Source organism: Peromyscus californicus, unplaced genomic scaffold (genome assembly GCF_007827085.1).
Source record: "Peromyscus californicus insignis strain IS unplaced genomic scaffold, ASM782708v3 Scaffold_19__1_contigs__length_69161282, whole genome shotgun sequence".
Taxonomy (NCBI): domain Eukaryota; kingdom Metazoa; phylum Chordata; class Mammalia; order Rodentia; family Cricetidae; genus Peromyscus; species Peromyscus californicus.
In genome coordinates this window covers 33644565-33714219 of record NW_026294491.1, presented here as the reverse complement: position 1 = coordinate 33714219, position 69655 = coordinate 33644565, and the positions used below count along the sequence as shown (strand labels likewise).

The window sequence follows — 69655 nt, the reverse complement described above, 5'->3', positions numbered from 1 at the left end:
GTAGCATGCAAAGAAAGTAGATCTTATATGATGAAATGATTCTTATTCCTCCTACAAAACTGACCTCAAAATGGACTATAGATCTCAAAAAAGGAAAAGGAAAGAAACCAACCACAGATACATGAACTTTAGAAGAAACCCCCACCTGTTCTTAGGCAAAGACCCCTTAGGTACGACACCAAAGCATGCTTCATAAGACGAAAGAGGGATGCATCGGAGATTTCTACAAAACTGAACACTTTATTCTGAACTAATTGTGAACAGGCAGACATCTTTGAAAATCATACACATATCAGAGGAACTGAATCCAGAATGTGTAGAGGTCTCTTGAAATTCACTCTTATCAAGAGAACTTCAATATTTTCAAAAAGGGAAGCCAAACCGTGAAGGGACACTTCACTGGAGGCAATTTCCAGATGGAAAGAAACATGTGAAAAGATGTATGACATCACCAGCAGAATGAAAAACCACCACGACAGAAAAACTTCCCACCACGCAAATGGCTAATTTTGCAGGGGTGTGGAGGAAGACCCCCTACAATGCTCTTCTTCTGCCAATATCAAGTGCAAGTGAGGAGTGACAGGAGAGCAACATGGAACAGGCACTCTGCTCTGCAAAAAACGGTTCAGAAAATCCTCTACTTAGCATCTGGCCCCCAAACCCACTCCTTAATATTTGCCCTGAGGAAGTAAAAACCTATGTTCAAAACACAGAGACATTTGTGGCAGCTTCCTTTCTAATCACTCAGACCTGAAATCAAGGCGATGACTGTTGTCTGGTATGTAGCAGTTTATGTCCAACCAGGAGACAGAAACCACACAGCGGCCTGTGCTATAGTTCTTTGTCAACTCGTTGCAAGCTGGAGTCCACTAAGAAGAGGGAACTTCAGCTGAGAAAATGTCCCCATCAGACTGTAGGCAAATCTATGAGGGATTTCCTTGATTGATGATTGATGCAGGAATGTCTAGCCCACTGCGGGTGGTGCCCCTCTGGGCAGGTGGTCCTGGGTGCTATAAAAAAAGCAAACTGAGCAAGCCAGTGAGAGTGTTCCTGCATGGCCTCTGCTTCCATTCCTGCCTCCATGTTCCTGACATTTTACATGGGTTCTACGCACCGGAACACACAGGTCGTCATGCTTATATGCACAGCAAGTTCTTTCTTTACCAGCGAGCCAAGTCTCACTTGCCTTATCTCCTCTTGCTCTTTTCTTTGTCCTTCTTGGTCCACCATCAGCTGTCTTCCAGATGTATAACGCAACAAGAAGGTCCGCACCAGCACCCTGATCTTGAGTTTGCAGATCCTAGACCTGTGAGCTAATTCATTTTGGCTCATTCTAAATTACTCAGCCAGTGATATTCTGATACAGCAACACAAAGTAGACCGAGATAATCACAGTATTTCCTGGCATCTCATTAGCCTATCAGTTGCATTTATCTAAACATCATTTCTTCTGGGTAAACAATAGCCTCTCCCAAATGCCAGCATATGTTGTCTACCACCTTAGTGAGAATCCACACTTCTTGAACTCTAATGCCCATTATCACTCTAGGTGAATGGGGGCACAGAAAGATGAGGATAAATCATCCCAGAATCAGTAGAAGACCCATTTGACACCTCCTAGCACAGGGGTTATGGTGAAGGGTGAGATAAGAGGCAGAAGGGGGGGACAGCCACCCGGGAAGACCTGCAAGGTACAGTTCTGAACTCAGCCTTCTTGCTCAGGGTTCAGCTGTCTTTGTGACTTGATCTCTGAATGAGGGTGACTGGTAACTATGTGAATGGGGAGAGTAAGGTGATAGGCTGCACTTGAAACCTTTTGTACTTGCTGTTTTACTCCATTTCCCCAAAAAATTGTGGTTTCATTGAGGACAACTTATTAGTTATAACAGCTTATTAGTGTGGTGATATTAAGGAATATAAAATGTCTACCTATATGGCATTTTTGACAATGAATATTATGTTTGGGTTATACTTACTGTGGACCAAGGATTTTTCCATATTCTGTTATGCCACTTTTCTTTAGCCTATTTTCAAGATAGATGATACCACCACCACCACCACCACCACCACCACCACCACCACCACCACCTCCACCATCATCACCAAATGCAACCAAGACTAGAGAGATTTAAAACATGCCTAATATCATACAGCTTCAAGTTCCTTTTTAAAAAAAATACCAAGTGCTCTGGGAAGGTTTTCACATTAGACTTGTAAGAACATGGCATTAAAACCCTGGTGTGGAGTTGTGCCTCTTTTTCAGGATCATACTCATGTTCATCCTACCCACCTTGGTAGGTCCTCTTCTCTTCCTGCTGGGGTGTTTCTGGAGTTGGTTATCACCAAGTCCATTTCTCTCTGAGATATGGAAGTTTGACTTTGGATGTCAGGGACAGAGTTCATCTTCTCTGTCCTGAAGGCAAGGTCAAAGTTATTGACTCCTCTCCAGTTTGGGATGAAGACTTTCAATTTAGGGAGATGATACACCAGACATCAATCCACGGCCACACAGTTTAATTGCTAGCTGAGGGCTTGGAAAGCAAATTATCTGGACAGAGCCAACCAGTTCTCTATCACGGCTCCTTCCCCCCTTCCTTCCTAAAAAAGACTAGAAATTTCAGCTTCAACAAAGACACAAGAGCTCAGGGCCAACATCCAGTGCTTAGGCCCAGATACACACGGCTCAAATACATTCTGATGAAGCCACTGACGACTACTCACTGTGGTGAGGTGGGAAAGGGGTGTTGAGGATTTTGTTGAAAACTATTTTAGGAGAAATGTGCCTTTCAAATTCATCACATGGTCATGAAGAAAATTATGGGAGGCTTGCTCATTTTTTTCTTTAGGAATGTCTCTGAAACAAAAGTCACCACTAAGTCTAAAGGTTAAGAAAATAAAAAAAAGGAAGACCCTCCTCCCAAATCACTGCTTGTCATTGTACAGCTGAAGCCCTGAAGGATGTGAGACTTCCCCACATGGTATACCACGTTCAATTAGTACCATGAGGGTAGACAGGATATGGTAACCTAAATTATAAGATATGTAGCAGACAGGCAAGTCAGGCTTTTCCTTCTTCACCACTGTGCCCCATGTATAGACCAGTTTCCAAGAGCATATGGCAAGGAACACAAGGACTCTTAAGACTGGCTCCCAATGGGGTCAGAAAGGGCAGGCTTTTACTCCCAACAGAATTGTCTTCTTATGATTAGATCATAAACTCCAGGCAATTTCAAAGCCTAGTACAGAATTAAAGTTCAGATAGATATTTTATTTATCTGCTATGTACATAATTTTTTCCAGTCTCCTTCAAGTCAATCCTCATTGTCAGTTTAACCGGATTTAGAATCACACACTTCTGGATAGTCTGTGAGGGTATTTCCAGAGTTGTTTAAAGGAGGAATGAGGAGACGATCCACCCTGAATGTGAATGCCTTTATTCCATGGGCTTGGTTCCAGACTGGATGAAGAAGAAAGAGAAGAAAGGGTGAAGCATTAGCATTTACCCATTTCTTCCCTCTCTAAGGGCACAATGAAACAGCTTCCATTTGTCCATCACAAAAGACTGTATTCTCATGCTGTTACAGGACTTAGCATCCAAAAGAAAGAGACAGACGCCGGGTGGTGGTGGCGCACGCCTTTAATCCCAGCACTTGGGAGGCAGAGGCAGGCGGATCTCTGTGAGTTCATGGCCAGCCTGGTCTCCAAAGTGAGTTCCAGGAAAGGCACAAAAAAACTACACAGAGAAACCCTGTCTTGAAAAAAACCAAAAAAAACCAAAAAACAAAAAAAGAGAGAGACAGAAAAGGATAAAAGTTGCCCTTTCCACTGCCAAGATGAAAGACACATTTTGTTCGTTGGACATTCAGAAGTTGACAATGAAGAGGAAAGATTGAATGGTCACATTCATCTACTAGAATTACTTCACTCTGGGGACTTAATCTTCCCACTTAGGTGACATCAGTGCCTTAGGTCTCTATTTAGTGAAGCAGAGACTTTGCTTCTGACTCTTGAGAGACTCTTGGGAGAAATTACTCCACAACTGATGCACTTTAGGCTTTGCATTTCTTTTAGTTTGGAGCCCTGTTTAGTTTCTGTGGACCACTTTGACGGTTTTGATGACTGGCTTTGTCTTGCAGAGTCCTGAGCCATTTGGTTTACTATTATTACAAGAAATTCTAACTTCTTGAGGGAGCACTGTTTCAATCCTCTGATATCCAAAGGGAGGGTCACGGCATCTCTTTTTAATGTCTGCATTCCTGCCCAGGTGACTACAAGCTCATCCATAAGCTATCACTTATATTACTGTAATTAGTGAGAAATCCCATCTAGACTGCCATGTGTTGCCAGGGAGACTGATGTCCTGTCTCAGGATTCTTAGTCTCATTAAGAAAAGAGTTTAAGAACAGACCCAGAAAAAAGTTCAAGAGCAATTTTATTAAAGGGTTTAAAAGAAAAATCACGGGTCAGGCATGCTAGAATCCCATCTGCTGGGGAAGGGGGATGTGGAAAAGGAAGGAGGAAAGCCTTGGTTTTTGTCAGACATGACAGTTCAGCAAGCAGCCACATGGAAAGAAGAGAGGTAGCTTCAGAGACAGAGTAAATAAGAAAGAGTAAATATAGAGAAAGTAGATTTAGGATCGGGCCAGTATCTGAAGAAATAGAAAGAAAACAAGAAAAAGAAAAGGTTTTGTGTTTCTGAGTTAAGACTTGAGAAGTCAAACCAGGCAGTGATGACACATGCCTTTAATCCCAGCACTAGGGAGGGAGAGGCATCCAGTCTCTAGATTCCAGGCCAGCCTGGTCTACAGAGCGAGTCCCAGGACAGCCAGAGCTGCACAGAGAAACCCTGTCTTGAAAAACTCAAAAACAAACAAGCCAGCAAACACACAAACAAAAGACAACAAGATTTGGAAAGGCAGACAGGGCTTCAAGGCAGGTCCGTAATCCCCAGGGTGGGATGCTGGGAAGGGAAAGTACTTCATTTTATTAAGGGGTAATTATTCCTCCCATCTCTTTAGCATACCTTTAGGCAAGTTAGCCTCTCTGGGAAGTGGCCCTTTGTCTAGGTGATTGACAGACCCAGGTGGATTAACTCTTGTGTTTTTAGGAGCTTGGCATATTAGGTCTCCACCCAAGGCTGGAAATAGATTCCATCATCTTAACCAGTAGGGAATAGCTTTGCCTTAACAGGTATCAACAGAGCCCAATCAGGGCTACAATAACATTCCCTTTTTCAGAGGAAGTAACTTTAAAGTCATTTACAAAATTGGCTGAAATTGGAATAGATGTATCCTGTCTCCACAAAGAAAATCTGAAGATCTAATTCTAAAGCTTTTCACCAGGGGGTATTAGTGTCTGGACTGGAGTTTCAGTTATACCTTCACATATAGCCTCCAGGTGAAGTTACTCATTTAGGAAGATCAGAAGTCAAAGCTCTCTTCTGGTATTTCTAACCTCAAGCAATGATATTCCTGAAGCCACTCCTTTTTGGTTCCTGGCCTTAAGCTGCCTAGTCAGATCCTGTCCAACACTATCAACACTATATCATTTATGTGACAGGCTCCATCAAGTTGATGACTCTTCTATAAATTTGGTATTTATCAGGTCCAAAGGAAACTCCATTTCCCCAAATTCCAAAAGACAGAAAAGATAGATGTGGTGTCTATTAGTATAGCAAACACATGCCTTCCTCCATGTTTCCCCAGTGTCGCAAGCACCTGTTACACATTTCTTCAAAGTCCATGCTAGTTAGCATCCTAGCTCTTCTCACTTCCTGTCCTACCTTAAACTCCCTCCAGTGTATTGGCTTTCCTACCCACAGTGACTCATTCTCCTTATAACCCTGCTTTTTCTTAACATACTTGTGGGGTGTTTACCCACCAACCCCACAGCTCCCCAGAATTTTCTTGAGTGTGAGCAGCAGAAAATATCAGATAGAAGGATTTAGATTGTGGAAATAAACAGATAGAAAATAAAAGATAGCCTCTAGAGGGCCTGGAACCTATTCTAACGCGCCCCAACTGTCTCTGCCCCAGGGTATTTATAGAGACGCCAAGGGGTGGAGCAAAAGACACCCCCCCCCCCCAGCACAGCCAAGTGCAGACCATCTCAGACACTTGTACTCAGGCCTGTGGTCCTAATCATCCTCTCTATGCGGACCTGCTGGGTAAAGCCACGAGGAACTTAAAAACGGGCTCCCACACATACTCTCCCCATCTCCCCCCACTCCAACTCTGCTCTTGCTTCTCTTCTGGCAAGATTCACTCTGCTGGTCATATTCAGTTTACTTCTTTCTCTTTCTGCTCTGGATTCCTCCAGATGACTCTGGCTGTTCTCTCCTTCATGTCGACAATAAAAACCTTCCTCCTAACCATACCATAGAGTGGTCATGTTGGTCATGCCATCAGTTTATACAGTGTTCTGCTTCTGTTGAACTATTTGGGTGGCTGCCGTAATAGGAAAGATTGAAATGTTTGTCCTTTTGTGGCTCTGTTGAGCCATTTCAGATAGACAAACAAGGGTGCTAAAGAGACCTTGATTGTCATTTGGGTAACCAAGGAAAAATGTTGCCTGCTATCTTGGTACTTCCCAGGGAGAATTCTGCCTAGTTAGCCTTTTCTAAACTCCTGATGATTTCGAAAACAGCAAAAGGTAAATCTGCTTCTAGGGGTCCTGAAAAAAAAAAAATCCTCAATAGCAAGCGTCTGGCCACTTCATGTTTACATTTGTGTTTTGAACCTGTTGTGTAATAAAAATTAAAATTCTTGACATGCCTAATTTGAAATGTGTGTGGTGGGGGAGCTTTAGGAAGTGCATACTGCTCTAGCAGAAGACCTGAGCTCGATTTTCAGCACCCAAGTTGGGTAGCTCTCCATTACCTGTAACTCCAGCTCCAGGAGATCGATACCTTCTTCTGGTTTCATTTGGACCACTCCTTCATTCATCTGCACATACCCCTACACACACACACACACACACACACACACACACACGCACACACACACACACACACACAATTAGAAATAAGATATACCTTAAAAAGATTATAAAATGGGAGAGGGGGGGCTGGAGAGATTGCTCAGTGAATAAGAGTACTTGCTGTGTAAACAAGGACCTGAGTTCTGGTCCCTAGCACCCACATAAAAGCCAGACATGGCCACATGGACCTATGATCCCAGCATGGGGCAGCAACAGAAACAGGAGGATTCCTGGGACTTACTGGACAGCCAACCTACCTGAAATGCAACAAGCTCCAGGGTCAGTGAGACACACTGTCAGGAGGGTCTAAGGCTGGGATGATGGAGCTGGCATTGGATGTGCCTCTCTGGCTTCCAAGAAGGCCTGTGCCTCCCACATTCCCTTCACATGCATCACATGTTGTATGTTAATGTATGAAAACACTTAGGGATGACCTGGGCTCTATGCTACTACATAGGAGCCGCTGCTTCTATTTTTTTCTCTCTTCCTTTAATAAAGCTGTTTGCTGAAACGCAGACATTTGATCATTGATTATAAAGTCTGGAACTGAAGAAAAACTGAATGCACAGGACTTTGTCTCAGTCAAACTTGCTGAAATGTCACCTTCAAGCTTTCTTCCTGCTGGAATGGTTTAGTTCTGGAAACCTGAAAATAGGGTGAGAAAACAAGAGATACCTGGGCTTCTAAACCCACTATTTTAGAGAGATAATAAACATCTAAAATGCTACTGACAATACAGTTTGTTTTAAACATTCATTGGAGTCATAAGGTTTTCTTTAAGTTATAAAATTTATATGGACTGCATAGATTTTAAAGAATTGTCATGCAAAACCCTTTCTAGAGAGAAATTAAATTATATTTATTTATTGATAGTCAGCATAACCAAAAATAAAGATATAACCATATGTTGGCTAAATGCTCAGAATATTTTTAACATGAACTTTGCTAGGTAAACTTAAAATGTAAATTTAAAGGATCAACAAGATTTCTGAATTTTTGCTCATATAAAATATGTATGAGTTTTATCAGCACTGAGATGGGTTGATTTTGTTGTTAGGACAACTGCTGACAGATAATACATTTTGTTGTAAGTGATGCTGAGGTCAGATATTTTAATACCTGAATTTGTTGTGTATGTGGACTGTAAAATTATCAGGAGTTTGTTTCTGAGATAATCACTTATGTTTTCTACTAATTTTTGTCATGTTTTTGCCTACTTAGGGAACCATGTCTTAACAAAATTGAGGTTCATTTAAGTTTTTGTTTATGTTGGCATCTTTTAAATGACCACTTTTCAAGCAACTATCTTGAAATAATTTTATTTTATTTTATTTCCTATGACTGGAAACATAAAACTCTATGTCTAAACTTTATATATTTTGCAAAAGTTTGACATGTAAATTGTTTGTTTATTTGTTTGTTTTTGGGAGAAGGTTTCACTTTGTAGTGTTGACTGGCCTATAACTTGCTATGTAGACCAGGTTAGTCCAGAGATCTATCTGCCTCTGCCTATTAAGTGCTGAGATTAAAGGTGTGTATCACTATGCCTGGCAATATGTAAGTTTAATACATGCAAAAAATAATTACATACTAGTTACTCAGTATGCATCGTGTTTAGACTGTCAACATATCAAATGAACAATAAATTCTTTTGACATTTCTGCTTTTTAAAAATCAGTACCATTAAGACTCAAAGCCTACCATTTGAGCAATCTTGCTATTTCAGACCTTGGGAATAACTTTAGAACTAGGTGTCTGGATTTTCATGGTGTAAATGGGTTATATGTATCTTCTAGTCTCAACTGATCTACTAAATGATGTTAGGGTTACCTCTTCAGAGGGAAGGGTGATACCATGGTCCTGAAGGACATCAGGGCTTCGTTGAAGCCTAGTAAGACAAAACTATTTGCTCCTGCTCAAAAGAATGGAATCTGCTTCCAGTCCTGAGTTGAGATAGGACATATTGTCATTGTCTCCTCCCTTAAGAGTTAATTTTGGCCGGGCGGTGGTGGCGCACGCCTTTAATCCCAGCACTCGGGAGGCAGAGCCAGGAGGATCTCTGTGAGTTCGAGGCCAGCCTGGTCTACCAAGTGAGTTCCAGGAAAGGCGCAAAGCTACACAGGGAAACCCTGTCTCAAAAAAACCAAAAAAAAAAAAAAAAAAAAAAAAAAGAGTTAATTTTGGGCTAGGCTCAGTAGTTAATGGTACTTGCCTTCAAGTTTGAAGACCTAAGTTTGGTCCTATGTGATAAAAACAGAGAACAGACTCAAATAAATTGTCCTCTGCTCTCCATATGTGTGCAGTGCCATATTCACACGATCACCACTCTACACCATGCAAAATAAAGAAATAAGTAAATGAATCAAAAATGTGATTTTAAAAAGTTAATTTATCTGGGAGTACTAATCACCCACCCAATGGACCCTGTCTCAGGAAGACTAATTCACCTGAAGCCACGCTGAAGAGATGAGAGGAATAATTATCGATTCCATGATACAATGTACTTTTCAGCTCCAGAGATGGATAGCGGCCAACTTCTAGGCTTTCTCACTCTTTCTCAGAAGGAACTCCCAGCCCCCTCCACTTACCTGCTTGTTCATCATGGGGTTGTCTGCTGAACCTCTGTTGCTGAACATGGAAGTCTAACTCAAAAGCGTGGCTTCTCTCTTCCTGTTCTCCAACTCTCTTTTCTGGGCAGCTGCTAAGATTCCCAGCTTAATGCCCCCATTGCTTTTCTTTTAACCTCCTATCAGTTTGATTTCTCCAACTTCCTTTTGAGTCTTTCCTTAAATTTTCTTATTAATGTGACTAAGAACCCAGAGAACAATAATTTCCTTGGTAACATATGGCAACCGAGATAGGATTTCCTAAATTTTCTGGTAATTCTAATTCTGGTAGTTTCTAACTGTTGTTGGCTCTTTTATATGCATTTATGCCTCTTGTATTATATAAATCCTCTGTTAGATTTCTGAGGCAGTGTATAAAGACAGAAGGTAGAAAAGGACCAGAGTGTGACCTCAACAGATGACACTGTTAATTTTAAACAAGGAAGGACAGGCACGCTCCCATGGGATGGAGGTCTTGTGCGGAGAAAAACCTAGCTGAGACCCTTTATGGAGGTACGGGGGTTTTGGAAATGAGGAAGCAAATACAGCTTTGGGGGCTACCTGTGAGTCTGTCTGTGGTCTCTCTTTCCTGGAATTGTCGACTTCAGGCAAGACAATTTATCTTGGGAGGAAGGCCATTGGTGCAAACTGTCCTTGCTTGGCTGAGCAAGGTCAGCTGTCATCTCACAGGGACCCTGGTTTTACAAGGCAGCCTATCACCTTCTGCCACGCAACGCACAGGAGCACACTTCTGATGTTTTTCAAGCTGAAACTGTTGGTGGTATGAAGCTTTTGCAGGCCTGTGTTCACGTGTTCCCATTTGTAGTATGATTAATCACACTAAGCATGTAGAGTTAGACAGGCCCTAACGTTGTGAATGCCAAATAGTCCCTTAGAATAAATAATTAAAAGATATTGAACACTGGCTATCTAAGAAGCACATCTGTAAACAGGTATGAATTCTTAAGAGACAATTGTGCCTGTTTCCTTGGCTATCAGTCATTGGAATTTCCCCAGAAAGCTCAAACTGGGAGAAGAAAAAGGCTAAAGCCTGGTGCCAGGCAGAGGAACTTGTTTCCAGGAAAAGAGATTTCACACCTCATGCCACCTGCAGGGAGACGACTGACAGGTCAGTTATGGGCAAAGACTCCGCTGATGGGGACTGCCTAGTGATGAACCCCTCTTGCCCTCTGTTAAAACCCAACATCATGTCAGGACCCCAGAAGATGGATGTGGTGGGTGGGTGGTAATCACTGGACCACTTTGTCCTTTTCCCCAACATGGCCATGTTGACTAAATCTCCTCTGTTTTTCAGTATTGAATATCTAATTGGTATAATGAGGACAGGTTCTGAGCCTACCTCTTCAAGGCTGCCAGGGCCCAGGAACTGGTTCTGACGACTCTGCTCACAAGCTCCTTAAATAGATCTAACAGATTTTTAGTCAATTATTAATGATTTTCCATTTAAAAAGATTGTATCACATGCACATAGAAGTAATTTTACTTTCTCAAATCAACCTGGGTATTCCTTTCTTTATTGTTTAATTCCGCCGGATAGAACCTGCTTGGGGGTGTTGTAAGACCAGGGCAAAGTCTTTAGTTTTTGACCCAGAGGTAAGCTGCTGCCTGTGAATGCTCTCATTTCAAGGCATATTCCTCTACTCCCGTTTTTAATGTCTGTTTTAAAAATGAAAACGTGTTGGCTTAGTCTCGTACTTTTTGTGTCTGTTGAAATGATCTATATGACTTTGACCTTCATCCTACCACACTAAATGGTGTTGAAATTCATCCAATTTTTCTTCCCAGAGTTAGCCTTACTGTGTAAATCCATGCTTCAAATTGTTATGTATCATCTTGAATGACTAACCTTTGCATTTCTCTAGTATACTGCCCCCTTCTCCCCGCTTCCAGCAATGTTTGTTATGTCAAAGTCTACTTAGGGGTTATTTGTAAAATGAATCCCCCTCTCCATCCGTGCTGTTGGCATGCTATCTCCTCTTCCATTCGGTAGCTTTCTATCTTCCATCTTAAAGAATTTCCATTTGTAAAGGAAATCAAAAAGTTGTTCTGTAAGGCACACTGGACAAGAGAGGATGCTAACACGGTAAGACTCAAAGGGACACACACTGTGGCCCTAGGCACAGCTTGTTTGTCGTTTTTAACATCCTTGCTTCAGCTGTGTTTAGGAAAATACGTAGTAAATCTGTGGGAAATTTTGGCTCTTTTTGAAGGTTTTCTCCTTATTTATCTTATTATTTACTGTCCTATCTGCTTCATGGAATGAATACAAGTAGCCACTTCCAGATAAAGAACCTTTGACAAAACCCGTTCTGAATCCTACAGACTGTCTATGCAGACACTTCTTTTGTACAAACAGACCACAATAACAAAATGGTTAACTGCAGGTTTGGGCATTCTAGACCATTTTCTCAACTGGGTTTTCTGATACACTCACCCAACTTCCTATTTTGTTTCTTGCTTTTGTAGAAACTGTCTGTGAAGTTTGTAAAGACTGGGAGCCTTGTTTCTTCCATACATTATTGGCCAGGAAATTCAGCATTCATTATCTTCCTGGTCCTTGCCTTGCTTCCACCTCCCTTGTCTATGAAGACCGTCTGATAGGTCTTCCAGAACAGTCCTATTTTCTCCTCATGGCTTGGCATACTTATTAACAGCTCTTCATCCTGGAAAGCACCTTGGTTTGGATGCTAGCTAATTCCAAGGTCAGCAACTTGTCTTTACCAACTCGCAAAGGATGCCATGCCACAGGTGCCCACTAGGTGTCAGTAGCGTAGCCTGCCAAGGATCTTCAGAGCAAGCATTTCATCACAAAAATCAAATCAAAGCAAATAATTAAGTGTGGATCAAGAGCTACCTGCAGCTTTGACCGGTTCAAAACAGGTGAGACAGAAGCGGGAGGTGTGGAGGATCAGGTACACTACAGGTGACTCCTTCCTAGGATCCAATAGGGCAGGGAGGATTCCCTTCCTTATTAAAGGACTTCAGTGATTCACGGAATGAGTATCCTTTCCAATTTACACTCACAAGATGAAGCCGGTGTTCAGTGAGTGAGGAAACAGCTTTGAATGAAGAAGGATTTCTCTTCGTAGATTTCTCTTCAATTCACAGTCGGGTGAAGGTCCTGCAGGTAGATCCCGTTGGAAGCATACGTTTATTTCATCGAGAAGATGAGCTGCCTGAACTGACAGATATTAAGAAGATTTGAAAGCATGTACCTGCAGAATCATCAAACTGGACTCGTTTGGGAATGACTTCTGGATTGCACATATATTACCTCTCATCCGGGTAATGCGGCTGGAAACCTGCCCTGCCTCAGTTGTATGGCACACATCAGCCCCCAGGTGTATATAGTAAGAGACCCACAGGCATGGGTCTGGCAGTGCATACGGCTTTTGGTTCTTGGAGCTGGTTGCTATGGCTGATGGTCCTTGCATGTTCGGAAGCATCATCGTATGTGAACGAATCCTCAAATTCCACTGCCCAACAGGCACCTGATGCTCGGTTTGCTGCTTCCAGCTCAGACCCTGATGAAAGGATATCTGTGTTTGAACTGGATTATGACTATGTTCAAATTCCCTATGAGGTCACCCTCTGGATATTGCTTGCATCTCTTGCAAAGATCGGTAAGTCCTCAATATATATTTAAGGGGGGATTGTGTCTTACCTGAAGTATCACATATGAAACTCTCTTATAAATAGACCATGGGTTAAGTAGATATTAACTGTTACTTGTGGTGCATTAAAATTATATTCCCTGAAATCAAGAGAAAGTCATGGCTTTTTAATGCTTCAGGATTGTGTTGAAATTTAAATGCATACTTCTACACCCTTCATTGTTTGGACTTTGTAATTCAAGAACACAACCATGTGACTTATCTGTCATGTAAAAAAATTTCATGCTCTATGTTTTAAAAAAATATAAAATGTAAAGGGTTGAGGGCTTGGGAAACGCCAGAGACTGAATAATATTTCTTTTTATAAAATGATCTGCCTTTGTTCCTAGCCATGAACTGTAATTTGTCAATAGCTTTAGTTATTTATTCCAAGAGACCCAGGTTTATTTTGAAGTGGCAGGAGAAAATAACCACAGGTAACTCTCACACCCCAGCAATGTGGGGTGGGGTATATGAGACAATACCTTTTGGTAAGTATAGCTTTCCTCCTAGCTCAAATGGGGCTGCTGGCCACCTCTACTTTCCTTTGTAAACGGAAGTGAGCCGAAGCAAATGGACTAAATTCAAGTCAAGTGCTCTTCATCCAGAAGCCACAGCAGTAGTTCACATTCTATGACCAATCTGCCACCCCTTCTCTCCTGAAAACAGCTTATTCCAACATAGAAAATCCATACAATTTTCTCAGTTACTGCATATAATATTGCCTTTGCCTCCTCTATGATGAACTGTAGATAATTTGAGTGCACAGATTGTCTTATTGATGTAGAATCTTAAACATTTTTATTTTCATATACATACATGAATATATATACATATATACGACAGCTTCGTAATGTAGATTGAGCCATGTGTAGTCTGTAGTGAATATTTATGGGCTCTTGTCTATCTATGCAATAACTCCTTCCTTCCTGTGGGCTGGGGGCCTCAGGTGTACTCAGGTACCTCTTTAAAGCAGCTTTGTATTTTAAGCTGTGAAAGTATTAAATGGAATAGAAAGGGTTGGTTGGGAGAAATCTCTTGCGATTTGCTAAATGGTTAGCTTACACAAAGCATACATTATTTTAAAAGAGTATTTGAGGAAAACTGGCTCTATAAATGAATACTGTGCTCAGGCCAGAGCAGGGTCTAGCAACTTTCATTTAGCCAGATGAATAATGAGAATTTTCAAAGTTGTCTCCCATGATACTTTTGTGCCACTTGTAAACAACGGGGAGTATTATTTGTCTCCACTTATCCCTCTCCCACAGCTTTCCTCCCTCTGGTTAGCAACAGCTGAAGTTGTCTGGGTACTTAGAACACAGACAATTTGCTGACCAGCTGGCCCCTTTATCTACCGATAGACACCTAGAAGCAGAGGAGGGTCCAATTTATCTTTTTTTTTTTATGTTTGCATAAGGTGTTGATTGTTATTTAGATGTATTGCACTTGTTCAGAATTCACTATCAGGAAATAGTGAGGAGACTATGGGGGACACTTTGGTTCAAGGGACTCTCAGTTAAATGTTAGTGATTTTCATGATGATGTAATTCAGTACAATTTCAGAAAGGAAAATTACTGTCGGAGATTACCAGTCGGAACATACTTATTCAAAAATGATTTTATAATAGCTAGCCTTCAGGAATCTAGATAAGTCTGTACTCCATAAGCATTTGGGAACTGAAAAGAAAAGAGGTGTGTTTATTAAATGCATGTTATGTGCTCAATATTGTGCCTGACATTCTGTATAATATGATGGCTTATTTACTGAGAGATAAATAGTAATAATAGGAAAGATGATGGTAACTATGGTGGTTTCTAAACTTTAACATTTAAGGAATGCCTATGAGTATTCAGATTATAGGTTCTGAATAATAACATAATTTTAAGCCTTATTATCACCCTCGCGTATTACTTCTCATTCATTCAGGCACATTTGTGGAGTACACATGCAGTACCTGGAACAAACGGTTTGGACCTTAAGGGATGTAGTTTAACAAGGGTAAGAGGTGAACCTAGAACTCCCTGGTAGGCACTTGGATGGGAAAATATCAAAATGCCCTCCATTCCTTTAAAATACCTAACTATGAACTATAACACACAGACACTATAGAACAAAGGTAATTCAAGTCACTTCTGGCTTTGTGAGTTATCTTTTTTGTTCCATCAAACTTCTTGGAATGCTGTGGGAACCGTTCCTGGACCCACTGGGAAGACTAGCATTTTAGGTGGTGTCTCCCATTTCCCAGGACTTGAGTGTTTCTTTCCATTTCCTTTTCAAGCACTGGGATTCTAGAAGTTTAAAGTGACTGACTTTGGGATTCTGCTGTCCTTCATGAAAGGGGACAAATGATTTAAAGTGTAACATGCATTAAGTTCTTCCTACTGCAGTGTGACAAGCATGTGGCCTGTTGGTGCCACAGCTCTGCAGGCCCATTTTACCTTAAGGCAGGTAGATCCGTTTCAAGAACCTCAGTTCAAGGAAACAGAACCAGAATGGCAGAACACAGGTCCCGAGAAAACACACAGGCTCTTCAGCTTCCATGGCATAGTTTAGAAGTTAAGTTTGATTAAAATAAACACTAACTGAAAGACAAAAATAAGGAAGGTGGAGATGAAAATAAGGAGGTCAAAAAAGTAGTCATTATAAAACTGAGAACCCAGGCTTTAGAAGGCCTTGAACTGGTCTTAACACTAGTGAAGTCTAACTGGGAGTATGAGTGACATCCCTTGGGGATAATTATGCTCAACTGTATCAACCTGCATATATACACATATACATGCATATATGTATATTATATGTACATATATGTGTATATACATATATATGTGTTCATGCACACACATATACATATACATACATACATATACATATATATATGTATATACAGTAGATCAGTTCAAAATAGTGCTGAGGGAAACCCATATCTTCTTTTCATACAGCTAAATATAAAACACTCCTAAGAGACATTCTCTGGTTCCCCATAGCCTCTAGAAAGAAATCTACCTCAGTTAATTTAAAAGTCAAGCTCTCTCTTATATGACACAAAACCATCTTCCAACTTTTACTCTTCCCAGTTCACACCTTGTTTAAGCCAGGTGACATCTCTCAATGAGGCAGCAAAGTGTCTCAAATGTCAGCTAGGATCATTCCTACCTTTTTTTTTTTCCAGTCTTGATGCTCCCCTCAACCTAAAATGTTCCTTATTTTGTTATGTAACTATCCATATCTTAGCCATTTTCCAAGGCACCCAGTTTCCTTCTATATGAAAAGCATCTCTGATGACCATTTAGCCCTTTCTTTCTTTCTTTCTTTCTTTCTTTCTTTCTTTCTTTCTTTCTTTCTTTCTTTCTTTCTTTCTTTCTTTCTTTCATTTGTACACTTTTAGATCCAGCTATTACACAGATTTAGCTGTTGATATTTGTTAAGCAATGTAATGATGTAAATTGCTAAGCAATATAATGATGTAAATCATCTACTTAATTTTGGGGGAATTTATAGACTAGTACAGATAAGTCATGCACAAAAGTGGGAGATAAGGATCACTGTTACTAAACAAGCATTGTAGAGGTAAATTGTTTTGATAAGATATATTAATTTTTGAGGAAGACTCAAAATTAATTTCTCTGGTGGGGAGTCGGAAAGGCTTAGCCTCAAATTCCAAGCAGGGCCTAAAAACAAAGAAAAAGGACGTTTTAAGCAGGGAAAACAGAGCAACAAGCCAGGAAAGGGGCCTGCTTGCAAAGGATTTTGATTGGCCGTATTGAAGGATGGATGCACTTGGGGAAGGAGGTGTGGCTTGAGGAACCCCATGATGATCCACTGAGTTCTGATGTCTTTGTCTTTATAGACTACTTCATGTACATTTTACTGAAGTCTCATGTGTCATACTATTTCTGTCTTCTCATTTATTCATGTCTTACTGTTAAAATTTTGCCAATAGTAGGAGATGCAGTATAATTCCTATCTTTTGCTTTCTACCTCATTAAATTCAGTAGTACACTATTCTTGACAGAAGAGTGCTTAAACGCTGTTAGTTTAAAATCCATACAGTGCTCTGAGTGCCTTTCACATCTTAGGTGGAACTGAGACGATAAGATATCCAGGGCTGGAGAACATGGCTTCTTAAACCGTGGCTTGCAACCTCACCCACGGTCATATGGTAGAATGTAGGGTTATGAAAAATTTAGCAACAACAATAACCAAGAAGATTTCTGAAAAACCGGCCAACAATCAATCCAAAAATCAAATGTGTAATGAGGTCAGGGTGTTTTTGTCTGTGCTTGACTGTGTTGCACCACAAGGCTTCCACGCAGCCTTGGTTTTGAGCATACAGTGTGTGCACAGCTGCTCACGTAGGGAACGCTGCCTGGGATGCTTGGTTCTTACTGGAGACAGTTGTACTCAATGACGTACAGTGCTGTGCCTTACACATGAAAGTTTCTGATGGGAGGTTTCTGGTCTTACAGATGCAGTGATTTAGTATAGAAAACAAAGACTTGCAATATTTTTATACTATCATCCCTAAACACGTCAAATTCCTCCAGCTTTGAATTGTGTTGTATTTGGATGCCTGACTTTAAAATTGCTGTTTGAGGTGTTAACATGAATTCTATATATGAAATAAAATGTAAATGCATTTTGGCTTAGGATCAGAGCAGAATTTATTACAGTTTCTGAAATATCCCTAAACATGCTTCTTCCCCTTTGTAGGACACATTTACACAAAGTGACATCAGAATTGATAATTATGATTTTCCCCATTTTATTTATTCTTTTAGTATTTCTTGCATGAATGTATAGCATTTTGATCATATTCACCTCCCCACTCACCTCTTCCAACTCTTCCCCGATACTCCTGAGACTGCTTCCCAACTTCATGTACTTTTTAAATTTTTTTTCCTTTTTTATAATCCACAGAGTCCAACTAGTGCATAGGTCTGGGACCACCAACTGGAGCCAGTCCACCAGGGCCCACACCCCTAGAGAAAACCGACTCTCCCTCTCCTAGCAGCCATTGACTCTTGATAGCTCCTCAGCTAGGAGCGGGTCTGGTGTGTCCCTCACCCACTGATGCTAGAATGTTGACTGGCTTGATCTTGGGCATGCCTTACGCCAGGAAGCACAGCTCTTGGGACTTTACAGGGGCAAAGGTGTTGTCAGTAAATGTCTAGCACGTCCTTAGACATGAGTAGATGAATAGATTTTGGAGGGACGTTTAAGATCCAAACTATAGAAGAGTTAAAGAGAGCTATGCAACCAATAGCATGAGAAATGTCAGGACCTACATAAAGGCCCTGAATGTAGAAATTCAGGAGAGGAAGGGATGGACTTCAGGGACAGATAATGAGCATAGTGATTGAGGAAGTCTGGGTTGACTCCATGATTGGCAAAAGTGACCAGGTTCCTTCATGGGATTGTGGCTCTATTGCCTTCTTCCATGAGTCCAGCTAACATTATTAGTTAAGAAGGGGAGACAAAACAGAGAAATTTTATACCTGTGATGTGGACTAAGTATAGGACAAGAAGAGATCTGGGGGCCAGTCAAACTGTGCCTGAGCTATGCACTGGGTTTTGCGTGAGTGCACACTTTTCACTCACCCACTCCTCTCCTTTTATCTTGTGTGCCCTCTGGGACCCTTACGACAATCAGGAAGCAGGGAAGGAGGGAGCTTGTAAGCTGTGACTGGTGCTACTGATAGTCTTTGATGTTATGTGAAACCGCCAAGTTCCTGCAGCAGATGGGATGCCCGGCTTGAAGGTGCCACCCTCCTGACTCTAGACCTAGCCCCGTTCACTGGCAAAGATGAATGTCCTGTCTTCTCTGTTCCCAGGTTTCCACCTTTACCACAAGCTACCCCACCTCATGCCAGAGAGCTGCCTCCTCATCATCGTGGGTGCGCTGGTGGGTAGCATCATCTTCGGCACCCATCACAAATCGCCTCCAGTCATGGATTCGAGCATTTACTTCCTGTATCTCCTTCCACCCATCGTGCTCGAGAGCGGCTACTTCATGCCCACACGGCCCTTCTTTGAGAACATCGGCTCCATCCTGTGGTGGGCAGGTCTGGGGGCCCTGATCAATGCCTTTGGCATTGGTCTCTCCCTCTACTTCATCTGCCAGATCAAGGCCTTCGGCCTTGGTGACATCAACCTGCTGCAGAATCTGCTGTTTGGCAGCCTGATCTCGGCGGTGGACCCTGTGGCGGTGCTGGCTGTGTTTGAGGAGGCGCGTGTGAATGAGCAGCTTTACATGATGATCTTTGGGGAGGCCCTGCTCAACGACGGAATCAGTGTGGTGAGTCCCCCAGATCATGTTCCCGGAGGGGTGGAGCTGGGGTGGCCACAGAGGTCGGGGCTGCTTCGGTTCTCCATGTCATGGTTGTGGCCCGAATTCTGGTAACATTCTGAAGGGTCCACTTTGTGTATCTAACTTCTCATTAGTTGCTTTAAAGAGAGAAAAGGAATAAAAAAAACATGTAATTCAACTTACATTTTAATTCAAGGATTTTTTTTTTTATTTAGCATGGAGAAACTATTATTTATAGCCATCCTGGGTCCTCAAGGTGATCAAGACAGTACCTTTGTTTCTAATATATGTCTCTATACATATCAAGCATACACACACACACACATACATATACACACTCACATTCACACATATATACATATATATCATGAGATACTAGATGAAGTTAAATAAAATTCCTCTGGCCATTGAGACATGACAGAGCAATTATAGAAATAAATCAGCTTGTATGGTGCTCAGTCACATGTCATATGGAAAATGCTTAGAAATTCTCTAGAGAGAAGCAGAGGAGGATGAATAGGCTAGAAAGAGCAAGGCTTAGCACCAAGCCCCAGGAAATGTTCACAGCCTGGGTTGTTGCAATATTCACCACAAGTCATGCTCAGGGATCAGTTTCACTAAAAACTACAGCATTCGCCAGCTGTTGGCCTATAAGAGGTGTATACACCCTTTAATGGCCTTTCATTACTTAAAACTTACATTCCTGCACATAAGCAGTTCTAGAATACATTTCATTGTAAAGGAGTCCGATAGCACAGAATTATGAGTCATAAACAGAAGTTTCCATTGCCTTCTCCCTATTCTTTATGCAAAGAGCAAGCCTGTTAACTCATTTGCGCCTTTCTCTCTCTGTCTTCACGGCATGCATACACACACCTGCATAGCTGCAGATGCACCGTGTTTTGACAAACACTGAGGGATCATACCATATCTGTGGCTTAGCTGTAGCCACTTCAGGTCCTCCCACGTCTCCTCAGTGGTTACACATTATTTTGTTGATTAAGTTAACACAATTTGTTTCACAATTTCCTCCATGGGTGGTTATTTCAGTGGTTTCTAATTTTTTTTTTTTATAGATAATGTTACAATAAACTATACTTTTTTTTTCTTCCTGGCCCTGTTTTTGCATTTGGGACTATTTAAAAACAATATTTTGTTAGTAATGAAATATACAGATTTAAAACTTGATACATGGGGCTATTTTAATCATTATTGGTTCACCCCATTGGTAAAGAAGAGGTTATTATCCTAGAGTTGTAGGGATGAGCAAAGACATGATATCTGTGTCTTAGTTTCTTTTCTATTGCTGTGACAATAGAACACCAAGACCAAGGGTATGTTGAAAAGAAAGTGTTTAATGGGGCTTGTGGTTTCAGGGGGCTGGAGTCCATGACGGCAGAGCAAAGGAAGCTGAGAGCTCACATCTTGATCCTCAAGAGGGAGACAGAGAAAATACTGAAAATGGTGTGAGTCTTTTGAGATCCCAAAGCCAACATCCTGTGACACACTTCCTCCACCAAGACCACACCTCTTAATCCTCCCCAAACTGTTCCACCAACTGGGGACCAAGCGTTCAAACACATGACCGACCCTATGGGGGCCATTCTCATCCAAACCAATACAACCTGAAACCATACAGATGGATCCAACAGCAGGTCATTAGAAAGTGTAAACACAGTCCAGAGGAGTGGGATATCAAATAACACCCCAAACCATGTGGCGTGCCCTAGAAAAAGAAAACACCAGCAGGGGTTGAAGGGGTAGGCATGAGGCTTAGAGGCTGAAGGGAGCAGGGTGGGGGATTGAAGAGGGCAGGCAGGAGGCTGGAGCAACCGTGGTCCTCAAAGATGCTTTTGAATTGTGTGGAGAATTTTGCGGACTAGAAAGGGTAAGCAGGAGCACTGTCTGGTCATTTTGCTCAGGAGAATTATCTGGCTGGGGCTGTTAAACCTAGAGCAATGGGGCTAGGAGGAATTTGCAGCTCGGCTGAGCACCTTTGAATTTTTCCAAATGCCAAGGTAACACATGACATTGAACTTGGGTGACCTTAGCTGCTAAGCTTTTCCAGAAAGGCTTTATCAGCTCTTGCTTCTACAGATAGAGTTGACTTCTTTAATTTTCCCAGAACACTCGGTCTCTTTATCAGGAGCATAATCATGTGACACGCAGAAATTCTTGCTGAGAAATCATCTGTATTCATTACCAAAGCAAGTTGCCTGCTGCCACTGAGCGAGGATCAGATCTCACCCTGAGGTTTCTCTTTAACAGTCTGTCCAGAGCAAACCCTATCGTGGTTTCCAGTACCAATTCCATCACCAGTGACATTTGTTTGACTTTCTCAAGGCTAAATTGTGTCCATGGAGATGTTTCTAAAGAATGATCATTTCAAAATAAGATTGTAATTGCTGAGTGACTCTAGCGTTTGCTGAGGGTGCTGTTGTGACCTCTGCTGGGCACCACTGCCGTTACATTGGCTCCGGTGAGGTTGCCCACACGTTCATCTTTGGTATCCCACAGCACAGTGAGTATTAAGTGTGTGCTGGGACACCACTGGGTCCCTAAGTGAAACCAGAGAAGCCCAGGGCCAGATTTAGAAAGCAGCTGAAAGCAACTGGTACTTTCTGCCGTCCAATGGTATTTTGAGCTGAGGGCTTTGAGCTCACCCTTTCATTGAGCAAAGAGCCTGCCCAAGGGCAGCAGTCACAACCCTGCAGAAGGCCTGAGTCACCCAGAGGTGGCCTGTGGTTGAGGGTTACATGTGATGACAGTATAGATCTTACTTCTAGAACTGTTGAAATATCCATGAATCTGATTCACCAAGATTGAACCACATCAAGGGTTCAGTTTGTGATTTCTCATTTATTCCTTCGTTTTGCTGAATTTTCAGGTTATGGTATTGATAACTAGAACCGACCCTCAGTGGCTGACAAACAGAGCAGAAAGACAAGCCCTACCAAGTACTGCAGTCTGCACTGGAGATCTGTGGAGAGGGAGAGGGAGAGAGAGAGAGAGAGAGAGAGAGAGAGAGAGAGAGAGAGAGAGAGAGAGAGAGAGAGAGAGAGAAAGAAGGAGGTAATTATTCTACAACAATTATTTCATCAGGATGTGCACATTAAGGATTGATAGATATTGTGTGACTTGAATATCTACAACTTTCTTTTTAAAAATAAAATATATTTCTAATATTACTTTAAAAAATACCCTAAGATCACCTACATCCTCAACGGAGTCTCCTAGTTGAGATCCTAGAAGAAAGCAGAGACAGAGCTACCCAGTCCTGGACCCATGATGGCCAGCTTTGCATTTACTACCTCATTAAATCCATGGATTTTATTATGAGGCGTGAGAGATATCCTCCATTCAAAAATGAAGAAAACCAGGCACAAGTTAAAATCCCTTGGGTTATAGAGCAGACCTAGCTGCCCAGCTCTATTCCTTCCATTCCCTTTCCATTTTCTTCTTTCCTTTTGAAATTTCAACTCTGAACTGTAAAGGGGAGGAGAAAAACCTACCTATTCATGATTGGACTGGTCTCAAGCTCAGTGGCACAGCTGATCTTTCTCTTGTATAGAAATGGCAGACTTTGTGATTGCCACACAAGACTTTAGGCAAGACTGTTCACTTATGTCTCTTCTTGCTGTAGAACTGGGATAAAAACATTCTTTGGCTCACAGGGTCCATGGAAAATTCATATTCAGCTTTAAGTACAGTAAATTCCTGGACTGGAAAGGGCACTGAGTGGTTTCTATGTGTGTATCTGTGACTTTCACATCAGCTCATGAACACATCTGGATCAACATAACCAGACAGCTGATTTTAAATATGCCTCACTCCATGACTATAGAATAGATGTTTTCCTATCTCTATGGAACTATGTGTGTATGTATGTATGTATGTGTGTATGTATCTATCTATCTGTCTATCTATCTATCTATCCATCCAACCAGTTGCCATAGATCAACTTGCTAGATAAGCAACAGGTAATTCCATTCACGTTTCTATCCACATACCCCATCTCTTCTCATCTCTTACTTACTCTACCTCCTCTGGAAGGATAAAGTTCCACGGAGCAGGGCTGAGACTGGAACCCAGGCAATCTTCCTCTGCTTTCTCTGGACCACCTCACCACATCGTTGTATCCACCTAACCCTCTCCTTCCGCTGCCTTTCCCCTGTGTTCCCATGCCCTCTCCAGGCATATCTCTAGGGCATCTGCTAGGAATGCCACTGCAGAGAGAGATGACCTATACTTACTTGCCAAGCATCGGTCTTAACCAACTTCACCAATGAGTGCTTTATCAGATTTTTCCCATTCAAGTCTCATGGAACCTCACCAGGTGGAGAATCTTGTCTCAGTTTATGAAGTGACAGTCTGTAGTAGTTGAGGGTAGGGTGCCCCTAGGCCCAACCACTGAGGTCCATGGCCCCATTCTGGCCATTCTTTTTAATATGTATACAAATTTCTTCATTGTCATTTATAAAATGAAGACAGAATCCCAATGAAATCAAGCACATATTTACTGAGTAGAATCTAGTTTGTGCAGTATAATATCCAGAAGGCAGAGTGGCCATCTTCTTGCTTTGATCAGCCAGCCATTCCCTTTAGCTGAGGCTATCAGAGGAAATTTGTAGTAGTGACCCTTGGCTTCTCTTTAACTCTGTCATTTGATCCTATCTGTGTACACATTCTATTGCTAGCACTAGATCCTAAATTCCCTGACCCCCCATCTAGAGTTTGATGTCCCCCTTTTTTCCCTCATGTATCCCATAATCCTTGCTTTGCTGAAGGGATTCCTGGGGCCCTATTGATTTCAATTCCAACTAATTATTTTGGTATCCATAAGACTCATCATCTAGTTCTGAGCAAGCAAAGGGTTCTCAAGTGTTCATCCTTTTAACATTACCATGGGGGAAGAGCAGTAACATTCAGTAGACACTGGTTTTGAATGTGGGCCTTAAGGGGCTGGTGCAGTGTGCTATAGTCATGTTTCTGAGTATTGAACAGTAGCATTGAGCTGCCTTCCCAGTTAACATCCTGTCCATGAGAGGAAATTATTGATATTCTGCAGTATGCTGGTATGCTGAGCTGGGCTAAGAGCTAGATGAAGTGGATTCAGTGCACTTTAGTCATGATCTTTCCAGCTTGTGATGAGTTCATTGAGATGTGAGATTCCGTCCTATGTCAAGGTATGCTTGACCAGTCCAAGAAACCATATGAGAGTTGGTGTATGAGGGGATATGAACCTACACATACATGATTTTTGAGCAAGAATCTCAAGCCAGCTTCATTACACATGAAATGGGAAAGACTTATCCAACCTGAGAGGGTGGTTGTGAGATCACAAAATGGGACTACTGGACATCTGGTAGCATGGTAGGTAATGAAGTAGGTCCTCACAATCCAGAGGAAGATCCAAACAAGAAATGCAACATTTTAGTGTCTACCAGGCACAGAAACAAAGATAGAATCTCAGGCAAACAGAGTAGTGAGCTCTTGGTTGGACAGCTCATGAGCCTGTGACATGCCCAAAGTGCAAGGCCTTCCCAGGGCACTTGCAACCCACTGAAGGCAGGGGAGGAGTCAGACCTGCCTACTGTGATCCCAGCATTTGCCTTTAGAAATGTGCTGTCAGTCAAAGTATTTGGAGGTTTATCTGGTGAGCTTGCACTCTGACAGTGAGACATGGGATTAATGTGTGTGTGTGTGTGTGTGTGTGTGTGTGTGTGTGTGTGTGTGTGTGTATCGCAGCAACTAGTAGCCAGTAGCCAGGTTAGAGAGGTGGAAGGTAGCAGGAGCTAGCATAAGTGAGGGCAGTCAGAGTTGCAGGCCCCAAGAGTGTGTTTCAGAGGACAGAGTTTTACCAACATGGGGAGACATTTTTTAATCCTCAGCCTCTCCACAAGTGGGTGATACCTTGCCTCCAATATATCTGGTGTCTAACTTATAGGCTCTCCGACAAGCAGCTTGAAAGACTTGCACCTTAGGGAGGACAAGCTCCTCAGTGGCATGCTAGAAACACATATTGTTAGATAGGGGCCTTCAACTGTGATTTCATAACAGTTCCCCAAATTTGACTCCTGAGCACACATTTGGACCATTTGCTTCTGCCTGAAGGAAGAGAAGAGTTGAGATTTGAATTGTACCAATTGATCTTTAACTAGAAGATGCTTAGGAGCCACTCGGGGTGATGGGCACTCACTTCAGTCATGAGGGTAGGTAACAAGGATGAAGTTCAGCTAGTCACCAAGCTGCCTTTTCTTTGTCGGGAGGTGGAGTTGAGCAACTATAGGAATAGATTCAGAGGAGGAAGAACACTTCATAGGAGAACGATCACCCTTTAACTCTTTAGGGAATAATGAGAGTGAGGACAGAAAACCTTAGAAGCAATTCTGTCGATACCACTAAGGACCCTGAACTCCCCACCAATTGTGCCCAGTGCCTTAGATGTGAAAGCAAGTCTGTCGGCTGCCTTGAGTCCCCACGCCATAAGCCCTCAGAATCCTTCTTGCTAAGCTATTATTCTTAACCTACAACCGTGTGCTCACCTATTCTGCATTTTCTTAGAACCTGTCCCAGCCACCAAGGTCCCGTAAGAGGTTATGTAATATTTTCATGGAAATTCCTCATGGGGGAGAACACCTCAGCATGCCAGATACAGCCAAGAGAACTTCCTGGTCCCATGGCTTTTGCCAGGCCATCCTCTGCCAGCGCCTGTGCTAATGATCCCAGTTGGGCATGTTGGGTTGCAGTGTGGAAATAATAAGCTTAGTTTCATGTGGAAAATCGCACAAGGTGGATTATGGAAGGAGGAGTTTCTGGTGGACAAGTACTTTCCCTATAGCTTCCTTGCTAATTATACAAATGACCATCATCTCATAGAACTTGTTGGACAAGCCTGAACTGTAGCATTAGACTATGATTGCTGGAGGAGAAAGCCTTTGATTCTGCCTCTAGGATATGATAATCTACGTGTTCTTCCTCCTCAGTACTCAGGATCAGCTTTGGCTATTGGTGAATGTCTTAGTCATTTGGGGTTATTCTAACAAAATGTCTGAATTTGATTAGATTATGAATAGAAGAGTTGAGTTTGGCTCATTATTTGGGGGCTGAAAGTCCCAAGACATAATGCTACCTGATAAAAACATTTTATCCATGTTATAATATGGCATGGGATAGAAAGTGAGCCTCTAAGGGTAGGAGCCATGTATGGTTCAAGGGAAGAGCCAGGGTCTCGAATCATCACTGTTCTCAAGAAACTTCCAGTGAGAGTGAAAAAGCATTCCTCCAGGAAGAGTGTGTCCCATCTGAGGGTTCCCCCACAGGCCTCATACCCATTTCTTAAAGATTCCTTTAGCCCTCCCATCACCACACTGGCACCAAGCCTCCAGCAAATGAAAACTGTGTGACACAAACCACACCCAAGTCAAAGCAGTGACTAATAGATTAAAACCACAAGAAAGAACTGAGACATCACAACAGGCAACTTCTTAAAATGTTTTGTTTAGATTTCTTGAGAAGTTCATACATGAACACTGTATTAACATCATTCCCACATCTTCTCCCACTACAATTTCTCCTGTGCTCCCTCATTTCCTCTTAAATTCATAATCTTTTCTTCAATAATTGTTGTTATATATGTATATATATATAAACCTAAACCTACTGAGTATAGCTAGTGTTGTTTATATGTATGTGTGCAGGGATGACCACTTGGAATTGTGTAATTCTTTGAAGGTCTTGTCTCTGGAGAAAACTGAATCTCTCTCTCTCTCTCTCTCTCTCTCTCTCTCTCTCTCTCTCTCTCTCTCTCTCTCTCTCTCTCTCTCAGCTTCCACCAATTGCCTATAGTTTTTAACCTAGTAATGGAGCCTTGTGAGATCCCCTCCGTCCAAGTGAGCATGTCAACAATCGTCATTGTGCTGGTCTTGTTTAAACAAATATATTGTTGAGAATTTGTGGGTGCAGCTTCCCTGTCATATTCCATGTCATGACACTATCTCTCATCAGACTAGTCCTGTGGCTCTTACAATCTTTCTGTTTCTTCTTCTATGGTGTTCTCTAAGACTCCGGTATTGTGGCTGTGTTGTAGAAGTATCAGTTGAAGTTGGGTATCTCATAGTCAGTTGTTCTCTGCATTTTGACTACTGTTGTATTTCTGTAATGTTTTTCACAACTGTTGCAAAAAGGAAAAAAAATTTTTAGATTTATTTATTTATTATGTATACAATGTTCTGCCTGCATGCCAGATCTCATTACAGATGATTGTGAGCCACCATGTGGTTGCTGAGAATTGAACTCAGGACTTCTGGAAGAGCAACCAGTGCTCTTAACCACTGAGCCATCTCTCCAGGCCCCCCGCCCCCGGAAAAAAATTTTTTTTGACGAGAGATGAGAGCTATACTTATTTGTGTGTATAAGGATTAGGTATTTAGAATGCAGTTAGAAAGTATTTTGGTTTAGGAAAGTAGCAGTAGTAGGTTTTCCTCTAGAGTCTATGACCTCATCAGCCACAGGTAATTGGATAGGTTTGTAGTACTAGGCATGGATTCCTTTGTATTGAGGGGGACTTAAGTACAATTAGGCAGCTGTTGGTTACCCCAAGATGGAAGTACCACTATTGCATTTCAGTGTATATCTTACCATGCTTGTCATTGTTGTCATTCACAAGCTTTACCTATGGGTAGGATTATTGATTGCTATTTTTTTTTTTTATCTTGGCAGCTTGCATAGCAGTTTCAGATACTGTAAGAGCTAGTCCTTAGGGAGGAGGCTTCCAGCTTGAGTTATCTAAATCTTGTGTCCAAAGTGTGTTTTGTCTTCAACAATAGCATCTTACTTTCAAGTTCTAGGAAGAAACCAAGGGCAACATCAATAGCCTATATTTTTCTGGTTGGGGGAAGTCTGTGGTGCTCTCCTGACCAACAACTCAAAGGGAGACTTTTTATGCTGGCATTGGGGATTTTGAGATAATGTTCCCTCCAAAATCCACAAACTACCCTTTGTATTTTTTAAAAAATTAAAATAAACTTAAATTATGTCTCTGTGTGTCTGCGTGTGGAAAAATATTTGTGAATGCAAGTGCCTATAAAGGCCAAAAGAAGTCATCATATCCTCTGAAGCTGGAACTATTATTGGTGGCTGTGAGCATCTGGCTTGGGTTCTAGGAATGGAACTTGGATCTCCTGCAATAGTAGTATGTACTCTTAAACCATTAACCATCTCTTCAGCCCCAACACTTCTATTTTAATGATATAGTTCAGTGGTCTTAGGTGGAGCCAGAGGTTCTGTGTCCTATCTGTCCATCCATCCATCCATCCATCCATCCATCCATCCATCCATTCATCCATCTTTCCCTCCACCCATCCATCCACTACCTCATATCCAGTCATTCGTCTGTCCATCCAAAAACCACTACTGCACAGTTGCTTTATCAGATACTGTTCCTTCCAGGATGGGAAGAGTAACCTTTTCAGAAAAATGAACTTAAATGGACTGGTCACAGTTGATGTTTGCTTTTATGGCTGAAGAGGTAGCTTGGGTTTTAAATGACTCTTTGCATCATGTGGATATTCTGACACCAGACAGCAAAAGATAGTATTTTGGGCATTTGCTTCAAGTTGGTGTAGAGTTGATAAAGAGAAATGTTTGTGTAGATGGAACAATGATGGACTTCACACTTCCCTGGACAGCAGCAGAGGTGAGCAAAGGGGTTGGTAGGGAGTGGGTATATTCTTAAGTTAGTTTTGAACTACTCACTTCAAAATGCTTTATGCCATTTAAAAGAAACTATTTGGTATCTTTAGAGATGGGGTCTAGAAGAGAGATCTCACGGAGTCAGTGGCATGCCAGTGGCAACAGCAGCCAACATATGGTAACGTTCTACGTCAGCTTTCTTCAAGCTCAGAATTGCATTCATCTTTTCTAAATAGAGGGGATTTCCTTAAAGGGCTCCTTCTCATTTGCTTATTCTTCAAGGGAGCTGCCACTCAGTTTCTCTCTTTCCCAATGTATCCTCCGATACCTTTTCAATTTGCCAACTTGATCCTAGTTCTCTGAACTTATGAACAAACGCTGAAAGATGCCCACCCCAGGGGTTGGATCTCTTGTTAAGCTTTCTGCTCCTGGGTTGCAGGTCTGCACGTTTGGGGGCAGTGGGATTGTCTTTTCATGGTGGTTACCCAAGATCCTGGGCTCTTTAAATCTAAAGCAGCTTTTGAAGAGATCTCCTTTGCTGTGACCTAACTCAACAAAAGATACCATACAATGTCTACCATATTGAATACCATGCCACAGGGAAAAGGATAGTGTCATATCATGAAGTATGAGACCCATCCTGAAAATGACACATTCCTCATACTACCACACTCAAAACACAGCCAGAGAAACTGGTGATGACAGCCTCTAAAAGGTTGCAAGTGCAGTCCTAAAGTGTGTCTATTAGAGGGAGAAACTCAGGAGTAAACGATGCTGAGGGGCATCACTCCAGAATGAACATGTTTGGTCATTCATTTATACTCTGCTGCAATAGATCTTCTCATTTCTCTTCTTCTAATCAGCTTTCATGCCATTGAGTTGTAAAAGAAGTGAACAAATAGCATAAGGATGCTGGTACAGTTACATGGTCATCAGATTAAATAGCTATAGCAAGAGAAAGCATTGCACAGGTGAAGATGAGCAGATCCTCATGATGAAAATGTTACGTCATAAGGATACCCCAAGCTCATACATGCATATGAATCTACTTATAAGTGTCCCTTAAACATGAAATAAAAGTGACATATTCACAAGTAGGAAATGACTATTGTACAATCAGTGCAAGAGAGTCTATTAACTTAGTCTTAGGGCAAGCTAGGACAATACCTCCAAGACATGAAGGGTCTGCACCCTACCAACCACCTCATTCTGGTTGCTATTTATGAGAACTATGCTGAACGACCCCAAATTAGACATTCTTTTTTAAGTGCACACTTACTGAAAATGACCACTCTTTACAACCATAATAAAACCTCCATAAACTTAGAAACCTTCAGGCCATTCAGAGTGCTTTCAGTGTCCACCCATACCAGAACAAAATGAAAATAAACCTTCCAATAAGTAGAAAATAGACAATACATTTCTTCATACTCTGTAGCTCAGAAAAGAAACCATGAAAGAAATTAGATAACATTTGGATGAAATAATAAAAATACAACATTCATAATTTATGTGATCTCTGCTTTAAGGAACATTTATAGCTTTAAAAACCTCTTGATTAAAATCAAAATCAATGATACAAGGCTTTGCCTGTAACAAGAAAAGTTAGAGCTAAGTCAAAGGCAGAGATAGTGAGGCATTTGTAAGGATGGTAATAAATAACAATTTCTCATTTTAAAATGATACCTTGTCTATACCCAAAAGGGAAATCATACGCACTACTCATAAATTCTTTCAGATATAATGGAGAAAGGATCAATTTCCAACCTTATTAGGTAGCCAACTTTGTCCTGACATCAAAACCAGACAAAGATATATTAAAGAAAGAAACCTACAGACCAATATCCATAATGACTACGGGCCAAGAAATTATTAATAAGATATTATAAAATCAAGTTTAACAATATATAAAAGCACAAAAATTATGACCACAGTAAATTATATCCATGAATTCAGTTCATCACATAATTAAAATAAATTACTTTATTAACAAATACGGTCAATTATTTGACAGGATTCACCACTCATTTGTGATAAATACTTATGGCAATATGGGAGGAGCAAGCAACCTTTTGATCTTTATTTTTTATTTTAAGAGGTTTTTGAAAATTATATTTTATGTATATGGATGTCTTACCTGCATATATATTCCTGCACCATATATATCCATGGTGCTCGCAGATTTTCTGGAACTGGAGTTACAGATGATTATGAACCACTATGAAGGTTCTGGGAACTGAACCCAGTCCTCTGAAAGAAAAACACATGCTTTTGCCACTGAGCCATCTCTCTAGACCCATTTTTTTAGTCTTATAACATATGTAGATGGAAAACATACAGCTTGTGTCATGCCAAAGTTTAAACATCAAACACATTTCTCCTAAGATGAAGATCAGTATGAGGATAGCCACACTCAAAACTTCTACTTCCTAGATTAGAGAGAAAAGCATGAAGCTAAGATCACCAAGAGGGTAGTGTATAGTCAGCAGATGGCATGATGGCTTATGAAGATCATTAGGCAGGCATCCATAGCCCTACTAGAATAGAACTATCTTTGGTGAACTTATCAGGGCCATAACATAGTTGTCACTCTGTGTCACTAAACGCCAAGATGATTAGCACTAAGAAAGATTCGTTCAAGCTCACATTTTTAGTTCGTGGTCTCTGTATATTCCCTAAAGTGTTTTATTAGGGGTGTGTAGCATGGCCAGAATCCACTCATCTCAGCAGTGTGTCCTATGGAAATCAATCCTCAACAAATTTGCTAAGATGGAAAGAAGTATTTACATTAGAATTTGACATTTCATTTCTGAGTCTCAGTGGGTCAGCTGATGTACTTAGTTATCACGTGAAGGTTTTCTGGACTGAATAGGCTTTATGAATGTTCACAGTGGCTTCAATTATAGTCATGGGTGGCTGGGGGTATTTGTCAAAGGTAGCATGACCCTTTCCCTGAGATAATGAGTCAAGAGGGACAAATGAGTCTTACTCTTCATGTGTCAGGGACCTTTTGCAAGATTTGGCTTCTTTGTTCATACATGAAAGATATATACATTTGAAATGAATCCAAAGAAAATCTTTTGTGATTATAATGACAGTCAGAGACTGATATTTTGAAAAGTAAAGACTCTTTTCACAGAGCAGTATGAATTGGGTGTAAATGTAGTCTATTATTTGTGTGGGTCACTTAGCTTCTAAAAGTCCCAAGACATCTTTCTATACCTGTCACTGCTGGAATCCAAGGTCAAAATAGGTCCTGATGACTGTGTAGCCACTTATAATCTGGAAATCTATGTAAAAGAGTTTGTGTTTGTGGCAACAATATACAAATCTTTGAGCTGCAATTATGCTCCATGTATTTCCTCTGGATTTGAGAGTCAAATGAATGCCCACTTCACCACATTCAAACCTACTTTCTATGGGTTTGTGAAACCATTTTCTGGCCCTGCTTCACTCCTTTGTGAATCCAACCCAAATGAGCAATATCCAAAGTTCCAAAGACCTATGTGTGGATTGGTCCATGGTCAGCTAGAAAGTGATATGAGGCTAAGCTACTTCATTGGATACAAGCACAGTTTCTTTTGGAATTACTCAAAAACCATGAATCACAAACTTCAAAAGCTTGTCACAACTCTTCCCAAAACATGCTTTAAAAATATTTGCTTGAACTCTATAGAGTAATTTTGTAAAACATGACTGGTGAATAAATCCTTCGATGGATATTGTTTAGCTCACCCAGAGTCGAACCCTAGAGGGTATCAGCTCTGCAATGCATAATTAGGGAGGCTCTCATGTTGTGCAGCCAGGGAGCAGAGGCAGTCCATAAACCCAGATGCAGACTGAACTGCATGAAACAGAGAGGAAGGAGGGAAACTGGCAGGAACGGTCTTGCTGACTTTTTCAGAGTTTACCTAGCCCTTGGGGAATCTTCAGACTGAGGACACCAGTCAGAAGAGTATCTGTCTTCCTGGAAAGGGCACCCCTTTGTGCCTTTGCCACCTCAGTCCTCACTGGAGAACAACTTATGGAAATGAAGTGTAGGTGGTTGGTTAATGTCCCTCTCTGCAGCCAGAGATATGAGGGACTCTGAGTGCTACAGGTACAGAAACTGATGATCCACATCACGTAGACAGGAAAAACAGGACCACAAAAGACAAATTCATGTTTCCAGTGGTCTCTGTGGGAGGGATTATGAGCATGCAGGGAGGTCATCGGCCACACTCTTCTTTCTCAACATTTCTGTATTTTAGTGTACATTTTGTGTGTGTGTGTGTGTGTGTGTGTGTGTGTGTGTGTGAGAGAGAGAGAGAGAGAGAGAGAGAGAGAGAGAGAGAGAGAGAGAGAGAGAGAGTGCACACTGCTTCCAGCAAATCTGCATGGTATTTTCTCCTCGATCATCCCCAGCCTTTTCTTCTCCTGATGAGTTAAAACTTCTCTTTGGGGAAAGGCAGAAAACCTTGTCATAATCTCTTCATACTTCTGTATCTGGCCAATCTTGCTACCAGCTGCTTATAACATTAAAATCAAACAAGCAGCGCACACACTCAGTGTGTCCTGGGCTTTTCCCTGGTGTTTTCATTCTTCCATCAGCAGCCTGTGGTCAATGAGGCAAATCAAATGAGGTCTGTTGACAGATACTTGAACTGCTCTGAGGAAAACCTGCTCTGCTAGCTCACATTCTAAAGCTAAGGGCCATGCTGTAAAATTTTTGATGTGCCACAAATTTAGGTGGGAAAATAAGTGGGTACATACCGTCTTAGTTAGGATTTCTATTGCTGTGGCAAAACACCATGACCAAAATGCAAGTTGGGAAGGAAAGGGTTTGTTTGGCTTACACTTCCATATTGCTGTTCATCCTTGAAGGAACTCAAGACAGGAACTCAACAAGGCAGGAACCTAGAGGCAGGAGCTGATGCAGAGGCCATGGAAGGGTGCTGCTTACTGGCTTGCTCAACCATTAAGACTAGCCAGCACACATACATACACAAAATACATATGTATGTACACACATGCATACATGCATACATACCATTTTACAGCCAAGAAAACAAGGTACATGGTGACTTCATGATCCTCAGAAAAGGAAACTCTCCTCATAGACCACTTGCTACTGTTTCTGTCCATATCCTTGGAAAGCTAGAAGGGGCATTGGTTTTCAATGAACTTTCCTTATTTATGATTACATGCATGGTAAGATATCAATCTAGAGATGACTTTAGAATGATTGCTCAGTGGTTATGAATACATACTATTCTTTCAGAGGACCTGAATGTGGTTTCCAGCACCCTCATCAAGTTTCTCTCTCTCTTATACACACACACACACACACACACACACACACACACACACACACACACACACGCTTACCTATAACTCCAGCTCCAGGAAATGTGATGCCCTTTTCTGGATCCCACATGTAATTTCACTCATACATGCACATACCACACTCAGACAAACACATGTACACATAATTAATAATAAAATAATCCATCATCAGTCAATGATCATTAATTGCCAAGCTCTCTGTGTGTGAAATCAACAGAGGTGATTCATAGAAAAGATGTAGAGAGGACAGGATTGGGAAATCAGCTGTAAAGGAATGGTTGATGCAGCCTGCAGACCATGGTCGAGCTGCCAGCATCTGCAAAAGCATGTCATTCTGGCAAGCCCTGCAGGTAATACCAAAGCCAGAGCTCAAAAGCTGTTAGGTTACAATGAAGAATGGAGGTACTCTGGCCTGATGGTGCATTCCCAGCTAAAAGGGAAGTAGAGGCAGAGGGATTACAAATCTAAGGTCTATGAATTAGTTACTTTTCCCTTTGCTGCGACCAAATACCCAACAAGAAGCACCATAAAGGAGGAAGGGGTTATTCCTGTTAGAAGACATAGAGACTGTCACAGTGGCAGGAGCTTGAGGCTGTGGGTCACTCTGCATCTGCAGCCCGGAAGCTGAGAGAGATGCATATTCATGCCAAGGTCCTTTTCTCCGTCCTGTGCAGTCCTGGGCTCACAGCCACTGAATGGTGTTGCCCAGATTTAGAGTGGGTCTTCCCACCTCAGTGAACTCAGTTTAGACGCTCCCTCACAGACATGCACAGACATACATAGAATCACTGTTTCCATGGGAATTCTAAATCCCACACAGCTGACAATGAAAATTAACCATCACAGCCTGCTTTGGCTACAAAATGAGTTTCAAGGCCAGATTTGGCAGCTTAAGATCCTATCTCAAAATAAAATAAAAAAGGACTAGAGATATGCTAGATGAGCACTCAACAGTGGAGTACATACTTAGCATATGTGAGACCCTACGTTTCTGGAGGGTCAATATAAGGAAGAATGCGAATCCAGCAACAAGCAGGAAACTGGGGCCTTGGAGAAGCCTAGCAGTGTGCAAAAGCCTGCACGGATTCTGGTGTCACCGGGGAAAATGTGGATTGACCAGTGGAGAGCAGAGACGTTGGCTGAGCCAGTCAAGCTAGAGCTGGCCAAGAGGGACTGGGCAAATGAAAGGCCACTTTCTGAAAGGCAAGCCTGACCAGACTTGATGAAACCCTGATGCTGTGAGATTCTGGGTTCTAGAGTGGGCAGAAGGTCTTCAGAGGAGAAGACTGGACCCAGGGAAGAAGATTGAATTGGGCTAGCAGAGAACGTGCTGCTTGGGTTAGACCCCAGCACACGGCCCATGCCAGGATTTTTGTAGAAAGCTTCGCAGCAGGCTGAAGCTGCAAGGCTGCGGAGGGATTATTTTCAGGGCATGTGACTCAGGCAGGCTCTACCGGAAGTCCTCATATCCACGTGGGTGACTCCTCCCAGAAGGACTTAAAGAAAATTCAAGGGGTCCCTTTTCTCTGCGAGTGTCCCTTCTGCACTCTGCTGAGGGAGCTTAACCTTGTGCCCACTTTATGCTCACTTTAAAGGAAAGGCTGCAAGGAATCACAGTTATGACGCAGCGTACTAGGACGTGCGTGCTCAAAGCAGAGGAGCAATACATTAACCGAATCTGGAATCACAGCCAAGAGACTGGCACACAGCGAGCGTTCATTTGGTATTAGCACTTTCCTTTGCTAGAAGAGTTGCTCTTGTGCATGGGGTGGAACAATAACTCAGTATGTGTGCACAATATGTAATAATCAAATTGAGATAATTAGCATCCCCACCTCCTCAAACATTCGTCACGCGCTCAATTATTGAAATCCAAATACTTGCCTTTTCTTCAGTGAATCTGGATATGTCTAAACATGTTGGAGTGCATTTAAAAATTGGGTGGCTGTGTTAATATTTGTGCCATTTACTCTTGTATTGTGTTTAACTTAATGCAAAGTTGAGAGAGTCCACGTGTAACGTATTCTAATGTCTATTTCATGTTTCTCTCATTTGTATTTTTCCAGGTCCTATACAACATACTAATTGCCTTCACTAAGATGCATAAATTTGAGGACATAGAACCTGTGGACATTTTGGCCGGCTGCGCCCGATTCGTCATCGTGGGGTGTGGGGGAGTATTTTTCGGCATCATTTTTGGATTCATTTCTGCATTTATCACACGTTTCACTCAGAATATCTCTGCAATTGAGCCACTGATCGTTTTCATGTTCAGCTATCTGTCTTACTTAGCAGCTGAGACACTTTATCTCTCTGGCATCCTGGCGTGAGTACAATCGATGGATGGAGTCCCATGGGAACATATAGACAATTTAAGAGCTGTATGGCCTGTGTATTTGGGAAAGGCCTGAAGCTAGTCCCCCGAGGCACTGCAGGGTTGAGGATTTCTTAACTTTCTGAAAACTGATTCTGGTCCTTTGCCAAACAAATGTTCTCTGCGACATTTGCCTGAGGAAAGTCTAGCAATCAGAATGTCAATTTAAAATGTTCAGGAACGCTGGCTCGAAGAAGAGCTGGGAATGGTTCAAGCTTAAAGTCCATCTGAACAGTTTATTTTCTTCCTCAAAAAATTCATTTTCGAGCCAGGCATGGTGGTGCACACCTTTACTCCCAGCACTCAGTAGGCAGAAGCAGGTGAAGCTCTGTGAGGTTGAGGCCAGCCTGATCTAAATAGCAAGTTTCAGGACAGCCAGGAGAGACCCTGTCTCAAAAAAAAGATAGCAATAATAATAATAATAATAATAATAATAATAATAATAATAATAACAATAATATTTTTGAAGTAGAAAGGAGGCATGCCATGAGGAACTTCCACTCTGGGCTCTGTTTGTTGTTATTCCACTCCAACCCCATCACAACCCACACTCCCCTCAGGAGAGAATAAAGCTAGGTACATGGTGTTCAACCTCATATCCTTGTAACTTTGAAACTTCTTAGAACGAGGTTTCTCAGTTTGGCCTATTAGCTCTGGTCACTATCCAGGCAGAAAGTTTTAATTGTACTATATAGAAATCCATATGCCAATTAAATATAATAATATGGACTTTAGGTACCATTATTTTCCCTCCTTAAAATGACCACAATTTCTAGGACAAGAAAAGGGCCTTCTTTCTGCCATCCAAGGTAAATGGCTCCAGAAAAGAAAAACTTGAAATATTTAAATAACGTGGTTGTAAGAAATGCCACTTAGGAGCTGGATGGAGTATTATGTCAGGACAGCACTCAGGAGACAGAGGCAAGAAAAAAAAACTTGATTAAAAAAGAGAGCAGACTGAGCGTTCTATCTGTTGAACTGAAGCAGACTTAATTTGGTTTAAGGCAAAGTCAAGTATCCTCTAGCCAGAGTTAGGGCTGAAAAAGCTCTCTGCGAGGAAAGAGAGGTCCAAATGCATTTTGCTTCTGATTTTCTTGAGTGAACAATATGTCAGTGTGTGCGTTTGTGTGTGCGCGCGTGCGTGCATGCGTGCGGTGCGTGTGTGTGTGTGTGTGTGTGTGTGTGTGTGTGTGTGTGTGTGTGTGTTTGGTGTGAAGGCTTTCTACTACACTTGCTTTTTCCTGTACCTGGTTGAAGAGGAAGGGAGCAAATCTGTGCTCCACAGCCAGAGATGGACAGGTCCCCAGACAGGATGAGACACTGATTTTGGACAGAGGTGGGCTTCCACTCTATACAGCCTTGTTTTGCTCTGGGCAGGCAACCTTGGTGGTGTGACAGACGCTGTGTCTACCTGAGCCTCTGCTTCTTCTCTAGAATCACGGCTTGTGCGGTGACAATGAAAAAGTATGTGGAAGAGAACGTGTCCCAGACGTCCTACACGACCATCAAGTACTTCATGAAGATGCTGAGCAGCGTCAGCGAGACCTTGATCTTCATCTTCATGGGTGTGTCCACCGTTGGGAAGAACCACGAGTGGAACTGGGCATTCATTTGCTTCACGCTGGTCTTCTGCCAGATCTGGAGAGCCATCAGTAAGAGACACCAGGGCTCCAACACTCTCCTGCCCAGTTCCCACCCCAGCTTCCTTTTCCCTGTGTTGAACCAGGAGGGAACCAAGATGCTAACTCCTTCTCCTGCGCAGGGGCTTGCAGACAGCTCCTCCTTACTGACCAGAAACAGTTAATTGCCCTCCTCAGTTGACTCAGAGCCACCAGCTGACTAGAGGCTCTCCTCAGAAGTGAGAATGGAGCAGGGAGTATTTTGTGTTTTGATAAGAGAGAGAGAGAAAGCACTTTCACATCTACACATTTAAAAATAACTCAGTAAATATATGTGTTGCTCCACTTCCCTGCCAGTTGGTAGCCTCTTCCATGTTAACTCAGATATAGATTATAAACTGCGGGCATTTACTCTTCTGATACAGGACAAGTGAGATCTCACAAACTGCATTTTATGTAAGGCAAACACTGTCGGGAAGCAGTTGCATAAACAGTACGGCTGGCCTAAGGGGTAAGGGAGTGATGAATATACAGCCAGCAAAGGCTCAAGGAGGGAATTTATTATTTTTAAGGTGCTCATTTTGGGGGACTGGGGAGATTGTTCAGTCAAGTAATGTGCTTGCTGCACTACAGTGAGGGTCCCATCATCAAAACCAGGAATTGCTACCCACGCCTGGGATTCCAGTGCTGGGGAGAGGGAGACAGGAAGATCCCTGAGGCTTGTTTGTGGTCAGCCAGTCCAGCCCATCGGTGAGTTTCAATTTCAGTAAAGGCCTCTATCTCAAAAATGAGGCAGAGAAGAGATTAAGGAAGACAATGACCTCTACCCCCTCTGGCTCTGTGTACAAACACAACACACACACACACACACACACACACACACACACACACACACACACACACACACACGAACAGAGAGAGAGAGCGTAAGCACTCTTAATTATCATATTAATTAGTAAAGAGAGCAATACTATAAGTAAGCTGACTTCTGAAAAATAATTCCCATTATAAGGAAAAAGATCCAGTGACTGCTATGCACTTCTATTTCAGGAGCTAGAAAAGAGCGTTAACACTGAGCTGCAATATATATGCTGCCCTTTTATTAGAATAGTAAATATGATTTTACAAAAGGATCAGAGGCTGAGATCGAAACAAGTATTTACTATACCAACGAAGCAAGGTTGTATGTATAGGAAGCCCATCTCTAATATATATTATGTATAATATATTTGAGATAAGATCTTACTGTGTAGCCCGGGCTAGCCTGAAACTCATTATATGAATCAGGTTGACTTCAAACTCATGGAGGTTAACCCACCGATAATGTGTTGAGTTTTGGAGTTAAAGCAAGTTGTTTACCACCAAACCCATAGAAATGTGTGTGTGTGTGTGTGTGTGTGTGTGTGTGTGTGTGAGAGAGAGAGAGAGAGAGAGAGAGACAGAGACAGAGACACAGAGAAAGACAGAGAGAGATTCTTTTAGAAATTGTATTTTAACCAATTTGGCCAATTGTTTTCAGCCAATTTTAATATATATGTATTAAAATTAATTTATGATAGCTTTGAGGATGCAAAAATGAATGACAAGAGGGTTGGGATGATTAAGAGCACTGTCTGCTCTTCCAGAGGACCCGGGTTTGAGTCCCAGCATCTACATGATAGCTCACAGCCATCTATAACTCCAGTGCCAGGGGATCCAGTGCTCTGTGGACACTGCACACGTGTTTTGCACACACACGAATATATGGAGGAAAAACACTTATACATATAAAATAAAATAAATATTAATTTTTTTAAATGGCAAGAATATAGAAATATTAAAATAGTAAGAAGAGTAGCTGAATATATGCTAATTTTTGGTGGAAAAAAATCAAAGCTGTTGTGATACAAACTGAAAATATCACATCAAATTTTGGTGTGATTTCTGACTCACTATTTGGAGCTGGGCAGACATTTATCTATTTTAAAGTCTTCTTCCTCAGCCTAAAAATAACAGGTTTAGATAAAAATTATCAGTCCCTTCCTGTTATAATAATCAACAGATCTACAGGGAATCAGTACTAATGTCAAGAGAAGTGAAATGAGAAAGATTCAACCAAGCAAACAGGAAAATGAGCCATCTGGATAGAGGGGTTCTGTTACCCTTAGTGATCATCCAGTCCATAACACAATCCTTTAACTGAGAGTATTAATGAACCACTGTTGAGAGAGTGGCTGGCTTGGGCAGGTCACCATGACTGGGAGAGCCAGTGTGAGAATACAGATCATTGCCTCCTCTGTCCATTCCAACTTATTGTCTCTAACCATAGCTAATGACTATGAAGGCTTATGGATATGAGGCAATGTTCTCTGTTATTTATGAGAATAGTGTTTGTTTAACTTTTCACCTCCCTACTTAGGTAAGTACATTTGGTTTTCTGTATCTGTGGGCTCTGCAAGTGTGATTTCAACCAATCACAGATCAATAATTTTGCAGAAAGAAATACATCTGCATTGCACATGTACAGACTTTATTTCTTGTTATCATTTCCTAAACAATACAGCACAGCAGCCATGTTGTAAGCAATCTAGAGACAACTTCAAGTATTCAAAAGAATGTGTAGAGGCTAGACCCAAATGCTTCATACAATAGAAAGGGACCTGGGCATTCATAGACATGAGCATTTCTATGAGAGTCCTGGGCCCTGTCTCCTGTGGAAACTGAGGGCTGACTGTGCTCTTGTCTCTGGTATCTGATAATATGGGATGACGTGGAACCTTTCCCAAGGTTACATGACTAACTGGTAAAGAGAAGCTCAGATACACCCATCAAAAACCCCATAAATTCTGTTGTCCCTTGTAGTCTAATATGCCCGAAAGCAAAAAAAAAATGCTTTCTGTGAGATGTGAGGATAGGAGCACATGGGGACGTAAAGAGATGACACTTTTGGAAGGTCCACTGAAAGCTTTAGCACAGGATCCTTTCTTGCCCAGAACCAGTATGTCAGTGGTGGCTTTCATGTGGAACGAATAGCCATGGAGAATCTGTATAGTGAAAAACACTTCTGTACTTTGCACAAGCTCCCTGCCTTCCAACCTCCATTTATTACTACACGGAAGGACAGTAAGAAGTATCCCACGCCCGTCTCCAACCCCAAACCCTTGCAAACTTTCTTGTTTGTTTATATGAATCTCAAGCACCAGGTCAGCCAGAATGGATCTGCCCATCATGTACTGTCCACAGTCACCGATCTCCCTCACATTCAAACTACAGACCTCCTGGAGGTATCTCCTGAGAACATGAGATAAGAGGTTTATACTCCACAGACATCCTTTCTTTAATTGGTTTTGAAAGGCACCACAAATGTGGATACAGTTTAGAAATATATACCTCATATTTATTTTAAATCAATACACACATACAAAATGCTTGGGCTGGGAAAACCTCTAACTGGAGGAACCAAAATATCCCAGAAATGCAAAGCCTTAAGAGAGGGTCTGATTGAGATGAGTGATCTTGGGTGTGATAGAATTGGGCTACCTTGCTTAGTCTCTGCGTCGTGACCACTAATGTCCCGCTGCCTGCTCTAATACGTATCTCCCCCTTTCCAGGCGTATTTACTCTCTTCTATGTCAGTAACCAGTTTCGGACTTTTCCCTTCTCCATCAAGGACCAGTTCATAATCTTCTACAGTGGCGTGAGAGGCGCTGGGAGCTTTTCCCTTGCGTTTTTGCTTCCTCTGTCCCTTTTTCCTAGGAAGAAATTATTTATTACTGCTACTTTAGTAGTTACATACTTTACTGTATTTTTTCAGGTTGGTAGACTTCTTTCATATTTAAATTACGTACATCTTTCACAGCTACATACTAAATTCGTAAGATGTAAATAAAGATGCTGTATCTGGTTTTTAGAATTCTGGTTCATCCTCTAAAATAGAGTCTAAATAGATTCTAACTTACTCAGAGGCCACGTTCATGGTAAAGCTTTAACTTCTGAAATACACTGTCTTTGAGTCAATCCAACATAGTGATCAAAATATTCCCAGGTGAGGTGTGAACAATTGTTACTCTGTTTATCTTGGAAAATATGACAGCAACTGGTACTCGCTAACGCAATGTTTTGTTTTAGTGGAAGTTAGGTCTTAATGAGGCAATGAAGATTTATTTTCAAAGACATCAAGATATTGTATTAATATAGATTATAACATATATTTTGTTTATGTGTGTAGAAGAACTAAGAATTAAAATAAGTTTAATGCATTTAATCCCATAGAAAATAGAAACAAGCACATACAGATTGGGCATTTTATAGTTTTGATGATAAAATGGTTCTTTATAGTAACAGTGTTCACCTCAGGAAAACCCTCTGTTTTTTTATTTATGACCCAGGGAATCACAATTGGCCCACTGGTCAGGTACCTGGATGTCAGAAAGACCAATAAAAAAGAATCCATCAATGAAGAGCTTCACATCCGGGTAAGTTAACCCTGTCCTTTCTAATGAATGAATAAAATGTTTCCCATGTATCACTTTTGAGAGTCATCTAGAGCTTCCAGGAGACTGTGTACATGTCAGGAGACTCATAGACCCTTTCCTTCCAGCTCCACTAAAAAGGAATGGACTTGTTTGCTATTGCTGCTTCAGGGAGTTAATACAACTGTGGAGGCTTCTAACAAAGCAAGTGTGTTATCTTAGAGTTATGGAGAAGACCTTTGGAAATGGGTCCCACTAGTGGAATTTAGTGCAGTGTTCCCTTCCAGGGGCTCTAGGGAAGGATCTCTTTGTCTTCTTCAGCCTTCATCGGCTTCCTACATAGTTGTGGTCACAGAGTGGAAGCTAGGGTCCTGCACGTGGTAGGCAAATACTGTGTCACTGAACTGTGTCCCCAGCCCAACACCTGGCATCCTTAACTAGAGAATCCTAAAATGCTTCTGATCTCAAGGTCTTTCAGGTGATCTAGTCAGGTCTCTTGGATTGTCTAGGATCCTTCTCCTGTTTAAAGCAACTGATGGTGAGCTCTACCTGCATCCACAGAATACAATCATAGCAACATACAAATTATCACTTGATTGGATAACTGGAGATTTGCCTAATCAAGTTAATACCTCAGAAGGATGTCACACTAACATTCAGTGTGGTCCTAATGGCTGTTGAAGTAATTGTTTCATAAAAATATGGCTTCTACTTCTCTGCTTGAGTTCAGCATGGTATCAAAACTATGACATTCAGAATGACTCCCTTGAATAGAAACAAGAACTAGTGTGTGAAAGACATACAGGCACACCCTAACATGCACACACCCATGCACTCATCCATGCACAAACTCATACACACATACTCATGTACATGCTCATGTACATACCCACACACACTCAATGCACACATGTACATACCCATGCATACCTGCATGATCATACAAGCACACACAAAGTGTTCACCAAAATGGCTGTGTACAAGCAACGACTGGGAAACCCTGTCATCATAGCTGCTCCAGAGACTCAAGCTAAGTAGGATAATTTGACTAGAGCTTTTTGTTTGTTTTATTTTTACACCAAAGGAATCATACTTCTGATCATTTTAATGCTGTAGAGATGGATGAAATCTTCATATGTTAGCCTTGAATTTCATACAAATAGATACTAGATGAAATAAAGTCATTTAAATTCCAGGAAATCAAAATAAAAAATTGCAAAATTATTTGAGAATATTTAACAGATTAGAAGACAGAATGTTAAAAACTATGTTAATACCTTAAACTGATTGTACATTTTTGTCTTTACCCTTATCACCTTATTAAGAGAAATCAGCAACCTTCTTTAGATGGAAATTCAGTATTTCACCTCTTCCTCATTTATTTTTCCTTCTTACAAAGTTATGACTAAGGCCAACTCTGGAGGTTCAAGTCTTTAATCTAACACTTGAGGACCAGAGGCAGATGGATCTCTGTGAGTTTGAGGCCAGCCTGATCTACACAGAGAGACTCTGTCTTGAAAAATAAACGTTATGACTATCATTAGAAGACAGTAGATCAATTAAGGGTTTAAGTAATAATTTTGCATTTTTAATTTTTTTCAAAATAAAACAGAAGCCATCATAAACATGCATAATTTTTAATTAGAATTATTTATAGACCTATTCATAGGATTTTAAGATTATATCTCCTCCAAAATTCTTATAAATCATTGTGAACAGAGCAAACATAGTATAATTGACGTGTGTTGAACTATAAGTTCCTGGACTAAAGGATTTAATTGTAAAATAAAAAAGATCATATATTGGTTTATAAGTATAAAGATTGGGTATTTATACCTTTACCTCCCTCACTACCTGTCTCATGTGGAAAAAATGAAGAATGTGGACAAGTGTGCTTATTATTATAGCAGAACGTCTGAAGAATTATATTTGGGAAACTATGCAAATTAGACATGTGATTTTCTTTTCACAATGAAGTAAAAGTAATACCTAATCATTATACTTTGCATCCAAATGATTTCAATAATGAGAAATTTCTAGATTTTCCTAGAAAAGTATTATTCAAACCAAGTGCCAGTTATACTATTTTCACTCTATTTTATGGAAATTATCAAGATGTTTATCTTCAGAATCTTTTAATCATGAAGAGAAGGAATTACTATGAAAAGCATGTCATATTCTAGCGACATGACCAGAGTGCTAGGAAAGAGGTTATGTTTCAGTAAATTAAAGCCTTCCTTAGTTTCCAAAGCCTATAGTTTGTATGTGTGTGTGCCTTTCAGAGTTCATATTTTACTAACATTTCATCTTCTTATGTTTGGTTTGGCAGCTGATGGATCATCTAAAGGCTGGAATTGAAGATGTGTGTGGGCAATGGAGTCACTACCAAGTGAGAGATAAGTAAGTAGGTTAGGGTTTCATTGCCTAACAATGGCTCTTTGAGGATGGCTCCTTGAGGAATAGGGAGCCAGGAAGATGAAGGACCAGAGTTGTACTATACAAGAAACATGCCTAGCATGGAAGATGAGAGGTGTCAGGAGAGAGCTGTGGAGGTGGGGCAGGTTGCTTTGAAGAGGAATAGTACAAGTAGTCAATGAAAAGTAGAGAGTCATACTTAAGTTGGAAACAAAGACAACACCCCCATCCTCCTGACAACAGCTCAACCATGTGATAATCAACTTCATGAAGTTGTGGAGGCATTCAGTGACTCATTAAGGGCTTGGAGAAATCCCAGTTGGAGACCTCTAAGAGTCATTCATATACAGCAATTCTTCTGAGAAGCCCAGAGCCTTCTTGCTCACCACATCCCACATTTCTGAATGGATTATTTTAATCTCAACTGGAGGAATGTGGCTGGAGACAGATGGTAAGGCATCATCAAGTAGTTAGCAGCTACATGGTGGGCATGTGTGAGATTTTTATCAAAGGTGTGAAGAGGAGACAAACTGAACACAGGACTCAGAACTCTCTAGCTAGTGGAGCTGATGAGAAAATGGAAGAGCAGATGAAGACAGAGATAGGTGACCAGAGAGGAAGGGATTGAGGCAGGAGAAAGCCAACCTGGAAACAATGACCTGGTACATCAAGAGACTTAAGTGGCTAACAGGGTCAGGGCAATGGCAGCCACAGGAGTTGACAAGTACAAGGTCAAGATGGTCTCAGCATCTTGAAATGTCAAATGCATTGTGAAGACAGTTTGTGGGGGGAACTGATTACAATGAGTTGAGGAGAAATCACAGCATCTCATAACAAAGGGCAAAAGGTCAAGGAGTGATCTACTTGAAAAGAACAGGTGGATCAAAGCCAAAAAGATGACAAAGCTCTGGAGGTCAGTCTGCCATACACTGAGAGGACTTAACTGATGGTGTCTGTCAACCTCACCGTTCAAGGAAACAAACACTAGACAATAAGCCAACATTCCAGGAAGTTATGTTCCCTATCAAAAAACAAAGCAGGCAGAAAACCACTCTTTGAATGTGAAATGATTAGAAGCATTGAAAATTGTGACTCCAGACAAGCTCCCAAGACATCATTGCGTGTGTGCAGCTTAGGCTAATGGGTCGACCAGATGTTCGCAACAGTAGTCAGCTAGCTCTCCTTTATTAAGATTGTTGGTGTGTTTGGTGGGGGCAGGGAGTATAGTTCTTTTCCTTAGTTGGCAAGATTCAAAGTGATCTGCAACACAATGAGGCAAAACTACTCTAACTGGCAGCCAATTTAAACTTACTGGGTTCTGGCTGAATAGACCTATATTACTGTAAGTGAAGCAGCTGCTGTTAGGAGCCTTTAGGAAACAATGCTTGTTCAAAAGCCTCAACCACTTCAATTCTGTTCATACAGTTACAGCTGAGTAGGGCTAGCCACCCGCCCCCAGGGGGCCTCCTCTTATATGTACTTTCTACCCTGATTGCACCTTTTTTTCTTTCTTTTTGTTTAGTTGAATTTCATTGTATTCAAGCCACTAGGCCATTCTTTCTTATTAAAAACAAAACAAAACATAAATACTATGGGTTTTTTTTTTGATTTTTCGAGACAGGGTTTCTCTGTCCAATGTGTTCAAATGTGATGAATTTAGGCACCTGATGTTCTTCAGAATGGAGTTCAGTTGTAATCTGTTTAAAGAAAAATTTAAACAATACTGATGGAGATATTGGTTTTAATGTTTAGGTTCAAGAAGTTTGATCATAGATACTTACGGAAAATCCTAATCCGGAGGAACCTGCCAAAATCAAGCATTGTTTCTTTGTATAAGAAGCTTGAGATGAAACAGGCCATTGAGATGGTAGAGACCGGAATACTGACCTCAGCAGCTTTCCCCACACCCTATCAGTGAGTTCTATCTGCTTTTTGATCTAGACCAGTGGTTCTCAACCTTCCTAATGGGGAGACCCTTTAATAACACCTCTTGTTGTGGTGACCCCCAACCATAAAATTATTTTGTTGCTACTTCATAACTGTAATTTTGCTACTCTTATGAGTTATAATGTAAACATCTGCTATGTGACCCACAAGGGGGTTGCAACCCACAGGTTGATCTAAACTTTCAATAACTGAATTTCAGGGCTAAGTTATGGCTCCATTTGAAAGAAGTAGCAGAAGGGAATAGGCAGAAAGATGAGTGTGGCAATTAACATTCTGAACTGTAACGAACACTTGAAGATGGGGAAAGGTTTGTTGGGGCTCACAGTAGGAGGCAGGTGGTTCAGTCCATGACTGGTTGGTGCTTTTGGGGCCTGAGGTGAGGTGGCATATTATGGTCACCATTATGGAAAAACATTCACCTCATGGAGGAGGAGAAGCTGGACGTTCCAATGTCTCACTCAACAGCAAGTCCCCAAAGGCCTGAAGCCCTCCCCACTGGATACCATCTCATAGAGGTCCCCCATTTTTCAGTAGTCCGTGTTCTGAGAACCAAACTATTATAACATGGGCTTTAGCTCTGAGGAGAGAATCGTGGAATAATATTGTCTAGTTCTTGACATTTTGAGCTTTGCTTCAAGCTTGACATGTTTCACCAGTTTGGGGGAATTGCTTTTTAACTCAGTTGCCTTCTTTAAGTTATATGCCATCTTCCAAGCAAAGACATAGAATGGCAGGACATTTTATAACGTTTTTCTCCTTGGTTAGAAACTTCTTTCCTACAAGCTCTGTTCACTTGGTTCTGTTCTTTCTACTGTTGCATTTTGTGCAAAATGTATTTCTCTTCCTGTCTTCCATGGGGAGAGGTATTAGGTGTCTGGGAGGCCAACTTGGATTTGGGAGGGCCTCCTCTGTCACTACAATGAAATATATGAAGCAGGTTACTTGCAAAAGTGCAGGGAGGTTAGGTGGGGCTCAGAGTTCTGGGGGTTCAAGGCTAAGGTCAAGTCTATGGTTCTTTGATAACAACAGAGTGGGAGAGGCATGCACCCTAGTGAGGGTGCATATTCTTTTTTTTTTTTTTTTTTTTTTTTTTTTTTTTGGTTTTTCGAGACAGGGTTTCTCTGTGTAGCTTTGCGCCTTTCCTGGAACTCACTTGGTAGTCCAGGCTGGCCTCGAACTCACAGAGATCCGCCTGGCTCTGCCTCCCGAGTGCTGGGATTAAAGGCGTGCGCCACCACCGCCCGGCTGAGGGTGCATATTCTTAATCAAGGAGAGAAAGGAAGGATTAAGATGCGTCCTATAATCCCCTTTGAGATCACACTTCCAATGACCTAAAAACTTTTCACTAGGACACACCATTTAAAAGCCCACAGAGAATTCCCAAGACTGCCACTGGAGACCAAGCTCTTACACATGGGTCTCTGAGAAGGACTTCATCTAAACCAAGGCAGGGAGGAGATGAGGTGCAAGAAGGGGTGTGGTAGCTTATGGCTCTTTAAAGAGATGTTTGCAATAGAAAGAGTGTATATGAGATTGCGAGATGCATCTCAAATCCCTGAGACCAGCTTAGAACAGGACCCAAATGCTGACTGGCTTCTAGGTGAAGAGAAGACTATATAGATTCAGTGTGGAGGCAAGACAGGAGGAGAGGCCTTATTTGGTGTGTGTCTTCCACCATCTGGTAACCAATTGTCCCCGGAGCTGGATAGATATTTTTTAAAAACTATTTTAATTGTCTGACATTTTACAGAAGCTCCTTCAGTATTTCAAGAATTAACTCCCAAAGATGCACAGCTTTCTTCTAAGCGATGGCTTATAGGTTGCAAAAATTAATCACAGCATATATTTAGGGAAAGGACATGCCAGCTTCTCCATACTGTCATCGTCTTCAGATAATGACACTTGATCATGAGCTTCAATTATGTCCTCACATCAGGGAAGTAAGTTGAGAACAGAGCTAAGAATAGATACCAATAAAATTGTCACAAACTGGCTGAGTGTTATTTCACAGGTGACACCTTCCACCCTCGACCTGCTAATGAATCAGAAACACCAGCACCTTCTTCCATGACCTGGGGAAGATGTAAACAGGTGTCCCTAAGGTCACCCAGTCTAAACAGAAAGCTTTGTGCCTTGTTTATCCCTGGGATTGTTCCAGTGGCCTGTTTGTCTGTGTTGCGCTGCCCATTACGCAACTAAAAGGAGACGCCCGGTGCTAAAATGGGAATGTGCTATCAAATATTTATTGGCAATGCTGTCCAGAGCCACAGTGGAGCCAGAGGTGGCTGGAAAAACCAGGAATGCTGATTCTGTTTTCATTCAACATGTTAGCATTTTATCCATCAAAGTTTCTCTCTTTGTGTTTCATTTCATTTTTTAAAACAATGCACGCAAATCTTGCTTTTGTCCAAGGTTTCTGGCTGTCCCTTACACTTTGTGCCTTAGCGCATGTCCTGCTTGCTTGGGCACCTAGTGTGTGTGTGCTAAACACACTGTGAAGACAGACATAAGGGCTGCCCTTCCAGCCCCCAAACATGGACAAGGCATCCCATTAATATAAGAGATCACACAGTGCAGTATAATAAAGAATAGGAATCAATGTGACTATAGGAGCAGTGTGTCACATGGGACCTCCTGCTGTGTGGCCTGCTCATCAAAGGATGAACTGCAGTTAATGCAGAGATAGAGGAGGGCTGGACAGTTGCAGACAGAAACTGCCTCCGTCAGTTTGCTTGATACTTAGGTGAGCACTTGGTCTAGGAATGTGAGGCTGTTTATCTCTTATCTCAGGCTAGAATCTCATCTATGTTTCAGTCTATTGGTCTAAAACGTATTTTGAACTTCTGTATAACATCACAATGTATTATTAGCCATAAGCAACTGCTTCAAATCTGACCACAAGGCAATTTTTAAACCAGTTTTATTTGGCGCACTTCCCTGTTCACTTTGAGTCAATCATTTCTTCAGACATTGATCCAAGATTCTTAAGAGACTTACAGGTAAGGGGTTTTTCCACCTCATATAGCCCTGTCAAGTAAGTTAACTGGAGTGAGAAAGATTTTTGTTAAAGCTGATGTTTAATACATTTTTTAGTATTTAACTTAACATTTATTTGATCTTGCTGGAAATCTGTAGGACACCAAGACAAAAGGAATTCCTCTCCTAAGATCAAAGCAGCCAGTTTTTAAAACAAAACAAAACAAAATGCAAACCAAACCTTCATACAATAATAGGAAAAAGAACTGTGTACTCAGGTGCCTCTTAGCATTCAGTATGAGACGATAACAGCCAAATGCACATATAGTTCTGCTTTACGACTTTAGGCAAGTGTTATACAACAGTTTAATTTCCAAATTCTTGGACCTTTAGGAGAAGGTTACTGCCAGGGCTGACTCTGGTACAGCTGGGAGGACACTGGAACTGTGGGATCCCACTGCTTTCCTCATGGCATAATATTTCCTAGTAGCACCTATTTGAATCCCCAGACCATCCTATGGGAGAGCTGGGATACGCATTTCTACTGTTATTTCAAATGTAGAGAGGTTCCTCTCTCGCACAGGACTGGTAGTCTGTGAGACATTGTAAACAGATACTGACTCTGATAAGTGTTGAAATGAAGCTTGTGGGCTTGTGTGATGGCTCTGGGGATGAAGGCACCTACTGCCAAGCCTGACAGCTTGGGTTTGATCCTCTGGACCCACATGGTGAGAGGAGAGAGCCAACTCTTAACAAATTGTCCCCTCACCTTGAATGGGCACTGTTGCACATCTGCACATACACATACATCTGCACATACACAGGAGGCAAGTAAATGTAACACAGTGTTCTTCTTACAAGTGGATTAGGGCTGAGGATATAGCTCAGTTGTTGGAGTACCTGCCTGGCACTCATGAGGCCCTGAGTTTATTCCCAGCATAAATTGAGTATGGTGATGGAGCCTAGAATCTTAGAGCTTGGAAAGTGGAAGTAGGAAGAGAATAAGTTCAAAGCCAGCCTGAGCTACACCAAACCTTATATATAATTTTATAGATATTAATATTATAGGTATTAAAATAGCTATGAAATTATTGGATAACTACCACAATTTTGTAATCTTAAATCATTTTATTTCTAAACTCTCAGGAGTTTGAGCATGTCATATTCTTTTCGTTTTCTTTTTAAATTGTGTGTCTGCGTGAGTGTCTGTATGTGGTCAGGTGTACCTGAGTGCAGGTGCCCATCAAGATTAGAGGCATTTGATCTCCTTGGTGCTGATGTGAGTGCTGGGAACTGTACTCAGGTCTCCTGAAAAAGTAGTAATGTTCTCTACTACCAAGTCCCCTCTCCAGCCCCTTGTTTGTTTGTTTGTTTTGTTTTTTTTTGATAATTAGGGAAATTCATTGTAGTTTAAGAATTTTTAATCAATTTCACATTAATGGGGTTACATTCTTGTATTTGTATTCTGACAAGAAACTATGGGATGTAGTTTCTTTTGTAAATTCTGTGACTGAATGTGTGTGTCCTGTAAACCACACTTCACTCATGTTAGATATGAACATTGCAGTGGCCTTTGAAAAAGATGCAAGACAGCCAGCCATGCAGATAGAGTAACTAATGAGGAATATTGTATGTAGCCATGCAGATGGAGTAACTGATGATGAAAACTGCATGCAGCCATGCAGATAGAGTAACTAATGAGGAATACTGCATGCTGCCATGCAGATGGAATAACTGACGAGGAATACTGCATGCAGCCATGCAGATGGAGTAACTGATGAGGAATACTGCATACAGACATGCAGACAGAGTAACTGATGAGGAATACTGCATGCAGCCATGCAGATGGAGTAACTGATGAGGAATACTGCATGCAGCCATGCAAATGGAGTAACTGATGAAGAGTACTGCATACAACCATGCAAATGGAGTAACTGATGATGAATACTGCATGCAGCCATGCAGATGGAGTAACTGATGAAGAGTACTACATGTAGCCATGCAGACGGAGTAACTGATGAGGAATACTTCATGACTAGGATATTGAAAGATGTATTCTCAAAGAATTAGGGCACAGTAGTTTTTCTTTGGGTATTCTTACTGTGGTGTGAATATAGTGTTTATTAGGTTTTGTAATTCAATTAAAGTTTCTTTACATTAGTATAGCATCTCATGAAAGAAAGGAAAGAAGGATGGAAGCAGGAGAGAATTTATGAGAAATGTAAACATTGTATTCAGATGCAATTGGAATTAGATTTTCCTGGTTTATATTAGCACTAGAGATTCCCTTTACCTGTAATAAATGAATGCTCCAGAGACAAGAGCTGTGCAGTTTACCCTCTGAATTACTGGTCCTAAAGATCCCCAGTAACACTGTCTTCTAAGGAGTGTGTCTTTCTTGCACCTGTGATGTAAGTATTCCAGGGATGTCTGTGTTCATGAGGTGACATGAAGCCAATTCCAGGCACCTCCTGGTTCAGGCTACCCAGCGCTTTTGTTTATATATAATTATAGCTGCCACTTCTTGGTGTGAGTCAGGGAGAAGCACAGCTTTGAGAGTCCTGTGTTCCTCACTCTAGCCAGTAACCCAAGAGGGCTTTAATTAAGCCTGGTCCTTCCTGGAGTGGTCAATTACACACTGGGGAGAATGCCAAGCCCGATCTGCTGCTGTATCAAGTTTCACCTGCCATTTCCTTTATCAGTGGTTTTTTTCCTATTTGTTTTATATGAGTGTAGAACATAGAAATGTTTGACTAGCTGGTGTTTCTGTTTAGTAATCCATTACACACACTTACACACACATGTACACACACACACAATGACGGAATGCGTTCAGATTGTGTGAGCAGGTGTACCTAAATAAGAATAAATTCCATTTGGAGGACATTAGTACAATTACATTTATATAGTTTAGATCATCGAGGGTGGCATCCAAATATTAGTACAAGTAACATTTGCAACTTAAGACAGAAAAACTCTGATTTCGATCATTATGTAGAAAGGCGTGGGTCATTCTGCAGATAACAATGGCTAACTAAAGCCCTTGCATACCATGATACCTCATATAAAGGCTCTTTATTTTATCAATTGCACATTACATCCAAACAACTTTATCGTTAAATGGCTGTAAGGTTTTGGGGACAGTATTTTACATGTAGCTTGTATTGAATTTATTGATTTATCCCTGTGACCCAGCATCCTGACAACATGGGAAAGGAGATATTGATATGCTTCCAAGAAACAGGCAGCCCGATGGGCTATAGCATGGTGTTAGGAAGGTGGCTATATTGAAAGGAAGGTTGAGCTTTCAGTTCCTTTTTTATACCCATGTTCTAGAGTAAATGTAAATTTCCAGTGTAATAAAAAGGTTTTCTCAATTACTGCTACTAGATTGCAATCAAATACATCTGTCACATGAGAATTCTTTTCATAGCAACGTCTCCGCTTTGAAATCCTAGGGGACAATTGAGCATTGATTGCTAACCTGGCCCTAAGGCTAAGTTTTAAGCTCTTTGGGTGCCCAGTGCCTCATCTGGGTTGACCTCCATGGTACAGATAGTTTAATTCTGTTTAGAAAATGTGATTCCCATTTCTAGTTATTCCTCAACCATAAATAAGGCCCTGTCTTAGTTTGGTTACCATTGCTGTGATTTAAAAAAAAAAAAATACCCTGATTCAAAGCAATGTAGGGAGAGGGTGCTATCTTAACTCACAGTTCCAGATTATAGTCCATCATTGTGGGGAAGTCAAGGCAGGAACCTAAATTAACTAGTGACACCACAGTCAAATCAGCAGAGAGAGAAGGAATGCAAGCATGCCCAGTGCTCAACCACCTTTGTCTGCTCCTACACAGTCCAGGACCCCAAGCCAGGCAACGGGGCTTCCTCATTCAGTCTGGGTCCTCCTACAGCAATTAAGGCAGTCAAGACAATTTTCCAGGGATTTGTCTACAGGCCAACCTGATCTAGGTGATCCCTCATTAACACCCTCTTCTCGGGGGATTCTAGGTCATTTCAAGCTGACAATTAAAACTCACCCTCGCAGACCTCTAACTGCACAATTCCCAGAAAGCTTTCTTTGATCCTGTAGCTTCAATAACTCAACATGCCAGTGAGGATCAAAATGGAGTGGTGTGGATGGTGCTGGACTCTGAATGGTTTGTTGTCCATCCACGTGACAGTGAGCACAGAACTAACAAAAAATTCTGAAACATTGATTGAGTGTTTTTATTTCTATAAAATTTAACAGTTAAATCTTGGGATTTTATTTTATGGCATCTTTTCCAAATAATAGTCTTTTATTGTATTTTATAAATTAGTTGGTGCTCATGACCCCCCTCCCCTTTAAAAATGGGTTACAATAATAACCATGTGGAAACTGTAAGGGAGAAAATGTTTTTGAATCTTTAAATCAAAACATATGTTTGGACCTGAAATTGATTTGCTAAGATGGCAGGAATGAGCATGTACAAATCTGATCCCGGAATTTAGGAATTCCTCCAGGACAGGACAGGGCAAAGCCCCACTTCTTGCCCAAATACAAAAATAATGGCTTTTCTCCAATGATGTTTCCAGGCCTGAGAGGATACAGGGAACCAAACGGCTTTCCCCTGAAGATGTGGAGTCCATGCGGGACATTCTGACAAGAAACATGTACCAAGTTCGACAAAGAGTATGTGCGAGCCCTCTGGGCTACCCCCTGCCCTGCCCTGCCTTGCGCTGCTCCCACTGGGTCTTCAGGAGGCTGGTCTTGCTCACAGTGTCTTCTCAAGTAGCCCCTCTGCTGGGTTTGGGGGACAGAAAGCTAGTGGTCAGCTGCCAGGTTGGCACCAGGGGCCTAAGAATAAATGCAAATCCAATTGCTGGCTCTAGGGGTCAGGCTGCCCTAGCCCTGTAGCCAAAGCTTTCAGAACCCACAGGTCTCTCTCCTCAAAGAAAAAGACAGATGCAGCCATCCTCCTGTAGTGTAAGAAAAACATGGCACCAGGATGCTGATGGACCTCCAGTTTGTCCACTGGGGTCAACTATGATAAAAGTCAACAAACAGCACTCATTGGGTTAGAACCATGAAGTTACAATGTTGAAAGCCAGAATAAAAAGAAATACTGGCGTCTTGGTCTGGAAATTGGTCTGGACTCTTTCTTCATTAGTGTTTTTAATAAAGGGTCCTTCAGAGACTCTGAGCTAATGACAGTTAAATCAGTGTCATCCCTGCAGATGCTTTTTCAAGTTTGATGACTCGTTTGTCTGTCCTATTTCTTGGCTATGATTAAGTATGTCTCTCGTGAGAATATTTGTTTTGGGTAATGACATAGATTATGCTTTTGATGGGATCAAGAAACCATCTAGTCAAAGCTCTTCATTTTCTAGTAGCTGTTGGCGTTAGCAAACTTGAAGGTTGGATTTATTCAAGGTCATAAAGTAAATGTAAGTTAAGAGTTCTCTGCTGAACACCGATCCAGTGTTCGAAGACTCCAGACTTAAGCAGCCAGTGAAGGCAGCAGTCTCCTCTGCAGTTCTGGGTCAGAAAGGTCGATGATTAAGGAGCTTATGTCAGAAAAAGAAAAGGCTGAAGGCATATAGCTCAGCTCTGTGATAGTGTTCTTAGGGTAACTTTCATGACTTTCAAATCATTCCAAGTGAAACTATTCCAGTAAGACGATCACATTTCACCTTCACTAAGTAGATAAGAACTTCCTGGTGGAAGAGTGGCTAGTTTAGGGAGAGCCAGGCCCATTGAGTACCTGGTACTCAATGTTTTCCCATCTTATTGATACAGGGAAGGAGGTTGGATTCCTGAAACTCCAATACATTCTGAAATGGTCCATTGCCCACATTCTCCATTCTCTTTTATTCCCCAGATGTAGACACCCAGATAGGCACTTTGTTGTTTCATCTGGTCTCCAGCATTCTCTTTTCTGAACTATGCAGCATCTCTCTTCCTTCCTTTTTTTTCCCCACATTTGAGTATGTTGTATGTTGGCCATTTTTCTTTAAAGGATTTTTTGCTAAGCGTCAAGTGGGACCAAATCAGGATAGGATCAATGAACTGAGTGCAGTGATAGGCTGCAGGGACATTTTTTTGCCTCCACTTGTAGTTCATTGAAAATACAACTTACCAGTCCCCATTCCCTAGTATTCTAGTCTGATAAACACCACGACCAAAAGCAACTCGGAGGGACGGGGGTTGTTTGTCTTACTCTTCCCAATCACAGTCCATCACTGAGGGATGTCAGGGCAAGAACTAAAAGAGAAGCAGAGGCAGGAACCATGGAGGGGCCCTGCTTCTGGGCTCATTCCCCTGGCTTCTGTGGCTTGCTTTCTTATACCACCCAGGAGCACCTGTTCAGGGATGGCCCCACCCACAGGGGGCTGGGCTCCTCCCACATCAATCATTAATCAAGAAAATGCCCACAAACACTTGATACCAGGCAATATGATAAATGCAATCCCTCATCTAAGATTTCCTCTTTCCAGATGTCTCCAATTTGTATCAAGTTAACAAAACAAACAAACAAAAAAACCAAAAAACAAACAAAAACCACCAGTTTTTCCACCACCTCTAGTATTTCTATGGTTAAAAAAGTCTTCTATTACTCTTTCAAAGGAAAATCACTCCTGGAAATACCACCCTGAACAATTGGACATCAACTGCTTAGAGTGGACAGTCTACCGTTTGAAGGATTGATACAAAGCTTATATAGAAGCCATCTGTTGTCCTCAAGTCTGGACAAGAGGTGTAGGACTGATGGTTGGAGATATTTATCACTGTATATTCTAGAAGAGTCTGTCTTGGGACTTAGCAATCACTTTGGGGCAGGGCCAGGCAGAGTATAGGGTCAGATTCTGGATGGTCCTAAGTTACAGTTGATATGAAACTGAGCTGGTCCACTGGGACTCTGGACACATCTTTTTGAAATACTTCCTCTTAGCATGTTCAGGATAGACTCTACATGGTTAGGGAGGTGAAGGACTAGCTTCTGGAGGTTTCCAGTGCCCAAAACGCAGAGAAAACTCTATACAACACAGTGGGATGGAGACATGAGGCACATCCCAAGCTTATCAGAAAATAAACTTCAGTCAAGGCTCTATTACTCTCAATGTTTCTAAGTACTTCCAAAGGAAGAGAGCAGTGTATTCTAACTCTGTTCTGTGCTGCTAATGATGTACATAAATCAAGTATGTGCAAGGTCTAGGAACATTGTGAAGCCTTCTTTCTCCAGCAGAACTCAAGGTTTAGTGAGAATAAGCAGGCTTTCTCCAGACACTGATTCCTTCTCAAGAGGATGGAAAAGGAAGAAAGAGAGAGAAGACACTAGCATAGGACATTGTATGTGTAGAAACTCCTGAACTTGCCTTGTAGGATTGTGCTGTCTCCTGTGCGGAAGGCCAAATCGACATGGACAATGGTTTATCAGAGAAAATAGAAGCCTGGATGTCCAAATGTGACTTAAAGCCTCCTAGGCAATGGTGTAAGAAGATATAAACAAACATATTAAATGTACTTAGGTTAGACTCGTCTTCATATAAGATGGGCAAGAACCTTACATCGAACTGTATCTATAGTTCTTTTCCCCCCAAATTATCAGAGCTTGTCCAAAGCAGTGGATAAGGAGCCGCTAGGTAGAGCAGAGTCATGTGCTGCCTAATTCTTCCTTGGCCTGGAGAACTCCTTCTTGGTAACTCTTGGCTTTAGGAAGATTGAGTTCATTAATAAATAGATAGTGAAAACCACCTCTCTGTGACCTGGGTGTCCAGTAGAGCACAGTAAAGTGAAATCCATTGAAACACACAAAGTCATAGCTCTCTTTTAGGAATACCCTCTCTATTCAGGCAGGAAACTGACTATCTCACCTCTAGGTGGGTATGAACCTGGCTCATTACGAACCCATATGCTATATACCATAAAACTAATTTCTTCTGCAGTGTTTGATAAGAAACAATAGAATGGAAGTATGTATGCCTATTTTCACTTCTTATCCTTAGGAATCATCTCATGGTACCTGAAAGTATGTTTCCCTAGCAGACATCTGGCTGGAAGACAGGGTCTTCACTCCTGGAAAGTGGGTGTGGTCTGTCATCAGCTCTCTTTGCTCATGCTCACTGGCTTTGAAGGCTGCGTTTCCGTCACACAATAAGAAACTCACTGGTGGATTTTTCCCCGTGGTCCTCCCTACTGTCCCTTCAAGTTGGTTAGTCATTCCGACCTTAGTTCTCACACCCCTTCCATCTGCACTTCTCCCAGGAGAGTACCCATCAGGTGCTGCAGGCTCCACTCAGTGCAGTAAGCCTGCTCCATCCAAGCCTGGGTACGTGCCCTACTCCACACCTCCCAGATGATCCTAACATTTTGTCTCACCTGAATGTACAAGCCAAAAATCTTTGTTAACTTGACTCTCCCAGATGGCTGTAGGCGTTTAGAAGACCTGAATTGACATTATTTATTTTTAATCCCATGCTTGCTACAGCACCTAGTAGAATATTCATTTTTTTTGTTATTGAATTGATTATCCTTTTTGAAGAAGCCACAATCCAGTAAGGATGGTACAGGCAGCCGCGACCGTCTTACCCCACATTGCTTTGCAGTGTATCCGCACACACAGTGTGTCACCTACCGACTGTAGGCAATTTGGCATTCACTGAACTTGCAGTGAGCAGCTGTGGGGACAAGAAGCTCCACTTAAGCATCTTTCAGACACACGTTTATGAATAGATGTTGGCCTGCGGTCAATGACAGATTTCTACCGGTTTGAGGTCAAGGCAAGGAAGAAAAGTACTTTAAAGCTCAGTGGGTCCAGTTTGTCAAGATAGTCCTTCCTTGGCTCTGCTCTTTAAGTGAAGCCTCTTCCTTTCTGAATTGATGAGACTCATGATAGGGACAGTTTAAATGTGTGTGTGTGTGTGTGTGTGTGTGTGTGTGTGTGTGTGTGTGTGTGTGTGTAGGGAAATGTCTTTTATTGAAAATCAGAAATGTGGAAATCCCGAAATTTAATTTTAATATTTTTCTTACCCAATAACTCTGAAGGCCTTAGCATCTAAAAATGACCCAGGAAAGAATATATGTGTGCAGGGCAGCCACAGTCTGTGGGTGACTCCTGTGGGGGTGGGTAGAGGTGGTGGTAGGGCTGCTGCAGGGATTACTGAAGGCACTGTTCACAGCCACAGCCAGGCCTGAGAGTCTGCTTGCAGGCTTTCCTCCCACGGAGGCTTTCTCAGTCATGCTAGAGGCAAAGCTGAGCGCGGGCGCTGTGTCTACCCACTCTAGCAGTCTCCGGATGCTGCTGGGGCTCCTGGTAGCCCTGAATTTCATACCTGTCTATTTTTATGCTCTTCCTACAGACCCTGTCCTACAACAAATACAACCTCAAACCCCGAACAAGTGAGAAGCAGGCCAAGGAGATTCTGATCCGCCGTCAGAACACGCTGAGGGAGAGCATGCGGAAAGGCCAGAGTCTGCCCTGGGGAAAGCCGGTATGTGGGGGCTGTCAGCTAATAACTGGGACCGTCCTTGGGGCAGAGCCTCATTAGCTGAGGGTAAATCACTATTAACACTTTCTACATACTAAAAACCTCATATGATGCCAGAGAGATGAAAAAGCCATAGAGGGCAACATACCAAAACAGCCCCCCACCCCCAATCTGAGACTCCCAGGGTCTCGAGCATCTGTGAATGAAGTAGCCTCCTCTCTGGATCCAGGACTCCAGGGCCTCCGACATCTGTGAATTAAGTACAGCAGTGAGATGCTTTCCAAGGTGACATTGAGTGATCCCTGAGCTGAGTCTATATCCAGAACCCATGGTGGCCAAGTACTGAGCATCTCAGAACTCCTCCTCAGACCAAAGTTTCTAGGCCTCTCAGGATGTTGACTAGAAGGATTTACTTTTGCCTCGTCTCTCAACCCTCCTTGTCACATGACCAGTGAGCCCCTGACATCTTACTAGTTAAGGCTATATAGTGCTCATCATGTAGGGACTCCTGGATGGACACTGAGTGTAGAAAAGACTCTGATTCTAATCCTGTTGGAGGCTATGAGAGTAACTTTGGAAGATTCAAAAGGGTTCTTTCAGAGAGAGAGAGAGAGAGAGAGAGAGAGAGAGAGAGAGAGAGAGAGAGAGAGAGAGAGAGAGCAGATATTGTAGATATTGAGCTCAGAACAATATCTTTCAACAAAAGTAATTAAATGTCAGTGAATTGCCCAGCCCAGGGCTGCATCCTTCCCTTCATCATCTGTTGGCCAATAGAAACTGCAGTAGCTCATTCTGCTTTTGTTTCTTCTTGTTACCCACAGGCAGGCACCAAGAACTTCCGCTACCTCTCCTTCCCCTACAGCAATCCTCAGGCAGCAAGACGAGAGGCAAGGGCTGCTGAATCCACAGGTAACCCATGCTTGGCTGTTTCCTCCTGTGCAGGGTCAGATGGTGAACGTTTAGGGACTCCAGGGCCAAGAGGTACAATCAAGACTATTATGTAGATACTTGAATGAGAAGAAAATGATAGCGTCCTTTATGAAATTTTCAGAATTTTATTTATGGGCACAGAAATTTGACTTTATCACAATTTTGTCATGCACTACTATCCTGTTTTAAATTTCCAGCCATTTAAAGTGTATAGATAATTAGTAGGTCACATGATCTCATCACTGGTGTCTTAAAGATGTGTAAAAGGACTCTTACAACTGCCATCCAGGAGTCCCTGCACTTCAGGGCAGTTGTAAGAGTCCAATGCAATTTAAATATGAGGTTAACTTTTATTGGAGTGATTTAGTCATACTTACTGATTAGCCGTTTCCCATCTAACACATAACTGAGATTCTTAGGTATTGAAAATGCACGTTATTCTAATAAAAGCCAATTTGCAGCTGGGCAGTGGTGGCGTACGCCTTTAATCCCAGCACTCGGGAGGCAGAGGCAGGCGGATCTCTGTGAGTTCAAGGCCAGCCTAGTCTCCAAAGCGAGTTCCAGGAAAGGCACAAGGCTACACAGAGAAACCCTGTCTCGAAAAACCAAAAACAAAAAAAAAAAAAAGAAAAAAGAAAGAAAGAAAAAGCCAATTTGATATGTTTTAAATACTTATATAAAATGATTTCTGTTAGAAAAGGGTAATATATAATATAATCAAGTGCCATGCTACTTGCTACTTAAACCTTCAAAATCACTTTGGAAGTTCAAATAAACTAAAGGCACAGGATCTTAAAATAATTATTTGTTACAGGCAATATAACTAATCTTTGAAATAATGGGTTTTTTGCTATGTTTTTCTTGTTTAAAGTGGCTTCATGTCAAATCCAACTCCGTCACTGGACAAACACAAGGAAGGGAGTTACACAGACTTTTAAAAACTCAAGTGTAATCACTACAGAACATTCTAGTTAGCACCCTTCTGTGGGTCTCTCTGTTATCCTGACCTTCCCAGAGCCGATATCCTATACAGAGAACCATGTAATCACAGAACCATCCTACCATCTTAGACATAAAAATCAAACATTGGCCATTGCTTTGTCTTTTTTCCCCCTTAAATTTCCTAGTTCATTTGACAGTGTCCTAGAGTAGACAGATTTCTCATCTCAACACACAGGAATTTAGTTCTCATTTTTAATTATAAAATACTAGTCAATTGCATAGAGTAAATCATAGTTTATTTATATATTTCAACCCATCTTGAGCCTTTTCTTTGTATATGGAGTAAGTCAGGTGTACCCTTCCGATTGCTTGCTAGGACCATGTTCCTCCCGACAAAATCTTCTGTAAAATGAAATGTCACCATTATACTAAATTTCTTCCTTCTGAAGAGGGCTTTGGACTAGTAATTTTGTTTCATTAATCTTGTTGTCTGTTCCTGATGACATTTTAGTAATTAGTGTCATTTGATATGATGAAGGCGTTTCACAAACAAAAGTGAAGACAATTAAAAAGAGGATACACAGACATGGGACACGCAACAGATTAGTTTTGAGATATCTTTCTTATTCTAGTATCTCAAGTTCAGTCTCATCATTTTACAGATTGATTTTAAAATATCTTTCTTATTCTAAGAACTCAAGTGAAATCTCATCATTTAAGTGGGTAGAAAACAAGAAAGTGCCACAGCTCTCTTCTGGGGTGGTCATCAGTACTGCAGGATTCTGACAGGGGTGGCAGCAGAGCAGGTTTCTGGGGAACAGATGTCCAAATGTAAATTAGCATTACATCAAACAGCTAAGTAGTCACTCCAGATAGCAATCCTTGCAAAGTGTGCTTTATTCCAGAAGGTAGGAGTTGTTGAGCATTTGGAAATGTATTTATGTATTCATCAGATTTAATTGGCAAAAGGACTCTGACATTTATTTTATTACAATATTTTATTAATTCTTTATAAATTTCATACAATATACTTTGACCATATTTCCCCTACTCCTTCCTATAAGTTTGTACAGACACCCTGCCTCTTACCACCATCTACTCCCCAATTTCATGACTTTTTTTTTAAAGTAATTGATCAACTCCAATTTGTGATGTCCATATATTCCTGGGGGTAAGGCCATCCACTGGAGTACAGTTGCCTTAAGTGGAGCCACATCTTAAAGAAAATTGAGTCTTCCTCCCCCAGAGGCCATTAACTGTCTATAGCTCCCCAGCTGGGGTGGGGGCTCATGAACTCCTCCCCATTCTATACCAGAATGCTGATTGGCTTGATCTTGTGCATGCAACCTCAGCTTCAGTGAATTCATGAGTTTAGCTGTCCCTAACCCTTTAATAGGTTCCATTAACAAATAGCATCTCAAGCATATTTTCAGTAAAAGCCATCAATGCCTACAAATTTTATGCATTGCTCACTTAGCATGTTTTTGTCATTGTTGCTAAACAGAACACCTAAGACCAAGCAATTTATAAAGAGGAAGTGTTTATTTGACTCATGGTTCTAGAGGCTGAGGAGTTCAAGGTGGATTCCACACATCATGTGAGGTGTTCATGAAATGTCATACCATGACTGATGACATCACACAGTAGCAGCCTATGAGAAAGCTGGGCAGGTCCATGGAAGAGAAGGCAGGGAGCTCTCCTATGTAATAACAACCTGTTTAGAGAGCAGTAATCAATGTTCTGAGAACAAATCCTCCTAAATAGCTTCCAACTTCATTACATTCAATATTTATTGCTCAACAGAAGTTTATTGTGGGGACAGATTACAGCAAGAACATACAGGAAGAAAAACGTAAACATTATAGCTTCACTGCTGTTACCTCTATAAAGGAATAATATTGGTAGCTTTCATCTAGGACATCATTGCCTAGAAATGAAGCTGGCCACAGAGACACAGGGTACACACCTGAGCATGGACCATAAGGCTGTTAGAAGAGGCTTGTAGCCAACTATGCATGTAGGAAATACTAGCCAAGGATGTTACTGGTGAGGGAGGAAGATTTTACATGAGTGATACTCATGTTTCTGGGAAAGACAAGAACTCTCCAAAATACTAACTTCTCATGAATTAATCCAGAGTTGGAGTAAGATCTTAATCTCTGAGGATGTTGGTTTGCTTGGTTTTTTTTTCTTTCTAATGTGTCAAGTAGGTTCTAAACTTCATTCAGATGGAAGTGGTTGAACCAGAGAAGAAGGTAATGAAATTTAACTTACCAGTTACCCTTAAATTTTAGAAGATTGTGGTAAATGTTGGAAGCAACACTCAGGAAGTCTCACTCATGATGTCTCACTCACATAGCTGCCTAGCCAGGATGTGAACAGGATGACATCAGTAGACACACTAGGGAACAGCACACCAATTAATTATCCACTGCCAAATGATCAGCTCTGAAAACATATACGTTCAGGTAAGATTAACCAGACTGAGCAGGTTGTATTTATATATTTAGCAATATATATGTAACAACAATTAACAAAAAAGAACCCCCCCCCACAAAGATTATGGAAACAATCACAATGAAATGAAGAGAGTCCTCAATGTGTGGCTAACAGTTTGATTATTTGAGAGCACCTTCTGTCCAAATACCAAGAGAAGAGGGATATTCTGGCCAGGAACCTTAGGCGGCATGGTTTCCTCAACCAGGTAGTCTGGCCAACCAATGTGAGTCCTTGAAAACACTTTCCTGCCTAGCTCCATGCAGACCCACCAAAGCTTGCTTGCCCCTGACAAGGATGTCTGTGAATTCCATGATGATTTTAGAGACCTGCATATTCTTTTAGGGCTCCTATACCTTTAGGTTCATGTTTTATTACAATTACGGGGATCCCCATCCTAAAACACCTTTTATGTGTGAGACAGCTCTAAACCTATGGAATTAGAGATTGGTGGTGGTGAGAATTATACAGAAGCAGGAGAGCTCTTAGTGCCATTGAACTGTACTTTGAAATGGCTGAAATGTTTATATATATAGATATAGATATACATTTCATTTATATATATAGAATATATATAAAATATATTTTTTAAAATATATGAATAAACCTCTCCATCTTTGAAAATGCTGAGATAAGGAAGTACTGCTCTCTGGGTCTGAGTCACTAGACAATGCACATTGTATGGTGCAGCTAATCCCCTGTGGGTTTGGCTCCACCCTGTCCCAAGCAGAAGCACTTTGTTGTCTCCTTTAGCTTTGATAGTTAAGCCTGTTAGTCTGGTGGAAGGTCAACATTCCCATGTTGCTTGAGAGGTAGCCACTGTTCTTCCCGCGGATGACAGGACTGGGTGCTCCCCTGCAGGTAGACACGTGAAGGAGGACCAAGGACAGTCCCCATCCTTTCTCATTTCACCTTCTACATTACAGAAAGTTCTTTCCCATTCTGGGCAGAACTAGTCACTTACCTTGAGCTCCACTTTGCAGGTGGAGCCTCTTCTAAATGTTCGTGGCTTCATTTTGCATTGACCTAAAAGGAGGTAGAGAGACTGGCTACACTGTCCACTCATGGGGAGTTCCAATAGTCAGAAGGAGTGGGAAGAATGAGACAGGGACAGGACTTGTAGACAGAAGGAAGTGTCCAGACCTCAGAGGGTCTCCCAAATGCCAAAGGATCTGGAGGAACTGAGGTTCAAGCTCCACTCAACACAAATTAAATGGTAATTGTGCCGGGCGGTGGTGGCGCACACCTTTAATTCCAGCACTCGGGAGGCAGAGCCAGGTGGATCTCTGTGAGTTCGCGGCCAGCCTGGACTACCAAGTGAGTTCCAGGACAGGCGCAAAGCTGCACAGAGAAACCCTGCCTCAAAAAACCAAGAATAAATAAATAAATAAATTAAATAAATAAATAAATGGTGATTGTGAAAGAAAATGGATTATGCTATCATCTTTACCTCCAGCAGAGCACCCCCTATGTTAGCCCCCAGCTACCTGCCTATGATGATTTGGCTGCATTTTGACAAAACATTTTTGAGCAGGGTATTTACCATTTTCTTGTGTCTAGTAATATATGCACATTTTTATCAAGTACAAACCTTTGGGCATACAGTATTAATTTTATGTGGTTTCTTTTGGCTCTGTTTTCTTTTTTCTTTTTTTAGGGGAGAATAGAATGTGGGAGAAAGAACCATTTTCAGGTTTATAAATAAATACCTGAAAATATTAAAATCCTGAGGAGAAGATGTAAGGGAAAATAAATTCACCAGTCTAAAACTTGGAGGAAACATTAAATGACATTTATGAAAAAAAAAAAGTCCTTTGTTGAAGTAGAGGAAAGGGCACTGTGTTTTAGGAGTAGAAAGGAAATTTGAAATTAACTCAAAAGCAGGGCATCACATGGATACCAGGTGGTCCTGTCCCCCATAACACAGCCTTAGCAACATACATGTGATATGTACAGTTGTCTTCTGCATCTAAGTTGACTTTTTTTCTCACCCCATTCCCCCTAAAACACAATATAACAACTATTTGTGTGTAGCATTTACAATGTATTCTGTATTATAAGTAGTTTAGAGATTATTTAAATTAAACTGTAGGATGTGCATAGGTTATATGCAAATACTGTGCCATTTTCTATGAGAGACGGGAGGATGTGTGAATTTTAGTATATCTTCTGAGGATACAGAAGAATGGTTCCAATCCCACTTTTACCAGCAATATCATGTTGAAAGTCTCCTCATCCTGAAGAGCAACTCTAGGCACTTTCCATATGATGTGAGGACGATAGTTTTACACATCTCACAGGGCCATTAAGTTGATTAAGTGGCATAAAATGTGCAAAATGAGTAGGACAGAGGCAGGCACATGGTCCCTCCCCCATGAGGGCAGACTCTCAGCCTCATTACGTACGCCATCGTGTACCACTGCTGTCTGCTCATCATCTACTCCATTGACAGAGGAGCATCTGTCAATGTGGATCTCTGCCCCCCTCATCTCTGTTGTCTTCAAGGTTACATTTCCAAGGTCAAAGCCGTGAAACTCAGTAGAAGAGCTTTTAGACAGCTACCCATGAAGCATCAACCCAAGAGCCAGGCATGGGGCTCACCCCTGTAATCTCGACACTTTGGAAGATAACACAAGGCCATCCTGCACGACAGGATGAGACCTTGTCTCAACAAAACAGAAACAAACAGGGTGAAAACCAACTATTTTTAATGGAACTTTTAGTATAGCATTTACCTTTTAGAAGACTTTTTTTTTTTTTTTTAGTATATGCCTGATGTTATTATTAATCCACTATTGTGAAAAGGTACTCTGCTACTCATCTAGGGAGACTGGCTAGATGCACAGGTTTCCATGCATCCCCACTTATTTAGTAATTAACAGGACGCATATAGCACTGCCCTCCTGGTCCGCTGGGGCTGTGGCGTTGAAAGGGAAAGTCGCCATGGCCATAAAGCTGAGAGCAGGAGCTGCAGTCTTGAGCATTCTTGCCCCCTGGGCATGAAGTCTTAACTCTGATGTCAAGTTTTCTCCCCTTTCTTGTCATCGTGTCTCCTTAGATGATGATGACATGGGTCCAGGATTCCAGCCCTTGATGTTCAGGGCACACTCGCGAGCAGGGTCCCTTCAGGAAAGACGTCAGACACAGGCGATGATCCCCATGAAGAGCTTACACAGAGGAGAGAAGGCACTGAGCTTCAGCCACCGAAGAAGCAACACCGGCTGGGAGGAGCATACCGGATGGGGCAGGAGGGCTGTCATCCGGCCAAAGCCACCGTTCTATGCAGTGGACGAGGAGTATGAATCTGGAGAGCAGACAGAGGAGGAGACATCAGCAACCAGGTCCCGATGGATAGCTGAGCACCGACGTAGCAGAGAACACTACAAATCCCACAGTCCTTTGCTCCATAGAAAATAGTTCACTGTTCTAAGGATGCTGGGTCATTCCAGAGTCCCTATTCCATTACCATTAAACAAAAATTCTCACAGTTGACAACAGAGCTATCGAGTTTGCACTTTTGAAGCTTTTGGACACCTATATATATATATAAAACAACAGGATGGCTTTTCACAGCAAACTTGAAGGCTGAGCCACATACTTGTCTTGTGCCTCTATGTGTAACAAAACTGAACTCCTTCTCAGAACAGCCAGCCGTATCTAAGGATTACAGAAATCTACCAAGCTCTCCTGATTTTCTTCCAGACGTCAAGGGGGTGGGAGTGGGGCAGTGCTGGGATTGGAGATATGTGATGATGGCAGCCATTAAGAAAACTCATTGTGAAAAAAAACCCCCAAAGAACAAAGAATTAATCATTGAGAATTCATTATTTTAGCCATCTGAGCTATGTCTTATTTCAAGAACTATTCATGATTGGTCAGTAATTCCTATTGGCTGCATGCATGTGCAACTTACAATCGATTAGAACTAGCATGGATCTTTGAAGTCATCTGACTCAGTTCCTTGTGTTTTCAGATTGGGACACTTTGACAAAGATTCCATGGCATGTTGGCCACCTTGCAAATTGAATGCATTTGGCTTTGATTCTTTTTTTTTTTTTTTAAACAAACTCTTTTATTTTCAAAGGTACAATAATATACCTCAAATGAGAGGTAAAATTTGTTGCAACATTGTTATATTTAATCAGTGATATTAATAGATTTGATCTGCACTATAGGAGTTAATCTTTAAACAATGAATTTATACGCTATTTTTATAATTGAAGTGTTAATTTAAAAATAAATTTTAGAAATATAAGAGCCACAGTGAATTAGCATTGACATGAATAATAGTATTTATCTTCTGTGAATTCATAGTTTGTGATGTTTTTGCCCTGGAGTTTAGTAACTATTCTTCAGTTGAATTTTTCATGGTGATGATTCCAAAGCTGACCTTGAACATGACACTTTGGCTTGCCAGTTTGACCAACCACTTTATCTCTCCTCCTTCCTTGCTCTTTCCCTCTCTTCTGTCTTGGCATCTACAGGTGAATGAGCATGTCTGGAATGTTACTTACTATGTCAGATAGCTACACCTGGGCTCATCAATCAGTTCAATAAATATCCATTTGCCCTTACTGTTTTACCCACCTCCACCAGGCCCATCCGATGGAATCAAACACATCTTTAAAGGCCACCAGCAAACACTCCCTGTTGCTAAGAATTTCCCGAACTCTCTTAAGCCCTAGGTGCCCCTGTGTTTCTTCGGGTGGGTCGGGAAACGTGCCTGTGAATCACGTGTACACATGGACATGTGTGTTTATTCTAATGGCTCAAAGGACAAGGGAGGATAGTTCAGTCATTTTACCTTTTGCCCATATATCACTTGTGACATTTTCCTCACTGTTTTCCTTCTTATTGTACTTATGTGACTTTCACCAATTTCTTTTTTCTTTTTCTTTCTTTCTTTTTTTTTTTTTTTTTTTTGGTTTTTCGAGACAGACTTTCTCTGTGTTGTTTTGGTGCCTGTCCTAGATCTCGCTCTGTAGACCAGGCTGGTCTCGAACTCACAGAGATCTGCCTGGCTCTGCCTCTGCGTGCTGGGATTAAAGGCGTGCACCACCACCGCCCGGCAATTTTCTTTTCATTAGTTGTGGAGGTGTCTTCTACGTGGATGAATACATGTAAAAGTTGAACAGAAGACAGTATTTTTGAGCTGGGAGGGATATTAGAGAAGGTTTTGTCAACAGACATTACTGTTTTCCAGATGTCAAAAATCATGTCCTGAAGTATGACCTGAAGTCAGCACATGGTTTGCTTTTACTTGGGGGGCAGGGCTAAGGATTTGTCCTTGAGCTTGACCTCTGGAAATCATGACCACGTGACTGCTCCAGATTCCCACTGTATGAGTGGTTTCACCCAGGTTCCTACAGTTAGGAGTAGAAATGAAAATTAAAGAAGTGTATTGTTCTATGATCTTGGGAATCTGAAATAGAATTTGTTTTCTAAATCATACAA

The 69655-nt window shown here is 41.5% G+C and overlaps 1 protein-coding gene across 1 annotated transcript; it reads left to right on the top strand.

Moving 5' to 3' along the window:
* The first annotated feature begins 12029 nt into the window (after nucleotides 1-12029).
* Nucleotides 12030-68458, top strand: Slc9a4 (solute carrier family 9 member A4). The gene is made up of 12 exons (XM_052745004.1): nucleotides 12030-13228; nucleotides 19091-19554; nucleotides 36651-36910; nucleotides 38393-38610; nucleotides 42168-42370; nucleotides 42945-43031; nucleotides 45358-45428; nucleotides 47196-47357; nucleotides 54941-55037; nucleotides 59705-59836; nucleotides 60655-60742; nucleotides 67260-68458. Exons 1-12 carry the CDS (start codon nucleotides 12973-12975, stop codon nucleotides 67616-67618), a joined length of 2397 nt encoding a protein of 798 aa, XP_052600964.1. The 5' UTR covers nucleotides 12030-12972; the 3' UTR covers nucleotides 67619-68458.
* The last annotated feature ends 1197 nt before the right edge of the window (nucleotides 68459-69655 follow it).

Excerpts from the sequence above, each read along its gene's own strand:
- Slc9a4 (XM_052745004.1), top strand. The coding sequence starts at position 12,973 with ATGGGTCTGGCAGTGCATACGGCTTTTGGTTCTTGGAGCTGGTTGCTA. Across the intron at positions 13,229-19,090 it reads TGCATCTCTTGCAAAGATCG|GTTTCCACCTTTACCACAAG; the intron begins GTAAGTCCTCAA and ends CTCTGTTCCCAG. Across the intron at positions 47,358-54,940 it reads GCTTTCCCCACACCCTATCA|GCCTGAGAGGATACAGGGAA; the intron begins GTGAGTTCTATC and ends TGATGTTTCCAG.